This window comes from Pagrus major, chromosome 16 (genome assembly GCF_040436345.1).
Source record: "Pagrus major chromosome 16, Pma_NU_1.0".
Classification (NCBI taxonomy): Eukaryota; Metazoa; Chordata; class Actinopteri; order Spariformes; family Sparidae; genus Pagrus; species Pagrus major.
In genome coordinates, this window is record NC_133230.1 from 28,733,122 (window position 1) to 28,804,764 (window position 71,643).

Here is a 71,643-nt window from a genome sequence, read left to right on the forward strand (position 1 = left end):
GGGAAAGTGGAAAATGGTTTGGGGTGAAACAAATGTTAGCATGCCAGGCTAACTAGCATACAGAATTAACAAGGTTGTTCCAACACAGTGACCAGTATTGAAAATGCTAAAATGTAGTCTGTATCAGCAAGTACACAAGTCTAATGCACTGATCGTATACCATGTAATTTATTTATTACAAATGTAACTTTTCTACTTCTCAGCAGCATCCTGTACGCCTGTAGGCTATGCAAGTTAGCTGATTTTTTTCATCTAATCAATGACAGGAGGCTAGCTAAGTATGCTAACTAAGCTAGTTAACGTTACAGCTCATCAGAGGTCACCATTAATGTTTACATCCCTCACTGTCACGAGTAGATATACCTTTCTTTCTGTGTGGTGATATGGTATGCAGGTGTAGTTTGTATAAATAAAATAGTTCCTACATCAAACTGCTCACGACGAGGGCCGTGGATTCTCTTGAACAATGAGTTTTGGAAAGAGACAATGCTGTTACATTTTGAAAATGTAATGTTTTGGAGCTTTGAGCACCACAAGCCAACTTCCATCTAGATCTATTATATTCAAGAGGAAACAGACATTTCCATGACCCCCTGTAGCCAACAGCAAATCAGTTGAAAAAAAAAATCCAAAAAACCCCACATAGTTTTAGCTAGATATCTTATTAAGCTAATGTTTGTTCCATGAGTCCGTTTTAAATGCTGTCTGACTTCTTCATGTTTTCAACTAGCTCCTTTTAAAGCAATCTTGTAACAGGGGTCTGAATACATTTGATGGCTATACACCTTTTTTAATATAATCTGTAACTCCACAAACTGAGAGAATCTAGTTTTGGAAATTATAGTTTTATCAATAAAATGTTGGCTTCAATTTAAGTGTTGTTAACCAAGAATCAAAGTCCGAGCAAAGCCATTCAAAGCCGCCTCCCTGTTTACATAACTACTTTTTTTTCTTCCAGCAGTATTTAAACCTCAATCTGAGTCTTCTCTTCCTCTCACTCCAGTCCACCAGCTCTTCCTCTCTCAACTCGCCCCTCATTTTTCGTCACTCATCTTTGCTGCAAAAATGGCAACAGCTGGAAAGGTAGGTACATTATTCAGTATGGGAATAATCTTATGAAGAACTGTGATGTTTTAATGAGTGTATTTTAAGCATAGTCTAGTCTGTAAAAATAAAAAAAATAACACAACTTCAGATTAATATACTTCATTTGAATATTGTGAGATCCTTCAGTGTTTTTATATTTGACTACATTTTACATTTCTGTGTATGTTTAGTGTTAATGAGTGTAAGATACCAAGCTGACATCTGACGTGTTTCAGCGCTTTCAATGTAATTCTCTTTGCACATGCATGTTTATTTTCCTCAAACTGAAAGTTCATTTTTACTGCAATAAAATGTACAAAAATAAAATAATCTCTTTCTTTTTCTGTCCCCTCTATGTCAGTGAAATATTACATGTCCTGTTTGGACTTGGCACACAGTTTGAAACTTTCCAGACAGCTTTGCACAACTGTTGATATTGGCAAAGATGAGGGAGTAGTAGGCCAGGAGATAATGGTGGAAGCCCAAGAATTCATTGTCAGTCCCGGGAGTAATATATAACCAAAACTTTTAAACTGCCTGATTTGACAACTGATTTATTCAGTGGTTTACCCAGTGATATTTAATGTGCCAACCCAACATTAAATTATACTGCTCTAATAAAATCTAAGTTTGTCAAATAACTTTAAACTGTTTCATGTGAGTTTTTGCTTTTTCAGAATAAATGGAAATAACTGCAAACTGTTAATATGTAATTATTAAAAATAAGCGGTGAAACCCATTTGTTTAATGTTTGCTACATTTGGTGACATATAAGCCAATCGGGTGCCTCTAGATGAGTGTTTGCTGGAAATTAGCACAAAGAATAATAACATTTTCCAAGCACCCAACTAGGCAGTTGATGCTAGTCAATATTACCAGGTCAATATAAATGCTTTTGATTTACACATGCTACTTGAGTGGATTCTTGGCTTGACGCCCTTCCAGAAACCCATCCTAACTGTTGCGGCATCAAGTAATGTGAGATTTCATGTGGTGTCGCTGCCCTCTAGGTCATCAAGTGCAAGGCAGCAGTGGCCTGGGAGCCCAACAAGCCTCTGGTGATTGAGGAGATTGAGGTAGCCCCACCCCAGGCCCACGAGCTCCGCATCAAGGTGAGAGATTTCCGCTTTCAAGACTTACACATGCACATGCACGGAGATGTCTTACTGTACATGTGAGTAAGTAGCAGTAAGAGGTTAAGCAAAATGTTGTAGGACTTTGGTGAAAAGGTCCAGGTTGAACCATCAATTGCTACTGCAGCCTTAAAGGTAGAGGACGCAATTCTGGAGAAAGATTCTCATTTCCAGATCATCAAATACCAACGCTTTGGGTATTTGTCCTGACATTCCGACCCAAAGCATCGGTATTTGACAATTTGGGAATGAGAAACAATCATCTATCTGTTCAAAAGAAAGCAGCATCAGTGTTTCCATTTTTGTCTTTGGTGCAGATTGTGGCAACCGGGGTTTGCCACACAGACCTGTATCATCTGTTCGAGGGTATGAATAAAGACGGATTCCCAGCAGTCCTAGGCCATGAGGGAGCTGGCATCGTAGAGAGCGTCGGGCCTGGAGTCACTGAGTTTCATCCAGGTCAGTTAAAGATTACAACCTCAACAGTTTGTCTGACAACTCATATTTTTTTCCCCCCCTTATAGATGTAGTAATGTGTAAATCATTGTAGATAAGTATATTGGTGCCATTCAGCCAACAAACCTGCTGCCCATTTGATATATTGTTTTATAACTTGTTATATGTGTTTGACACCATTTGGCAACTTTGTGTCTGAATTTCAGGAGACAAGGTGATTCCTTTGTTCATCGCCCAGTGTAGAGAATGTCGCTTCTGTAAGAGTCCTAAGACCAACCAGTGTGTGAAAGGATGGTGAGCTCATCTACTTCTTCTCATCTCTGAATTTCATTCATCCATTTTATGCGATGTGTCTCTACTGTCATAGCACCTACTATGTCAGTGGTGATGCCTGATGGTGACACAGAACAGCCTGTTTTGATCCTTGGCTTTTCATTTCATGGCATATCACTCATGTAAACGAATATTGCAATATTTTGTCTCAGGTTGTATTTTCACCTTAACAAATTCTCTGTTCAGGGCTGTTGAAAATCCTAATGCGATGGCATGTGCAGAGTCCAGGTTCACCTGTAAGGGCAAGAAGGTGCTGCAGTTTATGGGAACCAGTACCTTCTCTGAGTACACTGTGATGAACCAGATAGCTGTGGCTAAGATCGACCCTGCAGCCCCTCTGGACAAAGTCTGTCTCCTCGGGTGTGGAGTCTGCACAGGATATGGAGCAGCAGTCAATACTGCTAAGGTGTATTTGTCTGACTGTTGGGGATAGTCCAACATGTTATTGTTAAGGGCTGATACCTGCTGTAATTAATTCCTCCCGCACCATCTTGTAAAAGGTCATACATCTGAAACAAAACATACTAACTGCATGTGGCACAACTTTCATTATTGTACAGGGCACTAAAGGTCCACTCTGAAAGAAAGTTGATTTTAGTCTCTCATCCCAACTTGTAAATACTGACACTCTTGGATGGCAACTGACCCAAACTACCAAAGCATCACAATTTGCATGTTGGGAATGAGACTCAAAAATAAAGTTTCTTACAAAGTGGACCTTTAAGAAGTCCAACCTAAAGTGCCAAAGTCTGTTTTACTTTAGGTGGAACCTGGCTCCACATGTGCTGTGTTTGGCCTGGGAGCAGTGGGTTTGGCTGCAGTCATGGGCTGCAAAAATGCAGGAGCCAAGAGGATTATTGCTGTTGACATCAATCCGGAAAAGTTTGAGAAGGCCAAAGTGTTTGGAGCGAATGAATTTGTGAATCCCAAGGATCACAATAAACCCATCAACCAAGTTCTGTCTGAGATGACTGGCGGAGGAGTGGACTTCTCCCTGGAATGTGTTGGGAATGTGGAAGTCATGGTGAGGCAGATAGAGGGGTTTGGCATTGTATTTAAGAGTCATCCCAAAGACATGTTATCTCACTATCAAAGCACCTATTTTCTCAGTGGCTTTACGGATATGAAACCAGTTAGCAGTTAGCTGACTTTGTCCTGTTTCTCCATCTAGCGCAGAGCCTTGGAGTCTTGTGTGAAAGGTTGGGGTGTCAGCGTGCTGGTGGGCTGGACAGACCTGCACGACTTTGCCGCCCGACCCATTCAGCTCATCTCTGGACGCACATGGAAGGGCTCCTTGTTTGGAGGTGGGACCCCCTGTCAGTCAAATGTCACGGGTCATTTTTGATTGGTTGTCAGTTTTAAGACGGTGGGTCTTGCATAACGAGAGCCGACCAGAGGAAAGAGTGAAGACATGGAGGCAGAGAGGTGTAATGCAGATGAATGCAAATGGCCACTTTTCATTGAGACTGTGATGGACAAAGAATGATAACCTTTATCCCTCAAGTTTTTTTGATTGTTTGTTTCTGTCTGCACCTATTTGTTAACCTAAATCAGCTGACACTGAGCTTAGTTTATGATTGTTATGTGATAGTAAAAAGTGTGAAGAGCTCATCTGGGTTTATGGGATAACGCCTGCATCCTTTTCATGTTCACTGGCAACCAAAGTCATTTCTCATATGTGCAAGTTAGTAGCTAGTACAGCCATAAGGCCTAACAGAAGATAAATCCCTTAGATCAGAAATCATCTTCCCAGTACTACCTGTGCCATGACATGTAAATAGATCCGGGATGTGGATAAACATTAATGAAAACATTTATTTCTTTGTTTCAGGTTACGTTTTTGCTAGCTAAAATGGCTAACTAGCCCCAGCTTTAGATTAGCATACTAGTTTACTCTCTGTTGGACTGGGAAAGGCACCTCAGTCATATTCTTCTTATTAAAAGGGGGTTAGACGTTGCTCATACAGAGTAAGGCCTGCATTCTTTTTTTTTGCTGATTAGCAATTTTCATATTTATTACCCATTAGCAATCTCTGAACCACTTCGCAATTGTCTGATTACGATTTAGTATCTTAGGGCAACGGCCAATGTTTTAGTGCTTCCGGTGTAGCCAGATGTAGCCAGATCTGTTATCCAGATAATAGATGTCCGGGCCAAGACTTCTTCCTTCAACATTTACAACATTTCAGCTAATCTCTATAAAGATGCATATGAATGCAGATACATTTAGAAACAAAGCTAATAAAAAGCTAAATCGATAGCCAAGAGATCCTGATATTGCATTCCAGCCAATCTCCTCTTTCCTCTCCACATTGACTGTTCACCTGCATGCAACCAAGGTGTATCTGATATTGCTGCATTGGTGTTTTTCCTTGAACATCGTAATTAATGTTGTTCCAGGACCATCCGGTCAATTTAAGGAACAGCAACAAAGTTGACATCTGGTGCAAGCCACTGTGGCTGAGTGGATTAAGTGTAGGACTCACACTGAGGAGACTGGGATTTATATCCTGATTGGAACAAGCTAACTTATTATTTTCTGTTTCTTTTCAGTTTTCTGTTGCTGTTAGCTTAGGTTTGCACAACAGCAATACTTGGTTAGGTTTTGTAAAAAATATGCAGCTGGTTAAAAAAAGCACTTTTCACAGCGTTAAACACATGTTTGAAAGAAAAACTTCTCCCATTTGTCTGGTCTTATTCCTCAAGTTGCCAGAACCAATGATGGCCCTCGAGCAACATTAGTTATGATGTGCCAAGAACAAAACATTGCGATATCAGTTCGTGCATGGAACCAAAGCCCACTCAAATGTGACTGGTGAATGCTCAAACTACAAATTGACAGCAAACGGAAACCATATGCAGATATGTTTCTCAAAATTAACCTGTTAACCTAAAGACCTCAGATTATTGTACCATTTTGACCTGTGATGGTAACGAAAAGCCTGTAGGCCAGACCTCTGCAATCATCCAACAAATATTATTAAGAGAGGACTCTATTTGCTATTATGTCCTTATGTGTGTGTTCTCTGTTACTCAGGATTTAAGAGTAAGGATGGTGTGCCCCAGATGGTGAAAGACTACCTGGACAAGAAGGTGAAGCTGGATGAGTTCATCACTCATAAAATGACCTTAGCCCAGGTCAATGACGCCATCGAACTGATGAAGCACGGCAAATGGTAAGCTTACACTCCTCTACTTTATCCATGAGGATTTACTAACTAGTTATACAGGTGAAGAATCATTAAACGCATGTCTTCTCAATTCTGTTGTTTGTGTTCCACAGCATCCGGACTGTCCTGAGTGTTTCTCCACAGTAACACCACTGTGTTGGCTTTAATGATGCCAAAACCATTTAATGACCTGCAGTTATGCCACACAGAATCTTAACACAACACAATGCAAATTATAAAAAGAGCTATCATTTATGTAAAATATATGTCAATGACCTTGAACATTTCACACTATTCACTGAATTATGTGCAGATTGTGAGGATTATCTGCAGTGTTCACATAAGCAAATGGGATGTGTGGCTTCCTTGTTGGTGCTCTGGTTTTGTTGTGTTGTATTTCACAGGAAGTGTCAATAACACTGTCTTGTTTTTACATTCTGTATTGCATTGTGTTTAGTATGAGAAAAGTCTTCTTGTCAACCAGCTTTCTATCAGATTTACTCAAAACAGCTTAGTTTTGCCTGCTTGGCAGGCAGCATGGAAATTATTATTAAAGTCCAACTGAAATGAAATTGCAAATGTATTGTTTTCTTTTGTGATGGTGCCCCATACCTCTGCATTCATATCCATCTACAGATTCAAAAAAGCCTTGCATAAAACAATAATGTTAGCACTCATAGGTTGAACGGTCACACTGACACAGTGAGCTGCCAACAACTAAAATAATAACCTACAGCATGTAATGTTCAACGCAGTATATTCACAATCCAACACTAGCATGTACTTTGAACTCTTAGGATTATGGATTCAGCACGGATCAGATGACAGTGCTTTATTTCAGATTGTGTGTTACACTTTGTCACAGGAGAAGAGGACCCAAACGCAGACAACACACAGGAGGGGAACCAAAAGTGAGCTTTAATAAAATAAAAGCTGAAAAAACAAAACATAAGAAATCTATACCAACCAGGAGAAACCAAAAATGAGTCAGGACCAACAACAAAGTAGCAACTAAAAAGCTTAAACAAAGTGCAACAGAAAAGCAAAGTTCAAACCAAACTCAGAGACATACCAAAACAGAAGGCACGAGGAAACACTGGGAAGAAATGCTAGGAGGCAACACAGGGGAAGACGGACCAAGACAGAGTAACATTAAACAACATGGAACTCACAGATTTACACAGGACACGGAACACAGAGGAATGACGGAGTGACAGGGAATGACAGGGAACATCACAGAACGAACTGACAAACACATGAGGGAGAACAAAGACTATATACACAGAGACACTAACGAGGGGATCAGGAACAGGTGGAGTGAGGAGGGAAGAGGAACAGGTGAGGAAACGAGCGGAAAAACACTGGGATGGAAAAAACACAGGAGGAACTGAAAAGCAAGAAGAAACACATGAGGGCATAATATCAAAATAAAACAGGAAAAACAAGAAGACACTGACTAATGACAGTGGGCATAATATCCTAATAAAAGAAAAACATGAACAAGACACTGAATCATGACATTGTGGCCACAGGGATCGGTCACACTGACACCAAGAATCCCAAAATAAACAATGTACAAACACATATTCATATTCTTTGGGTAAAGTAAGGCTTACAAATTGTTAGGACTTGTAAGCCTTACTTTAAATAATCATCATTTATCATCATAATCTTTCTGTGCAGAGTTTGCATGTTCTCCCCGTGTTTGAGTGGGTTCTCTCCGGGTACTTTGGCTTCCTCCCACAATCCAAAGACATGCAAAGTTAGGTTAATCAGTTACTCTAAATTGTTGTTTGTCCCTATATGTCAGCCCCGTGATGAACTGGCAACTTATCCGGGGTGTGCCCCGCTGTCACCCAATGTCAGCTGGGATCGGCTCCAGCCTGCCCGTGACCCTGAAAAGGATAAGTGGTTTCAGATAATGGATGGATGGATCATTTGAAGAAAAAAAGTTATTTTCATCATTTAATAAAAAAATGTATTGATGCCAACCAAAGCTTTTCTCTGGAATCAGAATATAGTTACTTCACACTTTCACTGTAATTTATATAAAAAATAGGAAAGTTCAGTTTACTTGGGTTCTTCAGCTGTAAAATGCAGAGAAATAATTCTCCATTATCCAAATGAGTGACATGGTAACATAGTGTGATGTCACAAAGTCACAGAATTAAAGGCAAGCATTAAAGAAGAATTCAAGAAAGAATTACAACACTGAAGGAAAGGGAAAAAACAAAAAAGCGTAATCGGTCTCAGTGTTTTATACTTCACTCCACTATATATTTTAAATAGCAAATAGTTATTTGCTGCTATATCAGCAATCAAAACATCATATTTTTATTATTTAACTAAATAAAAAAAATATTTTATTCTTGCATTTTCTTCAAACAAAATTGTAAATAAAAACCAAAAATTTGAAATCCATATTACAATCTAATTTTCCTACTCAGCAAGCAAAACACAAAGGAAAGGCAAAGCAGAGGTAGCAATAGCTGTGACTTGAATTTCCTGTGTAACTAAATGTATTATTGTAAAATCTAACCTCAAGGCTAATCAAATTAACTTTGAATGTTGTCTGAAATCATTCTTTGAACTTTCAAGTCAGAATTGTATTATAGACATCTTGAATTATCATTTATACTAAACTAGAGAACAAGAAGATATATAAAATGTAGGCATTGGCTAAATCCTCCGTACAACTGCAACAGGTCTCAGCTTTGGATTTCTCAAAATGTAGTGTTAATGGGACATTAGTAAGAGCCTGTTAGCCTGTTCATAATAGGTGCACAAAGAGTTTTGAGAGTAGTGTCATTGTGTGATTTCTTCTTTCTCAAGCGAATAACCTTAAGCTTGCCTGGCTATTTAGCTTACTAACAATAAAGTAGGGTAGCTATAATCAATACTTTTGTAATAACAATGGACCACATGATTACTTGTTTATATAATCATTCACAGTGATGAACCGAAATGAATTATAACTCAACTCTGCAGTTCTTCTCAGCTATGCAGGGTGTTCAAGTGTCCTTTAGCTAATTATTTCTGCTTTCTAGCCTGCAACTTTTGATGCACTCTCCCCGCTCTCAACATTGTTGTTTCTGGCCAGATTTAAACCCAGACTGCATGACTGACAAGTAGGTTATGTAAAAGTTAATGTTTACTCGTGGTCACATACAGACTTGCATTAAAAGCAGGCGGGCAGATCAAACCCGAAGTCCAAGGGTCAGGCAGGGAAATAGCCTGTGGCCTATATACTTCATGGCCGGATGGAGTGTCTGGATCAGAAATGACAGGAGAGTATAATATGGCAGGGAAAAGCAGAGTAAAGAAGCTGCTCTGTAGTGTAGTGGTACTGCAGCAGATAATTCTGTATTGCTAGCCAATTGTCCACAGGATAAAAAGGCTGTGGCTGTGGTAAATATAGTCTTTTTAATATCCTGTGAGCTCTGTGCACGCTTATCACTTCACCAGAATTACTGATGCATGGTCGATGGGTACTAAGTCAGGATGCCTTTAGTGGCTTCTGCGTGGTTTTAAGCATGCTGCAGAGCCCTACTGTCCTGCATAGAGCACAAACCATGCAAGATCGTAATGTTTCCAGTCAGGATGCCTTTAGTGGCTTCAATTCACACATCTCAATGCTGTCCTGTCAATAAAGCCATAAAGGCCAAAAACAAACAAACACGCAGGAAAAGTGGATCGGGGTGAATTTCCATTATCAGGATAATTGTGAACCGGGAAAATCGTCTATATCTTCAAATGAGTGACTTAAAAAGACCAATCCAGTATTGATTTCCTGTTTTATTTTCAATTGCCACAAGATGATCCTGTATCTTTCAGTTATTTCAAAATCCTGAGTCTGTCACCATAGAGACTAGGCTAGCCCATTGTATCCCCCACAAAAAAGTTAAGTCGGATGTGTGAAATTATGAAATCCAAACTACAGAACAATAGGAAGATGAGGTGCCCATTTCCTGGAGGAAGATGTCTGTCCACAAACCAACAGCTTCAATTGTCCACTCCAGCTCTGTTTGCTGAATGATTTGTTTCTCTTCAGAAAAAAGATAAAAAATATTTGAAAGATAATCAGATATCGTAAATCACAATTATTTTGGCCAGGATAATCATGACATAACATTTTCATATTGTCCCATCCCATGGCACATGTCTGTCATTCACAGGAACTATTATCAAAAATAAACATTATTGATTTACTGTCAATGAATATCACCCAATGTATCATATATAAGCACATTATGTATAGACCAAAAGTAGTAGTTACGAGTTACGACAGGGGTGGGGTTACACGTAGAGGTGACCTTACTCATACAAAGGTAACAATATCCACCTACCAGCCACTCTAGGGCTTACTTAACAACACGGTTTATCTTGTCAAACAAAAGAGATTAACATTGAGTTGTGGTGGCTGCTGCTTGTTTTTTTCTACACAGCCTCCATATCTGCCACCTAGATTTGGGTCACGTGAATTTAACGAGCTGATAATAAGTCCCAGCCTGTTACTGTTTGCCAAACTGGTATACTGCTGTGACATATAAACCCAAAGTCCAGGATCTATTCTTGCTCCCACCATACTCCTGTCCTGAAGCTACACTCCTCTCCTAACTCCTCTGTCGCTTTGTTGTTCTCAGCTTTGCAGCAGAAATGGCCACAGCTGGGAAGGTAAGTACATTGTATCATTCAACATGTGGACACTTGTTTATGTGAATGTATTTATGCACACACTACTCACTACACAATGATGAAACAAAGCATTAAAGAAATTGAACAGTATAATACATGAGTATTGAAAGTGCTTCTTTATTGGGTGCAGTTCAAATAAGTGTATGTAAGGCTGATTCAGTAGGTGAAGCATGAATGGGTGTAAAGTGGATTCCTGATGACACTATACATACATTTTGTAATGTCTTCCTGTGCAGTACTTAACTGTGTATCAGGTTACAGATATGTAATGTATGTAACGGCTATAGTTTTCAGGGAGCTTGACTTTAAAATATTCTCTCTTTCTCTATCTCTATAAATGTCTCTTTGCCCTCTGCTCCAGTAAGATATCTCAGGTCCTGCCTTAACTTGGCGCACAATTTAAAACTATCCATTTCCTTTCGTACTGTTGCTCTGTTTTGGAAACCCTTCCTAGTATGGTTCAAGGAACTTTAAAAAGAAGGAGGGGTCATTACAACACCAAATCTTGCTTTGAGGCCAGACTGTGGTGACAGCTATATTGAAGTCTATGGAAATGCATGGAGAAACGCAATAAAACCTAACAGGTTTTATTGCGTTTCTCCATGCATCTCCTATAGACTTTAATACAACCTGCACCGCAGGTTATATTGAAGACCCCAAAGGTTCCTTGGTGTGGTTTAACAGTGGCAGTCCTCACAATTATTTGTCATTTGTGCTCATGCTGGGTAATTTCATGTGGTGTTGCTGCCCTATAGGTAATCAAGTGCAAAGCGGCAGTGGCGTGGGAGCCAAACAAGCCTCTGGTGATTGAGGAGATTGAGGTAGCCCCGCCTCAGATCAATGAGGTCCGCATCAAGGTGAGATAAGTCCTAACATCCATGTCTGATATTAAAGGGGCACTATGTAGTTCTGGAGAAGAATTTTAAACTCAGAATTCTAATATTTACTATATTAATGAGGTAATAATACAAACTCCAGAAATATTCATTTTTCCATAAATTAATAAACAAGCTTTTTCTCAGAGGAAAATACGGGTCCCCAGAACACTGTTTGAAGCTAGAATGGTGGCAGGGTCCTATCTTAGCTAGCTATCTTTAGCTATCAAATATGTTATTTTACCTTGAAATATGGCACAGTGTCCCTCCAGATTTTCACTATTCATCATCTTTTCAGTTGCTGATCAATTGGGAACTGGTAAAATGATGACAATTTGTCAGATTCCCTATTTATACCCAGAAGATGCACCATTAGCAGTCACGATTCACACCTTGAACCTAACGTCAAAGGAAAAGGGCCGCTGTGTGAATATGGTCTATATAATGTGTTATAAGTACTGCTGAACCCACTGAAAGTGAACACTCCTCAATGTGTTCCCTGTATCATCTTTGCGTTTTCATGGTTTGTTACTCTCTTCGGTGCAGATTGTGGCGACTTCAGTGTGCCATACAGACCTGTACCACCTTTTGGAGAGTATGCATCCAGATGGCTTCCCAACAGTCCTCGGCCATGAGGCAGCTGGTATTGTAGAGAGTGTTGGACCCGGAGTCACTGAATATCAGCCAGGTCAGTTTCGAATGGTACTACATTATGCGTATTTGCTTTCTTTCTGTGAAGTGAGTTGAGGAGATCAATATGTTTTGAGGGTGTGTGTTGAGTATGGAGCAGAAATGTGTTCAGCTTAGTCCATGATAGACAGTGATAGACATATGGTTCATCCACTTACCTGCAAAGTGTTTTTTGAGTGTGGTTCCCCTTTCCATACTGTTTCTAGCAGTGGTTCTGTGTAACAAACCATCTGGCATGATAGATCGTTTGAAGTAGTTGAGTTTCAGCAGAGGGCACTCTCAAGGTTCACTTGTAGCTTGATAGTGTATAGACCTATCACTTAACTAAGCTAAAAATAAAAAATGGAGGTGCAAACTAGGAGCAAAGCCATACTGAAATTACCAACAAGATAAGGCATATGAATTGCGCTCAAATGTATTCAATCTGATTACATGTTCATTTTAATCATTCCGACTTGACTTTTTGAAAAGGGACTGCACCACTGGCACCTCTAAAGCTATAAACTATAAACACTATGCTGTAATAAACTGAGGCCTACTTTTGCCATTCAATATTTTTTGCGATATTATAAGTTGGCCCTAAAATGTATTTGACCGTCACATGGCAACGTTGTTTTTGTCTTTCAGGAGACAAAGTTATCCCTCTGTTCATCGCCCAGTGTAGAGAATGTCGCTTCTGTAAAGACCAAAGGACCAACCAATGTGTGAAAGCATGGTGAGCTCAATAAGCATCATATAGACCTGCCATCCAGCGGCATACTTTCCTCAGTCCAAATATTTCATTTAGTATTCAGTACTCAAATTTTGTTTCAGGAGGGCCACTGATCGTCCCGGTGTGATGGCACCACCAGAGACCAGGCTGACCTGTAAGGGCAAGACCCTGCTACAGTTTGTAGGGACCAGTACCTTCTCTGAGTACACTGTGGTTAACGTGATGGCTGTTGCTAAGATTGACCCCGCTGCCCCTCTGGACAAAGTCTGTCTAATTGGGTGTGGTGTCTGCACAGGATATGGAGCAGCAGTCAATACTGCCAAGGTGAATATGTTTGACTGTTGCAATTAGCTGAAATCTTTGTTGTGAGATTGAAACAATGAAATTAGGTATTTTGCTATACGTGCCTAGAAATTGCCCAGATTGGAGCATTAAAAAGTTCAATCCTTACTTTAGGTGGAACCAGGCTCCACATGTGCTGTGTTTGGCCTGGGAGGTGTGGGTTTGGCTGCAATCATGGGCTGCAAAAATGCCAGAGCCAAGAGGATTATTGCTGTTGACATCAATCCAGACAAGTCTGAGAAGGCCAAAGTGTTTGGTGCAACTGACTTTGTGAACCCCAAGGACCATGATAAACCAATCAGCCAAGTGCTAGCTGAGATGACCAATGGAGGAGTGGACTTTTCCCTGGAATGCACCGGGAAAGTGGAAGTCATGGTAGGGTGATTTCATTGAATCTGGTTCAAGAATATAATAGGGAGGTATCTAACTCTTGATACAATAACCTTTATTCTAATCAAAGTCAACTAAGTTAATTTGCTCTTTTTTCCAGCAATAGTCTTTAAAGGTGCAATATGTAAGAAAATTTGGTGGAAAAATTATCAACAGAATGCAAAGTTAGAGTTTTAAGGGCATGGTATCAATATATTATGTTGCAGAGATATCTAATGAAGTTAACATGCTAACCAGCTAGCTCCATCTCATCCAGGTCCAAAGCTCCTGGGCTCACGGTGTAAACACCGACACTCCCCTGGTGCTCTGAGCTCCCAATCTGTAACTGCACAGCTAACTAAGCTAACCACCTAACAGTTACAGTTAAAGTTAGCAGGAGTTATTGGTTACTCTAGTGATATGCTGCCCCCTATTTGTTTTGAGTATGAATCTCTCAAACTCAAAGTTACCCAGTCCACATTTCCTCAGCTAGTCAAGAGATTTAGACCTGCACCCATGTGCTAACAAACCCTCTGACTTTGTGCTGTTTCTCCATCTAGCGCAGTGCCTTGGAGTCTTGTATACCTGGTTGGGGTGTCAGCGTGGTTGTTGGCTGGACAGACCTGCACGACATTTCTACCCGACCGGGTCAGCTCATTGCTGGACGCACATGGACGGGCTCTGCGTTCGGAGGTGAGACAAATATGACTTTGAGTAATGAATCTTTTGTTACTAAATGGCCATGGGTTTTTGTTTGGTTATATTCAAGCTAGTTATATTCTGGATAAGACTCTAACCTCTTATTATGTGATTTTATGTGTATTCTATGACTTAGGCTTTAAGGGTAGAGATGCAGTGCCTGGGATGGTCAAAGCCTACCTGGACAAAAAGGTGATGCTGGATGAGTTCATCACTCACAAATTGACTTTGGAACAGGTCAATGATGCCATTGAAATGATGAAGACCGGCAAATGGTATGTTTACACTCCTGTACATTATCCACCATTCATTACTCAGTAACAACACGATACATTAATAAGTGCAAGTCTGTTTACTTCAGTTATTTTTATTTCCACAGCATCCGGACAGTCCTGAATGTTTCTCCAGAATAAGACCACTGTGATGCTTTTGTTGACCCCAAAATAAATAATAGATCTACCAAATAATGTGCAATATACATGACCTTGTACAATCAACACTGGACAGTGACTTATGTGTAACTTGTAATGTGAGAATTACATAGGCAAAAGCAAAACATATGGTGTAAACAGAAAATCTCTCTGGCTTCCTTGTTTGTGTTCTGCTTTAAGTCTGTTGTATTTCATAGACAGAGCATTTACATGTCTAAAGCATTGTCTGTCATGCCTCTGAATGCTCTATCAAAAGGTGTTTAAACTCTCAGTCAAAGAGTTTTAGCTCAGATTTCCTCAAACCAGCTTAATTATATCAATGTTTGCTTAGCTTGGCAAAAGATGTTGAAAATACGGTTCATGATTGCTCTCTATTTCTGCGGAAACTAAGTGCAGCTCCAAGATGCAATTCTTTTTTTTTATCCAATTATCACAAGAGTATTATCATAACCTAGAGAATACAACAGCTGCATCCTTGTTTGGGTTTTTGTGTATAAATTGTACAAATGTGTGATTTAAAACTGCAATTGTTTCACTATATGGATCAATGTCGATTGTCTACATATAAATTGTGTGCCCTTATGAACAGAAGAATTTGCTTCCTTTGGACTTTCAAAATGTGAATGGCAATTAAATAAGCGACATTATCTTTTCTTGGATACTTAATTATATTTGATTGCTTTATGTTGGTACCAGCAACTCTTCACATCCTTGGCAAGAATAAAGTTTCCTCTGATAAGGAGCTGGTCAGGAATCATCTTAGCCTCTTTAAACTGTCCTGGTGGGGAAAGCATACAGCATTTTGAAAGTATTAGAATAGCTCATTATTACTACTACCTATTTTAAACATTAAAGTGTGTTTAAAGGTCTTGGGGAGTACTACCGCAAATGTGAAAAAAGTATTATAAAGCCTTTTGTCACTCCACAAAATTGGATGTAATCTGATAAATTCCCTCAAGTGGTATCAAGTTGCATTGTGGGGAATGGAGTCGCCAGGTTTTGAAAAGTAGTCCACTGGTCTGGCATTGCATTCCTATGACAATGATGGACTCATTATGGACAGTTTAAAAATAATGAAAATTGATAAAGCAGAAACAGAGATATCGTCTTTTTTCATGCATTCTTCTTCCCTTTCCAAAACCTGCCACCTACATTACCCACAATGCAATTTAGCCACTGGAGGCGATTGCACCTTCCTCTGGAGTAACACAAGGCTTTATAATACTATGTTTTTCATATATGCTGTAGTACTCCCAAAGACCTGTAAACACATGTTAATGTGTTAAATTGGTGGAGTTATCATTTTTGTTTTTTTGTTTTTGTCTGTTTTTCATCTTTCTCAAAATGTATTGTATTCAGTTTTTGTCTAAAAAAAAAAACAATAAAAAAAATCAAAGCAACCTAGGCAGTTCTCAGCTTTCATAGAAGGTAGCCATGTAATTTTCTATAAATACCCCAAGTGATTATCCTAAATTTAAACTAGTTGAATAGTAGATAAACAGGCACCTACAGTATATAACATTTTTACAGGGGGTAATAAAATAGAATTGAATGGAATAAAATGTTACTTCTGGAATAAATTAACTAAATTACTGTACGAAAAGTTATTGTATTTTTCCTTGAAACCTGTACTTAAAGGAATGTTATTGTCTGTTTTTCCTTTATGCTAACAACAAAAACAATTACTGTTTAAATAAAAATGCAACTAACATACTGAAAGCGCTAACCGAAAAATCTAACTGAAGTAAAATTGAAATTGATATTGGGAAACAAACAAACTAATGAAAAATCCCAAACTATACCTCTTCTAAGGTCCTAACTCCTTTCATAAAGCTGTTAAATGAAATGGCACACCCATACATTTTTATTTAATAGAAACAAACTGCATAAATGGTATGTACCTTAGGTCTTCTATAATTTATTCTCTGTTTATTATTTCTCTTTTTATTTCCATATCTTCACCTCTGTTCAAAGATAGGAGGGGGGAAATGAGCTTTGTAGTAAGTCTAAAGTGTTTGGACAAGGCCTACCGCCCTCACAGGCTAGGCCCCTTTGTGATTGGTCTAAACCACGATAAGCATTCTGCACTCTTACCTAACCCTGAGTGTGAGCGTCCGCTTATGAAACAGCATGGCAACCGCAGGGAGGGTAAGCACACTGACTTCCTACTCTCATGTGTTTATATCAGGATAATGAACTTCTGCAATTGTTTGCTTGTTTCCTTTGCTCGGTCCAGATTTTATGCAGCAGAGGGAACTTTTACAGTACAACAGGAAGGATATCAACAGTTGAAGAGCTATTTATTGGTTAGAATCTAATGACTGTTGAAGTCATAAACAGGCCCTCTGCGGCACAATCTATAAAATGCACAAAGTCATTGGAGAGTCCGATGTGTTTCTCCCAAGAGTCTTAAGTATTTGCCTAAGTGCTTGTTGAGTCTTTCTATTGTTGAAACAAGTCTCCACAAATGGGAAAAAAGGGTCAAAGTTGTCTTGAAGACACATTTTGCAGGTTTGTTATGTTCCGCCTGTCAAGAAACAAATGATGTTGAACTTACTCTGATCTTGTTTACAGTAAAAGTTATCACGAGAGATGCCAGGCCAGCTTAAGCTCTTCTTGAATGCTGTGTTGTAGGTCATCCTGTGCAAAGCTGCAGTAGCATGGGAGGCTGGGAAACCTCTCGTGATGGAGGAGGTGGAGGTGGCACCTCCTAAAGCTGGGGAAGTTCGCCTCAAGGTAAATTAATCAGGGCTGATGTGTTTCCTGTTTCATGTCATATTTTCTGAAGATTTGTGTAATCATATAATAACTAAACTGATGAGGCTTCTTCGGTTCTAACTAACTGGAGGGGAGTTGCAGGCTTTTAAACACTGTGTGGGAGCGTCCTTACAGAATTGTTAAGGAAACTTATGTGAACTCCGCCTATTAGTGACCTATGCACTAGATAGTTTTATTTAGACCGTATAATGACCAATTTCTCCCAGCAGCTTATCTATTGTCAATTTTTTATTCATTTATTGTATGTACAGTCCAACACTAGTGTACTTTACACCTTTAGTTATTCCTGGTTATATGTTGTGAAAGAAGAGTTTGCTTTTTTTGTGACTGCATTCCTAATTTACCTTTAGCACGACAGCTCTGTTATGTTAATGAAATGTTTATAACCTCTACTTAAAGAAAATCTCACAACTCAGTAATAAAGTAGAGGATTTAATTAATTACTCATATGAACTGATTGATTAGTAGTAGCAGTTTTAAATGGATTGAGCATGGATCAGATCACAGTCCTTTATTTCAGATTGTGGCCACTGGGATCTGCCACACTGACTCCTACACACTAAGTGGCTCCGACCCTGAGGGAGTTTTCCCTGTAGTGCTGGGCCACGAGGGAGCCGGCACCGTGGAGAGCGTGGGAGAGGGAGTCACCAAGTTTCAACCAGGTTCTCCCTTTTTTTCTTGCCTTCTCTTAGCAGACAGGATTGCTGCATGTAATGTAAACATAATAAACATGTTCAAGAATAACGTGATGTTTGTGTTTTAGGGGACACGGTCATACCCTTGTACATCCCACAGTGTGGAGAGTGCAAGTTCTGCAAGAATCCCAAAACCAACTTGTGTCAAAAGATCAGGTATATGTCCTGTGTTTAAAGGTGCAGTGCGTAATATAAGGCCAGAAATTTTATTTAAAAGATTCAAAAAATTTGAAAACATTATTAACAGAATGTGAAGAAATAATAATAGTAACAACTGCAGTTTTCACATTATGTCAGATGTGTCTGTTTTGTCTTGCAGAGATATCTACTGAATTTAGCATGCTATCCGGCTAGCCTCAGCCAATGCCATCCCATAACTCCATTTGTACCACGAGAGCTGATAGTCCAATATCCCAGTAGTTTCAACTTGGAGATGTATGCAAAACTTTGCTACAGTTTACGAGCTCTCTTAGCTTTTAGTTGAATAAATAAACTAAAGATACTTACAACATGTTGAGAAAGGAAATACTTGCTAATCTTCTCGTCCCTGAAGTCGTGGTTGAAGTCGTAGAAAATCACCTCTGCACAGTGTTCTTTGTCATCAAACTGGCATCTGTCTGTCTCCAAAGCTATGTTCAGTCCCAATCCCGGTTCTGTTGTCCATTGCGTAATTACCAACAGTCTACACTGCACCAAGCTAGCAAACTAATAGGGTCACTAGCTGCGTGGTTAACTGAGCTAACTAGCAAATGGGAGCCAGCTACGGCCTTAAATAGCTACAGCAAAGAGTATCCTGAGCAGCCGTTAGTGATTACTCTGGAGATGTGCTGCCCCCAGTTGTTTGAGGGGGCCATTCTTCACTCATGCACCTTTAAAGCACTTTGAACAGTACCGATTAACTTCTCACATGAAAATCTTGCCTGTTGTGTCCCGTTCTTTAGGCTAACTCAGGGCAAAGGCTTGATGCCAGATGGGACAACCCGTTTCTCCTGCAAAGGCAAGAGCCTCTTCCACTTCATGGGCTGTAGCACATTCTCTGAGTACACCGTGGTGGCTGAGATCTCCCTGGCCAAGGTGGACCACAGGGCCCCTCTAGACAAGGTGTGTCTGCTGGGCTGTGGCATTACCACTGGTTATGGTGCTGCTGTAAACACTGCCAAGGTAAGTCAGCCTACCACCGTTTAGCTCCCAGCATGTGGGGTCTTACATATGGAAGGCAGACCTAGTCCTAATCAGCCACAAGTAATAATTCTCACTATACTGTGTGTTAGGTAGATGTTATGGGGTCAAGAGCATGCTAAATTTCCTTTAAAGATGCAATATGTAAGATTTAAAAAAAAAAAAACATTAAAAATGAAATGAGGTTATCACCAGAATTTGAAGAAACATCAGTTTTGATGTTGTCAAAAAGGTCTATGTAATGTGTGCCAGCTATATGTATCTTATTGAGGTTTGCATGCTAACAAGCTACCCTTATCAACAGCTTGTCAGTCTATATGTAAACAAAAATAACACATTTTACTAGTCTTCACTAGTACATACCCAGTTCACTAGTATCATTAACTGACTCTGCCCGGACTAGAATCTCGGGGCAGGGGAGGGTGGTAGGAGGGTGTTATTTTTGTTTACAAACAGACTGACAACCCAGCTCACTGGGTACGTAAAAATGTTGACCGCTTGTGGCAGCCAATTATTGAATCGGCACAAACATTTTGTACAGACATTCATGGCCCCAGTATGCTAATGACTTTGATCATTACCAGTGTGGTTTTGAGAGAAATGTCTCAAACATTTTGGATTGTTTGCCATCAAATTTGACAACTTCTGTTATCCCTTAACCTTTCATGTAGTACCATCATCATAATTAGTACAATAATTTGGTGTATGACCAACTACTTGCAAGACTTAATGACATTTCCGTCAGCCTTAGCTGTACTTTATATTTAGTGTTTATTGGAAATGTTAGCATGCTAATTCTCTAAACGAAGATGATGGAAATGACAAACATTGTACCCACTAAATAAAAGCATGTTGGATTGTCATTGTGAGCATGTTAGTGTGCTGACATTAGCCTTTAGTTCAAAGCACTTGCTGTGATGAATTTGAATATAGATAATCCCCATTTATTGCAAAATGCTGCTTCTTATGTAGCATTATGTTGTATTCCATTTCATTTAACATCATTCTTCTTTTTCCCTGATCTATACTCCACCATTAATCTCTGCAGAAATGTGCTGACCTGTACTTACCTCTCCCTCACTCTGCAGGTGGAGGTCCACTCAACCTGTGCAGTGTTTGGCCTGGGAGCGCTGGGCCTTGCAGCAATCATGGGCTGTAAAGCAGCGGGGGCAGCCAGAATTATTGGAATTGACCTCAACCCTGACAAGTTTAAAACTGCTCGAGAGTTCGGTGCCACAGATGTGGTGAACCCAAAGGACCACAGCAAGCCGATCCAAGAGGTCCTGGTAGAGATGACAGATGGAGGTGTGGACTACTCCTTTGAATGTGTGGGCAACGTGGCAATCATGGTGAGTGGGGGAGTAATAAACGTATATTACTGACCAGCTCCCATACTAAGTAATTCCTCTGTGCATGCTGAATAACCACATAAATCATGATTGTCCTTCATGGTTTACTGATACAATTAAATGTTTCTATGAAATTTCAAGTAATTTGACTTTAGTGTTTTTACCATTATTTTATTCTTGCCAGCCATGCAGTCATACTTTGACACATCCCAGCCTACCACTAACAGTCCTGGTATTTATCAGGCCTTAAAAACTGAATACATTCATGATAAACAAAGTTAAGCAATATTAAAAAAAACATTAGGATGAGTTGGTTGTAGTGATCAGTTGCTGTTTGTATCAGGCAGATGTGATACTATCCTGATATTTTCTCTTGGTGGCAGAGGGCAGCACTAGAGGCCTGCCATAAAGGCTGGGGCACCAGCGTCATCATCGGGGTTGCAGCAGCCGGACAAGAGATCGCCACCCGGCCATTCCAGCTGGTGACTGGACGCACCTGGAAAGGCACTGCTTTTGGAGGTAACAAGCTAGTTTTTGTGAGAGTGATTGATGTATATATATATATATATATACACACATACAAATATACATATATACATACATAAATACGTACATACACACATATATACTACACATATACTGATACAATTAAATGTTTCTATGAAATTTCAAGTAATTTGACTTTAGTGTTTTTACACACTATACTGTGTATATATATATATGTATATACATACAACTAACATGTACTATACATGTGTGTGTGAGAGCGTGTGTCTGGAAGAACAAAAGCAAAATGGTGGCTAGGGTTCAAAGTGCCATGCTGCCTGGCATGGACAAAGAAAGACTACAAACAAAATGGCTGATCAAAGGGGAGTACAAGATGGCCGACGAGGGTTGGACTCAGGTCCAAGATGGTGGATCACCACTTGTTTCTTTGATAGGGGAGAAACAAAAAGACAATGGTGGTGCTCACACCATTAGCTCACTGATATCACACGAAGGTGTGATATGGTCCAGGCTGAAGGAGCGTGTGTGTATGTGTGTGTGACGTGATGCCAGGTTAGAGAAGATGGTTAGTTGCATGGAAAGACCCTGAATCTGTGTGAAGCATAATTCAACTAACATCAACATCAGTCCTGTGCTTAGCCGTGCTATGCTGTGTGCGATCTAGGCCCAGTTCAACGTCACCAGTCTTTGAAGAAAAGATGCTGGTGGTTCCTTGGCTGGTGAGCCAAGAAGAAGGCTGTAATCCCAATGTTGAACAGTGCTGTTCTTGCTGTGCAAGGTCTGATCAAAGAAGGTGGATGGAGGAATCTGGTCGCTCCTTTCCTTTGCAGGGATAGCAGCTCGGTGCTAACTTGTTTTGTGTTCCTCGGATTGTGGATTTAGCTGGAAAGCTTTGCGTCGCAGCTGCTGGTAACAACTGAGCTCGAATACCAGCAGGACCTTGCATCGCTGCTGTGAGGAGAAGTTCTTTGGGCCTGCTGGAAATGCAGCTGGCAGCTCTCAGCGTATATATATTATTCTAATGAGCTTCATCTCCTGGCTTTGTATCTAGTGTCATTAGCTTGATGCTTTCTATTGTTTTTATTTTCTTAAATTATTTTTTTTATTCAGTGATGCAACACAAGACAAAGTGAGAGACATGGTAGGAATGACACTGTGAAACAAAAAATATACTGTTAGCAATAGAGACAAGCAAGACGTGACTAGACAAATAAACAAACAAGCAAAACAAATTAGTATATTACGACATTTATGCTTTTTAGTGAAATGTCTTTACAACAATTGGATGGATTGGTTTAGACATTCATGTGCTTCTGAAGATGAACTGTGAAAAGTATAACTTTTGACCTTGCACCATCAAACCTTTAATCTGCACAATACTTTACTTTATGACAAAATACCTGCTAAGCTAATTCCCATTTGCTTCAGCTGTACTTTGTGTTAAAGCTAATTAGCAAAATTTTGCTTGCTAAACTTACAATGAAGAACATGGTAAACAATACACCTGCCTAACATCTATATGTTAGCACCGTTATTGTAAGCGTATTAGGATGCTGGCATTAGCATATAGCTCAAACCTGTGTCCAAATACAGCCTCACAGACCTGCTAGCATGGCTGTAGACAGCAAAAGTGGAGTTGGACACCCTAAATGCACTTGCCCCATGCACTTTAGACTGTGAACTATAGATTGTTTAGATAGGGCCTGATAGTATTTTCTTCAAAGTGGGTGTGAGTGAACTTAGCAATTAAGCCCATACAGCACAGAGCAAACATCATTTTGTTTTTACAATGACTGCAACTTTGGATTGAAGCCAGGATGTTACACAAGCATTTGCTTTGTGTACACACTGAAAAAAGTGTGGGTGTAGATTAAATACAACTATCCCTTAGTTTTTCACTTCTGTGTAAGCTCAGTTGTGTAACTCGGTTGCTTTGTCACATATAGAAGCATCAAACCCTTCTAAAGAATGAGACTCTGTTGTAACATGAAATGATTCAGGGCTCATTTTACACTGAATACATCAGCTTCTCTAAGACTTGAAGAATTCTGCCCAGCCCATAGCCTGACCTGTCAATACTTTTGTGCAGCTGCATATATAGACAAAAAACATGTAACATTTTGTGCATTTTGTGCCACTACTTTTGTCAACTTAATGTTCATTTACACTTTTCCAAGGATACAAGAGTGTGGACAGTGTTCCCAAACTGGTGGAGGAGTACATGAACAAGAAGCTCAAAGTGGATGAGTTTGTGACTCACACTCTGCCCTTTGACAAGATCACTGATGGTTTTGATCTCATGCATGCTGGGAAATGGTAAGCCTCAACCTTACATATGTACATATTTAACTCATTTGTAATGTTAATGTGCGCATTGGTCTCACGTCCCTCTAGGTTTTGTCTGTTAAAGACATCACTGCTGCCCTCTGTTGAGGACAAAGCTCAGATGTGATGAGACAGGATTTTATAATTTTCACCATGAGTGGCCTTTTTTCAAATATGAGTACCAATTCAGTCAGTAATGTATGATCTGATATCTATAATCCAACTTTATTTTATTCTTTCAGCATTCGCGTTGTCCTGCAGTTCTAGATGCAGCACAGAAACCATGATCTCACTCCATGTGTACCCCACTCTGCAATAAATAAACTTTCAATATCCTGTTCCAAGTCTGTTTTGTTTGAACAATGCACAGTAAGACACCTCTTTGATCAGTGTTCCCTGAAGGAACAAGCATATACAGAGAGAACACTGAGTGAAGGGGAAAAAAGGACCAAAACAAGATTATTCTGAAATATTCTTTGATCTCGACTGAATGAATAATGAACTGGTACAACCACAAACAACCAAATGGTACAGTGGTGGAGGGTTTTTCAATTGACAAGGATTTTCAAATGGTTCTTTTACGTAATAGTTTGGACATGGCCAAAAAAGACATCGCAGAACATCCTTTGATTATTCTTCCTGTAGGATTTGATTTAATAATTTATCACTGTAAATGTAGGAGTCTCTCCGAGTTTCGGTGGTACACTTTCACTTCCAAAATGTTGAGTCAAAGTGGAACTGACATGAGAGAATTACTCTAGCACCTTGAGCTGAGCTATACTAAACTTAGTCAAAGCATGAAACAGCCATGTTTCCTCAGGAGCTCAGTTCACGCTCTCCAGTTGAAACCCAGAATTCCAATAATTATTGTATTTTAAAATAATATCAAATGATGTCGATCAGTAACCAATTCTTATCTAAACAGAGTATGCTGTGATCACTTTGTCATTAGACAAACAGCAATTAATGCAGAAGTCAATACTTGAGATGATGTAGAGTAAGAATGCCTTCTGAAGGCAGTTTATTAAGTAAGTAAACTGCTTTCAGTTTGTATAGATAAGTCTATGCTCTGTAATTACATTACCCACTGTAAAACAGCAACTGTTGTTTTTAAACTTCAGTTTAGAATTGAGAAAAAGAATATAGTTTGGATTGAGCTGTTTCCCTGTTTTCAGTCTATAGCTTCATATTTACTGTAATGACATATGAGATCTGTCTTTTTGTATAACTGCAACCTGCATACCTGCAACATTATGACAGAAATCAAATTAACAAAAAATAATGACAAACACTTGGAGCAGTCTGATCTGTATGTTAAGTATTAGCATAATTGTAAAAAGTACCCACAAGTCATAGATAAAAGTAAAGATATTGATTTATAATATTACTTCAATAAAAGTAAAAATCACCTATATAATTAGTCCTTCGATAAAAGTCTTAAAGTATCTGATATTAAATGTACTTCAGTACATTTATTGCCAGAAAATTACCTCTGCTACTTATGAGAAGTACAAGTAAAAAAGTTTTTAAATTATACATATATTTACATGTACCTACATACTGTATACCATGGGCTGGCTGATTCTGGGCTAAGATTGTGATCCAATATTAAACATTTTTCTGATTATAAGAATCAGTGTTCTTTTATTATATCCGATTGCTGATAAAACCAATTAATTTAAAAATGTACTATTTTAGCTCTGATGCAGCTTGCAATCTACAAAGTAAAACTTAAACAAACTGCTCAAATTTCTACCATTATTCATTCACTATTCATTGCTATGGTGGTGTGGCATTTATAATGTCACACCAGTGTACCAACTACTTCAATTCTGCTGAATCAACATTTGGTATCAAAACAACTACCATCAGCTTTGATACATGGCATGATTTATCTTGAGTGAGTCACTGCAGACTAAATGCTAGTGAAGTAGTGAAATAAATATGCAGTTTTTTAGCAGAGTGTAAAAAGGCATTAAAGATGGTGAATTAACAACTTTTTGGATTTAGATCAACAATCTATTCAAGGACAAACTCACCCACACAGAGCTACACAAGAGTCATTTATTACTCCATTAGAAGAAATACAAAGAGAAACTGTGATCCCATTAGTCCTCTGAAAATGTAGTAATAATGAATGTTGCTCACACCGGGAGAATCCCCACATCAAGGTAAAATGGTGACTGTCAAGATAAGGGGAAACATCAGTGAACGTGCCTTAAGTTATCTGGCTAGATTTACACGTTAAGGCTTAATTTGCTACACCAGGGCTATTGGAAACATGAGAGATACACTGATAGAATATTCCTCAAAGCAGGATTTACCAGCACTGGAGCGACTTTGTGCTCAATGTCGTTATTGTCATTCTGGATATCTATGTAGAAGCTCTGCTGTTGTGTCACGGTTCTCCTGGCAACTGTGGCTGACGTCATCTACTGGAAAATTGTGTGTGCACGAATGACAGCCACAATCAGAATATTACAGTTGAGTTACAGTGCTTCTACACCTTTAACAGGTACATATGACAATACATCAATTACTTATTGAATATTTTCCTTTCAAAACCGGTGAATTTTGTTTATTTTTTTATTTTGCATCTTGTAAAGGGTTTGATGAAAAGATTAACACAGCTCTATTAAAAATGAAGCTACAATCAGGTGACAGTTAGCTTAACTTGGCCTTTCTTAGGATAAAGACAGCCTGCCTGGCTCAGCCTAAAGGTGACAAAACTCCCCTACAAGATATTTAAGGTCACTAACTAACCTATTAGATCTCATTTGCTAATCTATACAATGTGTAAATGTGATGATTGTAGTTTAACAAGGGGTTATGTGCCAGATCATCTCTTTGCCACTTGAAAAAATATACTATTCGTTTCTCCACCTACTTTTTTGCACAGATTGAACAAACATATAATGTGTAAATTACAGAGCTTTCAAGGTGCTAGTTTGCATTCTTTTTTGACTTTGGCACAGCCAGGCTAGCACTTTCCCACTGCTTCCAGTCTTTATGCTAGGCTAAGCTTACCATCTCCTGGTTGTAGCTACATGTTGAAGGGACAGATATGAGAGCAGTTTTTATCATCTGACCTAACTTCTCATCTAAGTATATTTTCTAAAACACCAAACTATTCCTTTAAATACATCTGTTAAACTCTGAAGAAATCCAACATGGCTGCCAGGGGAAGATTTTTGTTGGGTGAAATCTAAACTTCAAGTTTTTCCGCCTTAAGCTTTAAAGGCAAATAAGGTTCAAGTTGCTGGTTGTTGAGGTCATGAGACTTGTTGACCCAGTTTCCTGGAACCCTCCTCTGTCTTAAGTATTGCTGATTCTTTTCAGTCCATCTCAGGGAAATTCATACGATTAAGTCAGCAGAGGCTGAGAGAAAAGAAGCAAAGCATGGGGTACTAGTTGGATTTGCCCTGAGCTCCACACACCACAGACAACAACTAGCTAGCCAGTAAAAACTCTGCCTGACATCATCCAGAGGTCAGATCATGCCTGCTGTCAAGCCCGAACACTAAACAAAACCAAAACCTAATAAATACTTTCATATTACTTTCAGAAGACACAGTTGTCACTAATAAAGCAATCCACGTTTGATATAAGACACATTCAAGTACTTCCATTTAATCTGAGGACCCATATTTAATTCAAAGAACAATGAGAGCCACAGTTAAACTGAGCTCTAGGAGTGATGCCTCTTGTTTCAGGTGTAGGTGTAGGTGTGTGTGTGTGTGTGTGTGTGTGTGTGTGTGTGGGTGTGTGTGTGTGTGTGAAAGAGACCCAGAGGTGCTGGGTATCTGTGTCTGGAAAGTCCAGTCCTTGATGCATTCAGGTCCAGCCTACATTTGAGTCAGGAAGTGAGCACGCCCGTTGTCCTCAAAGCGCCGAGTGAGGATCTCGCAGCCGATCTCCGTCACCAGCAGGGTGTGTTCGAACTGAGCAGAGCGCTTCCCATCTCTGGTCACCGCCGTCCAGCCGTCAGGCCATGTCTCGTCTTGCCAGCCACCTGAGACATGACGCACATTAAAACACACACCGCTTTGGCTTACACACTTTCAATTAAACAGAGTTGTCTGGCACTGACTCATTGGATAGCCGTGAGGTATGGACTATCTGAAAAATGCCTATAAAAGCTGAACATCCATTTCTTTTTAGAGACATTTGGACATACATGGTTTTCACAGCACATCAATGCTTTGTTTTATTGTCATATGGTCTCTAACTGTGACTATTTGTTATTATATAATTGCCACAACTTTGCAAATTGTGTAATTAAAGCAATTATGTTACATTTATATCCATACAATTTAATATAATCTCTATAACAATCCCTACCATGGTCCACATTATTCATCTATAAAAGGCAGCTCCACTCACCTTCACATATCATGGGCTCAATGGTGAACACATGGCCAGGCTTCATAACTCCGACTGCTTTGTTTTCTGGGAAATTAATAAATATAGAAATCATCCTTGTGTGGGAAAACATGCAAGTACTTTAAGATATTTAAAATGTGCAAATTGGCAGGAATGTGACAACTCACTGGCATAATGTGGCACATTGGGAGCAGTGTGGAAAAGTCTGTGGATGCCGTGGCCACAGTAGCTCCGCACCACAGAGAAGCCGTTGGCCTGAGCGTGTTTCTGGATGATATTACCTAATTCTCTATAGCGAACACCAGGCTTCACTGTCAAAAGAAAAAAAAGGAAGACAGAATGAGCGTTGCAGGCCTTGGAAAAAAATTAACTGTAGTTTATAGTCTCATAAATACTGGAATTCTGAGTCAGATATCAACATTTTAACAATATTTTTTGTTTATATTAAGACAATTAAACAAACACTTTTAGTAAGGATTCCTTACATTTGGCTATTAAAGAATGTACAGTCGTGGTCAAAAGTTTACAAACATTGTTTCAAGTTAAGAATCTAAACTTGTAAAGAAAATGTAAATCATGGCAGTTTTCAGTTCCAGTGATTACTACAGCTCTCATTTTCTTTGATGGAATGAGTGAAACACATACTACTTTGTCACAAACAACATTCATGAAGTTCGGTTTGGTAATGAATAGGTCTTCTGAAAATATAGCCGAAGCTGCTGGGTCAAAAATATACATACAGTAATTCTAATATTTGGTTAAATGTCCCTTGGCCATTTTCACCTCAATTAGGTGCTTTTGATAGCCATCCACAAGCTTCGGGCAGGCCTCTGGCTGAATTTTTTACCACTCCTCTTGACAGAATTGGTAAAGTTCAACCCAATTTGTTGGCTTCCTGGCACGGACTAGTTTCTTCAGCACAGTCCACATCTTCACGATGGGGTTCAAGTCAGGACTTTGAAAGACTATTCCAAAACCTCAATTCTAGCCTGATTTAGCCATTCCTATACAACTTTTGATGTGTATTTGGGATCATGTGGTCACATTTTCAGAAGACCCATAATAAATTCAGATTTGAACCAAACTTCATGATTTTTTTTTGTGACAAAGTATGTGTTCCTCTCATTCCATCACAAAAAAATGAGAGCTGTAGACATTGGAACTGAAGACTGCCATGATACACATTTTCTTTCAAAGTGTATGTACATTTTTAATCACGACTGTACATAGGGAGCCATTTTTACAGTTTATTATTTCATTTTTTTATCCTTTACTCAAAGTACTTTAACAGCTTTTCAACCACGTTAGCTTAAAAGTTGAGACTGAAAGTACATTTTTGACCAGAAAAATACTGTTTCTAAAGTCAAAAATGAACATTCTATCTCAACTTGCTCTCAAATAAAAGTGCTCTCTGCTGGACAAACAATGTAAAGGCATAACTGTTTCAGCCATTTAATGCATCACTGGAAAAAAGTCTAAACAAAGTGCAGTGAAGGTGACTTTGGTAGAACAGTATTTTATATGCACACAACATCAGTAAAATTAAAGAAAATCAAGCTGGAGTTCCTACCCAAGTCAATGGCTTGCATAAGGCATTCATATGTGGTCTGAACCAGTTTCTTTGCTTCTTCATCCACCTCTCCAACAAAGAAGGTTTCATTGAGGTCACCATGGAAACCGTTATAGTAGACTGTAATGTCCACTGCACAAGAGGAAGATGATGAATATGTGTTACCTGAAAAACTTCATTCTATTATGATGAACACAAAGAAAAGACTGTTATGAATAATGAAACATAATGGTATGAACATTGATTTTTATAAAACATCCATCCATTTGCAAGGCCAAACATGTCCCTCTTTTTATCACTGCTGATGAAATTGGAACTGCTAGTGGGCAAACTGGGACTTTTCCCACTTAAGGAGAACTGAGAACAGAGGATGTGACTGGCAAATCCCTACTGGTAAAGATTAATGAAACAATTTGTCTTGTCGGAACACGCAGCGAGAGATGAGTCGCTGGTAAGTACTCCATCAGACGCTCTGAGGGGAGTGGCGGATGGAAGACAACGCCTTTGCAGAATGTTTCATAAAAAGGCTAAAATTGGTCAAACTCCTGCTGACAAAATTTCAGGATGCTGGGAGAACCATTTATCATGATGGAGGAATACCCCCCACATACAAACACTCTCTTCAATAAGACTCTTCCCTACATCCAAACTAAGTCAAATGTTCCTTGGACTTGGTTTGACATTGAGAATATGACAATATTGAGAAGTTCTGGGCGTCTTGAAAGGTTAATGTTAGGTTTGTAAGAGTCAATTCTAAAAAATAAAACAGTAAAGCAGTAACAGATAGGAGCAAAACAACTATTAGAAGCTGTTGTTAGGGTCCAAGAATCATGTAAAGTGTAGTGAAATAAACATACCGTTGAGGATATCTCCTTCTTGTAGTGGTCTTCTGTCGGGGATACCATGGCAGATGACCTCATTGACAGACGTGCAGCAGGATTTGGGGAAGTTGTAGTAGTTGAGAGGAGAGGGGTAGCAGTTCCTTGCTGTACAAGCCTGATCAGAAAGCAAGTAAAGTAAGCCTTTCTCCTCATGGTGTCTGTAATCTGTATATGGTTATTTTACATCACAAACCTAGACAATCCTGTGTGTGTTCAAAGTATTAGATGAGTCGTACATAACAGTGCATCTGTCTCGTCAATATGTTGAACAAATGTAAACTGAAGTTGAACTGATTTTCCACAACAAGGGGCTTCATTTATATGATGAAACTCGTTGTGGAACAGATGCTGCTAATAAATAATTAACAACAATTTTTAAACAGATTTAAACTAGACTAAGAGTTTACAGCATGACTAGTTTTGAACTATATGTCAGTATGCTAACATGATCACAATGACAATTAACATGCTGATGTTTGGCAGGTATAATGTTTACCATGTCCACCATCTTACATCATCATGTCAGCATACTAACAATTGGTAATGTGAACAGAAACAATAAAAGAGGCTGATGGTAATGTTATAAATTTTGAGGGTATTTCCTCATAAGCTACAGAACAACCTGTGGCACAGAGAATCAACAAAAAAAAACCTAGAAGGATATGGATCTGGAAAGATGAGGGGAGTTGGGAGAATCACTGTTACAAGAGTTGTTGTCTTCTGAAGACAAAATTTCAGACCCTACCAGAAGAGCGTTTGTCAGACTGTTTCAGGTAAAATGACGTATGTAATGTGTACTTTGCAGCCTAATATTACATGTTTAATAAATGCCATCAATTTGCTTACATAATAATGAAAGGCTACATTTAGAAATCAGTATTATACTTACTCTTATTTTTCATTTTGTAGAAAAATATCCCTAAAATGATGGCCATATACACTTGGGTGGATTTTGATTAGCTGTCAATGTCTCTGTCATTTATCAAATCACTCTAAAACTGATCCTAACTATATAATTGGGCTGTGCTGTAGTAGTGTGTGGACGCCTTCCACTCGAGTTAGAATAATTTATAAAACAATGTATTTATAGTTATTGTTAAAAGGTCTAATATGTACATATCTTAGTTTCAAACATCCCAAAATTTACTAAAATAATCACCAGAATGTAAAGCAATTTTGATGATATCTCAAAGACATCTATGTATTATGTTCCAGGGATATCTATTAAAGTTTGTATGCTAACGAGCTAGCCCATAGCCACATTTTACCACAACAGGTGATAGTCCGATAGTCAGCTTAAACGACCCTTAGCTGCACAATTAATTGAGCGCACTAGCTAACTGCGGCTACAGTTAGCAGCAGTAAGCAGTGACTCTGGTGTTATGCTGCCCTCTATTTGTCTGAATTCAGGTGGCCAATTCTTACATATTGCACCTTTAAGATAACTGTAAGTTTTAAATTAAAGGATGAACCGTTATTATAATTCACCCTGAGAGGTGACATGAAGGTTTGTGCAAAATTTCATGGCAGTCCATTAAATAACTGTTGAGACAACTGACTCAAATGCATAACTGTCAGCCTCAAGGCTGCTCTAAGGCCGTTTTTGCTAGTGGAGAACCGCGAAAGTCAGGAGGATACATCCGCTGTGGCCCATGAATGTCTGCACAAAATGTTGTGTCAGTACATCTGGTAGTTGAGATGTTTGCCAATAAGTAAAAACAGGCATGACCATATATTCAGGGAGTAGAAAAAAAATTCAAGTCTGATGCCTTGCATTTGTGTGGGACAGCTCTTTTCACAACATATCCTGTGTTTGTGTAAAAGTTACTTTAGGTAAGAGAGGACACCACATCCCAGCTTCTATAACTCATGTGTTAGTGAATTCATACCAGATGCACGGCATGGTCGATTTCCTCTGTTGTAACACCTGGTTTCACCATCAAGGCTGCAATGTCCAGGACTTCTCTTGCCAGCTGTGAAAAACAAACATTTCAAAACAAAAATGGATTAAATGGAAAATCCACAATGAAAAAGCATGACAACACTGTGACAGCAACGAGATGTCAGTTTTGTTACCTTGCACACGACTCTCATGCCTTCAATGTCGTCAGGAGACAGGATCTTGATCTGTGACGTCCCCTTCAGAAACTGCTCAGACTCAGATATCCCTGTGTGAAGGAAACAAAGACAGGCGACCGCCATCATTCACACGTCGATGCTCAGTGAAGCTGATGAGCTAACTCAAACGGGACCCTGCAAGGCAGCTGTCAGAAGTCTCTCAATTTTTAGACAAAGCATCAACTTGGGCCTGGATTTACATACTGTTGATTGATTTGGGTCAACAAGTGACAGTTGACAACAAGCCATCTGGTAGTGAGAAGGCAGTTCACCCCAAAATATTTTTTTTTTCTCACCTATACTGCTCTTTTCCATATATGACTGTTTAGGCCAAGTTTTGGAGGCATCTGCTTTAGAGATTTCTGCCTTCTCCTTAAAAAAAATGGAACTAGATGGAACTCTTTTGGTGCTTAAAAACAAACAAACAAATGCTTTTAAAAACTCAACAGGTTGCGCAAGGTGTCATGTAGGAACTATTTTCTTTCTATCAAACCGCAACCTTGAGCTGTATCACCACACAGAAGTAAGTACGCATCTGCTCATGGACGAGATGCTAGCTAACTTAGATAGCTAACGTTACGCGAAATCTGGATACATATTTTGAGGCAGAGCCACGTTAAGTTCTTCTGCATAGTTTCCCACTGTAGGGCTTGTGGAGGGTGTGCACTGGAGACTTCTGTCAGCCGAGTAGCTAACTCCCACTTTAGCCCACCGCTTACTTAAATGGGAATAAAATAATGTAATGGTGCAGGTCTTCTAGACTTACCAAATATTATCAGATCGGATGGATTAAATTCCGATAGTGAAACGAGTCATTTTGTGGGGGTTATAATGCACTGTTCTACAGTCGCTTCTTTAACAATGTAAGCTTATAGGAAAAAGTCTTTTGGGGCCAGTGTCACATGATGATGTTGTGATTACAAAATCTGGCCTCTATGTCAAACTGGCTTCAAAGCACAGCACTATTCCTGGGGGCTTGGTTACAACTCAGCCAAGGAGGAGGCCAATATTGTTTACATCACGTGCTGTCACAAGCAAAAGTCACTCATCCATGAGTAGATGCATACTTCCCGGCTTCCTTCTGTACAGTAATACGGTGGAAAAGACAAGGACTTCTGGAAAGACACATTGCTGTCAAGTTTCCAAGTGCATTGTTTTTAGCTTTGAGCACCAAAAGCCATGTGGCATTATATTTGAGAGTAGGGTTGTTCTGATATGGAAACCAGTATCAGAAATGCCTCAGATATTGGCTAAAATGTTGGATCAGGTATAGAGAGTACACTAGTTTATGCACCGATCTGAAACCACATGATCAGTCAGCTCCAAAACTTGATCATGCTTCTTCTCAGCAGCGTCCCATACCCCTGTGAGCAATGGATTTTTTACAACACAAGTAGCCAGTATCCAAAAGCAACGCATTCAACTTCAAACGCATTTGTTGATATGTTTGTTCTTTTTCAGTCATAACTGACTGTCAACTAGATAAAAAATATGAAAGTTCTACAGCATTCATTTTCTATATGATCCAAACAAGGTTAGTAGTATACAGTTGCTAAAAAACAAAATTTTTAATGCACTGCCAACAGATCAGTATTTAGTATTGGGTTTAGTATCAGTATCAGTATTTAAGTTTAGGTTTTGGAATCAGTATCGAGGGAATAAATTATATTGGAGCAATCTAGTTGGATAAATAGCACTACAGGTAGGAGGAAAATATGTATTGTTGATTTTGGGGTGAAATGACCCTTTAACCACCGTTTTCATTTTAAAAATCTGAATACATTACATAAATATATGGCAAAAGGTATTTTGTTATGACATTCCTTCAACTTAAATCTCATATTACTAAAAGCTGGTGGTGCTCTGGTACTATGGATAACTACCTGCTTCTGCACAGAATAAGCTACAGCATCTGTGCCTGAGCAGAGGTAGACTTTAATAACACACTGTCGACTCAGAGGCAAAGAGCAGGACTATAACCGTTATATGTCACATGCCGTCAGCTTGACAATAAATTAAACTACCTGCAATTCTACTATAAATTGAACAGGATCAAAACATTATTCTTGGACTGAAAAACGCAGTTGGACGGAAGTACATGTTGGTCAAATCACTGGTGTCATCAACAATTTACTGATTCATAATTTATTAACTCAACAAGGTGATTGTTGGATGAACATGAACAGTTGCCTAGCAACACGGACTTTAGACGGGTACGTGTACAAGTCAAATACAGCCCTCCTTTTGACCTGAAGAGCCCACAGTTTGAGTGCAGCAATCAATTGGACTTACTTTTGCTGAGATAGAGCTGCTCAGAAAAGAAGCAAAGCATCAGAAAATCAGTGTGCACATTACAATGTCTTCATAATGGTACAGCTCATTTCCTTACACATTATTAGCAGTTACAATTACCATTTCTATTTTATATTTCATTTTATAAAGCAGTTCCAGATTTGACTTCAGCTCAATAATAGTTCTGCATTAATTATTACTGCCTGTGTGCCTCTGTCCCTGAAGGTATCACAGGAGAAGGAAAGGAGACTGTAACCATGACTACATGTGTATGAATCTATGCAGTCAGGTGACAGGGATGTAGAGGTTGCCATGGTTGCACAATGAATGGCTTGCACAGAGAACTAGATGTAAATAAAGCCGGGTTATAATTATGGGTGAGGCTGACAGGTACAGGCTGTTTAACAGAGCCATCTCCAACACTACAGTTTAAGGTTTAAAACATCAGCTTTGATATATACGTATACACATGTACACACATATACATATATACACACACATATATAATATATATCACATATATATATCACATACACATATATACGTATATATACATATACACATATATACGTATATATACACACGTATATATACATATATATACACACATACACACATACACACACACATACATATACACATATATATACATATATGTACATATATGTACACACACACACACATATATGTACATATATGTACACACACACACATATATGTACATATATGTACACACACACACATATATGTACATATATGTACACACACACACATATATATATACATATATGTACACACACACATATATATATACACATATATGTACACACACACACATATATACATATATGTACACACACACACATATATACATATATGTACACACACACATATATACATATATGTACACACATATATATACATATATGTGTACACACACATATATATACATATATGTGTACACACACATATATATACATATATGTGTACACACACATATATATACATATATGTGTACACACACATATATATACACACACATATATATACATATATGTGTACACACACATATATATACATATATGTGTACACACACACACACACACACACAATCAAAATTATTCAACCCCCACTACAAATTAGGTTTATTGGCAAAATGTACAAACTAGCAGCTGTTTACAATAAACAAAATCAAACAAGAACAATTTAAATAGCTCAACACAACTGATATTACAAGTGGTTTCTCCAAATTCAACACAAAATGGCACTTTTAATGACTACTGCAGTCTCAAAATTATTCAACCCCTTCATGACAAGCATCTTTAATACTTAGTAGAGCACCCTTTTGCTGTTATGACCTGCTGCAAACATGATGCATAGCCAGACACCAGCTTCTGGCAGTGTTCCTGAGGAATCTTAGCCCATTCCTCATGGGCAAAGGCCTTCAGTTCAATAATATTCTTGGGTTTGCGTGCTGCAACCGCCTTTTTCAAATCCCACCAGAGATTTTCAATGGGGTTCAAGTCAGGAGACTGTGATGGCCACTCTAGTATCTTCCAGGACTACTTCTGAAACCAAGCCTTGGTGGACTTTGAGGTATGCTTGGGATCATTGTCCTGTTGGAAGGTCCAATGACACCCAAGCTTCAGCTTTCTCACAGACGGCATGACATTTTCTCCCAGGATTTCCTGATATTTGATTGAATCCATCTCGCCCTCCACACGCTGCAGGTTTCCAGTGCCAGAGGAAGCGAAGCAGCCCCAGAGCATGACTGAGCCACTGCCATGCTTCACTGTAGGCAGGGTGTTCTTTTCAGCGTATGCTTCATTCTTCCTCCTCCAGACATAATGCTGATCCATAGGCCCGAAAAGTTCCAGTTTTGTTTCACCGCTCGACGTAACAGAATCCCAAAACCTTTTTGGCTTATTTATATAGTTTTGAGCAAATTGGAGCCGACTTATCTTGTGCTTTTGGGTCAGTAGTGGTCTTGGAGTTCGGGCATGGAGCCCTTCAGCGTTTAGTATGCGCCTTACTGTGGAAACTGAAACCTCAGTGTCTGCTGCCACCAAGTCTTGCTGCAGGTCTTTTGCAGTCAGTCGAGGGTTTTTGACCACCTGCCTCCTCAGGACTCTGGTGGCAGCCATTGATAGCTTCCTCTTTCTGCCATGTCCAGGTAGTGTAGCCACTGTTCCTTTAACTATAAACTTGTGAACTATGCTTCCAACTGCATCTTTAGGAACATTCAGTGCCTTTGCTATCTTTTTGTATCCTTTTCCTTGTTTTTGCAAGGCAATGATCTCTTCTCTGAACGTTTTGTACAATTCTCTTGACTCAGCCATATTTCTAACATGCAATGAAACGTCACCGTCAACAGTCCAGGTATTTGAGGTGTTCTATCTCAAGCACACCTGATGCAACTAATGAAACCCTTGATTGTGCTTGAGACCACACCTGATTTGCAAATGTGTGCTCTTATGAGGAATTCTATTCAGGGGGTTGAATATTTTTGAGACTGCAGTAGTCATTGAAGGTAGGATTTAGTGTTGAATTTGGATAAAATCCTTGTAATATTAGTTTTATTTAACTAATTAGACTGTTCTTGTGTAATTTGTTTATTGCAAACACCTGAAAAATTTTAAATTTTGCCAATAAACCTAAAATGCAATGCACATACATACACACACACACACACATAAATATATATAAACATACACACATAGATATATATATACATACATACACATATATTCTCACACACACACACACACACACATATATATATACACACATACATATATAGATTCAGATGGCTACGATATGATAACAAAACAATTATTGATGCATCTTTATGCATCAAAACTTTTGATTTCTATGCAAAATGTATTTTTTCCTCACCGTTTAAAAAACTGTGTACTTGTAAACATCCATAATTAAAAGATGAATTTACTTTCATTGTCTTTGCTCAAGCTCAGCCATCCTCACCAAAATTCAAAAAGTAGCTTAGCTTAGAATGTAAAGCATGACACATATTTATTTGTATAAGTAAAGTCTACATGTTGGAAAGATTGTATCTTTATGAAGTAAATGTTGATTTCACAATGTAATGGTTAGAGCAGGGGTTCCCAAACTTCAGAGTGCCGTGGCCCACTTTAAAATCTGAAAATCTCTTGCGGCCCACCCAACAACTCTGATCAACACACACATTCAATTACAATTCCCCCGTCAATAATGAAATGTAAGATACGTTCCGGCTCATAAATAGGTCAGATAAATGAAGAATAACACGTAATTTAAATCACATGTTTTTGTTTTATTAGTTGTGATTACTTTTTTAAATTAAAATATTTAACCATAAATATTTAATGGTAACTTAAAACTTAATTACAAAATAGAAAATGACCTCTCGCGGCCTACCTGCAGTACCTTCGCGGCCCACCAGGGGGCCACGGCCCACACTTTGGGAATCACTGGGTTAGAGAATTACATCATCTGCATTTAGATTGGTTCCTTATAAACTCACTTTCACCATTTCATTTTGTCTGCCATCAGGCACAAAATCTCCAGGGAAAATAAAGGCTGTCAACTCTGGCTGGCAGCCTGGCACCATTTCTATCTGCCTTCATGTGTCCATTATAGAGTAAATGAATGACTAAAACTCACATTTTTTGGGTTGTTAGTAGTTGCTACTCTGAGGAAAAGGGAAATAAACTGGTTGCCTTTTTGCCAAAGAGGGTTCTTTGCCAAGAACTAATTCTGAATCGAACAGAGGAGTTAAGACTATGAGGTAACCAAAATCATTAACCATCATCCTCTGTGAACCAGGAATAGCCATGACAAACTTCATGGCAATATGGCTAGCAGTTGTTGGGGTATCTTGCTCCAAAACAAAGTGGCCAACAGAAAAACAGATGGGTGGATGGACTGACCGACATCATCATTCTTAGGTCCTGCAGCTGGCAGGCAAAACACTCCATAAAGGACTGCAGTGTGAATGTCATGGGACTACTTAGCTGTTGGAATCAGTTAGTATCGGGTAATCATAAGTCCTTATATAATCTCTTTGTTTTTTTGCATGCGTTTTACACTTAACATTAGACAAACTGTCTCTCATATATTTCATTACGAGGGGAGCATTGTTACCTCTGGGATGATCAGAATAGTCCGGTCTTTGGATGTCGCCAGGCATGGGCCTCATGGGAGTCTACACCAGGGGACAAGAAGAGGACAAAATTTTTAATCGTGGAATACAGATAAATTGGATCATAGATGTGTCCGTGTATGACCCTGTGTTTGATTTTACAATGATTTAAAATATATGTTTAGTGTGTATCAGTGACTATTTATCACCTCTGCTCAAGTTAATGAATGTAATGTCAGAAGCCTGAGCCTGAACTGACATACAGATAACAGAGTGTGGAATTGTGTCACAAAAGGGCAGCTGACATTTTAAAAACTAGTAAAACTAATTGGAGACAAAACAGCAGTACTAATATGCCCGTCTGCACTGGAGTCTTCTTCCCATTTTGAAGTTAATGGATCATACATCCTAACATATGTGAAATTGTGAAGTTTGTTTTTAACAGCAGTAACTCACTAGTGGGTAGTGAGGGCGTAGTTTTCCTGTGTAGCGGTAGCCCGGCCATGGGTCTGTGTTGATGTCCTTCTCCACACAGTTCTTGGATTCATTCTGGTTCTTGTCCTCCTCTGACAAAACACAGCACAAGGTCTCTGAAGCATTTGGCACCACTATGCAAGTTCACAGTCAAGGGCTATCAACTGTTCTCAAATCTCATAACAAGCTCTAATTGAACACCATGTACAGGTTGTTGATTTTGAGTTGAAGACTTCAACTTGTCCCTCAGTACTATGAACCAAAATATTTTATACATATGCTGTTAACAGAGCACAGAACTGGCAGTGATAAATAATACATACTTGCTTTTTTGTGCAGCAACTTGTGAGACACCCAGCTCCCTTTGAAACATTCCTGGAAAAGAAAACACAGACAAAAAATAAAAATTGGGAGATACAAGAACAGAGCGATAAATCTATTAATTTTTTGACTGCACGTTGTGCCCAAAAGTACACTTGACTAATGTCTGACAGTCACATGCATAGTCGCTGACCCTTTCAAAGCCAGTTTTACAAAAAAATGCTATATGGTTGCAAACTGTGACATATCTTGCACCATATTAAAGTTCCGTAGACGTCGGTGTAATCCTTGACACAATCACTAACATTTATTGTGGATTTCAGTGCAGTTTGTGCCTTAATTTAACAGCAGAGAGAGACAGGATCAAGTTGCACAGCCAAAATTGCAACCACAGCAAAGACCTCTGGGGTCAAAAACCCATGGCACCACAAGAGTATTTCAACTGTCAAAGCTTTGAATTCAAAGAACATTGCATAGATCAACTCAAAACCGAACACTTCTGCCAAAAAGGCAGATGCTGCAGTTTAATGCTTTGAGGGCAGAGACAAGTAGTGTCTGCTGCAGGACAAATTAACCACGAAGCAGCATCCATAAACTAAGATATCAACTCTATTATGCGACTCAGCTTGTTACTGGACCTCTATATATTTAAAGAGAAAGACAATTGCAGAGCCAGTACTAAAAGTTGTCATAGTCCTGCTCAGCTGAACTTCTGCAGTGGAGAGTAGCTTCCATTAATCCCTTAAGGGCATGTTAAATTTAGCCAAGTATGAGGTATGGTCGAGAAAAACGTTAGCTTCAGATTGACAGATTTGTGACTGAGGTTTGGTCTCGCAGGAAATAAAGCACCAGGATCAAAAATCGTGGCACCAAGTAATCCGTCAAACAACATTAACTCTGCAGCACTTTAAAACTCAATTCTCATGACTTTCAGTGTACAGCATTACAAAAATACTTGCTTCCGACACAATATTCAATATTTCATACACAGTTTGACGTTGTCAAAATAAAAAACATTACATTTTAGCTTTTTTTTTTATTTTGACCAGGAACGTTATACCACTTAATTAAGCATACCAAGCAACAGTTAGCTAGCTAAACGTTTTCCCTCGGCCTACTGTGACAGAGAGAGCATCACTTACAATCACTGGTTGCATTATTCATGTTCAGCAGTCTGTACGACGTTACACAGCTAACTTAAAGAGTATTTGTTAACGTTAAGCAAATTCATTATTAGCCTTTCCCAAGCACCAACACATGTCTACCTAGCTTGACAGTTAGCAGCCTCGTGATAAGTGACCGGGCCTTGGTGAGGTGTTAACAGGCCACGTTTGAATCGGACAAGCTGAGAAAGCAGCAGTACCTGTGAACAGAAATAGGAGCCTTGGATACCAAGCTTGATACATGTGGGACACTGAAGTTTGGCGTCCTTGCAGCAGCCCTCTGTCTCACACTCCCTTCTAGCCTCGGTGCTCGCCATGCCTTCGTCTACAGGAGGGGTGGAGTCGCAGAGAAGCAGCCAGCCAGCGGCGGCACACAGCGCATGTGCGTAGCGGCGCCGTCACGTTGCGCAGTTCTGTCCAATCAACACAAACTTTTCTAACAGAGATTTGTAAGATGGCGACTGCCGAACCGGTGAGCACTTTCTCCTAAGAACATATCAAAACATTTTGTAGGACCTCCTGGTTTAATTACAGGGCGAGATAACATTAAACGATTATAAACGACTGTAAAGTTTAGTCTCTAGAAGTAAATCGACCGGTTTTACAATCACACGTGCTGTTTTGACTAGTTTTAAGTTTGTCTTCTGTGCCACGACCTAAGCGTAAAATAGGACTGCTTGTGAGTGGAGATCTCCCAACTTTAAGGCTGACGTTATAGCTAACCGACGTGCCGTTCACCTTTGCGAAGAACTACACCAAGTTCAATTAGAGCATGAGTTACTTTGGCAAGGATTAGGATAAGCGCAAAAGTACATACCCAAGTAACAAGTATTTTAAACGGATATGGTTGTCTTGAATGTACTAGTAAATTCCGCATGTGTAATAATCCACTAAATACAAATAGTACCTTTGTAGCTGTAACGTGAACTGTCAGAATTGGTTGACAGTGCTCCCTGCTGACCTCTACGATGCAGTGTTAGCTAGTTACTTTAGTGGCTGAGGTTAATGTTAAATTGACTAAGCTAGACGATGGTAAAGTTGAAATGTCTTTGCTAAAACAATGGAGTGTGAAATACTTGTTGAATTCAAGCCTGGGTCTACGTTTTTTGGATGGAGTGGAGTGGAGTGCCATTTAAGGATTTTTTTACTCTGGATAAATGAAAGGACATTTCTTGGTGGTGTTTCCGTTCACCAACAAACATTTTGGGAATTGATACAGCCGTACTTAACATGGTTAGCTACTTGCCACCAGTAGTAGGTAATGTTAGCAATAGAGGTAGCTAGCCAAACTCCAGCTTCGCGTCACTGAAATTTGTACCAGATGATCATATCGGGTTTCATTATGAACGCCTCCGTCACGGAATACATTACTTTTGAAAAATAACCCTATTATTTTGTCAGGTATGGTCTCTCTAAATGTTGCCTTGTGTTTAATTGTACCACGATCTGTTTGCCATGTCTGAAGGGCTCACTTATATAACTAACCAACAGCTGGAAAGTTAGTACAGGGGCGATTTGACGCCATCTGTTACATGATAATTTCTCCACTTAAACGTAGTTACACGAGAAACCCACCGCCTACTTCCCCTGTAGCTTTTACCCACCTCTGTGTCGCTGCTTTTTTTTTAGGAAACCAACCCAAGTCCATCCCAGCCCGATGAAGATGGAGCTGAGGAGACTGGACAGGAGATTGTGAGCCCAGATGCCTACATCAAACACCCCCTTCAGAATAGGTTAGAGTGTGCAATGAAACATGTATTTAAGACAGCCTGTTTAATTAAAGTAAGCACGTAAACACACGTGTTCGATCTTAAATATTCATTTTTCAAAATGATATAGCAGGTATAATTTAAAGTAAATATTTACTTTAATATTTAATACATTATTTAATATTTAGTCCGCTAATAGCAGTATTATATAAAGCACAGTAAGTTCTACAGAACTGAAATTAATTGATTATTTGATTTCACAGATGTTATTGAACTTACATATACAAAATGTAAGTTCATCAATGAGTGGAATGACAGAATGAATGAATCACCAACAATACTCATACTCGATTATTTTTTAACGGTGAGTTGTTAATTCTGGCTCCAGCTTCTGACCTAGATGTGAGGGATTTATATGATTGTTAATGGAATGTCGTTGGGGTTTGTGCTGATGTCTGACAAAACATAGGCAGACATCTCTTTGGGCTTTCAGAACATATCATGAGAATTTTGCACTTTTCTTTAGCCTTTCACTGACTCAACATTTAATGAATTAATCAAATGAATAAATGACAGAGTAATTGGTAATAAAAGATAATAATTATAGCTTTAATAATTATTGGACAAATTATTCACTCATGGTTATGTAAAACCAAGCTTTACTTTGAATTGTAATTGTATTGACTGCTGGTAGACACATATTTCTTTGGTTTACCAGTTGAATTGGGAGCAGAATGTAATTAAAATTAGCATTTGTTTTCTGTTTAGTATTTCACTTGGTGTCAAAACAGAGAAATAACATACATATATTGGTTCCGTTCAGATACACCAGTATCTGATCACCACTGGCTGTACTCTAACTGTTCCCAGATGTAAGTGTGTGGATGTGGAGCCAGAAAAACATGAAAAGAAAAAATTGGTGACTTCTGCATCACATGGTTTTTTGATGTCTAGGCAAAGTTCAACAAATGAATGACCCGTCCTCTACACAGCTGTATGGAAGTGAAAGTGAGACATGAAGTGACCATTCACCAAAAACAATGAACACTGTGTTCACCAGGAGGAAGCTGAGCAATTGATTGTCTTTGCACAGTGCATGATAAAAACATGTCAAAAAACACAAAATAGAAGTGTAAAATTATCTTTTTCTCCAAATTTGAACATGCTCATTTCCAGATATAATGAATAGCTACTTAAGCAAAAATCAATTTTCACTGACCCTTTGAAGAAAGTAAAATTATGAGAAAATATATATGAATTACTGATTATGTTTTGATGATTTCTGTAATTCTGGCCTTGTCCTAGCATCTAAGTTATAATATATAAGTATATATTATGTATAATATGATCTCTAATAATATCCCTGTATTTAGTGACTCAGTGGTTAGCAGTGTTACCTGTACCTCTGTTTTTCTTGTGTTAAAGTGGATTATTCGCAGTCCAAAGAAATTCAGTCTGCTGGACTGGATGCTTTATTTCCCCAAAGTAACACTGTGATTGTCAGTGGTCTGTGTGGCGACCTGTCCAGAACGTTTCAAAGTGTTTTCCTCTCAGTCCATACTCACATAGCTTCCAACTCACTTCTGTGCTGAATACAAATAAGCAAAGATTGAATATTTTATATGTATTCAAATTCCACAAGGATATTTGTATCCAAAAGGGTCAAATAGAAAAGCCAAACTCCAACAGAAAGCCAGCCAGCCAAGGGAAAAGTTGGACCCTAAACACGTAAAGGGGCACTATGTAGTTTTGGAGAAGAAATTCAAACTCTTTTTAGTTGAATATTTACAATATTAATAAGATAATAATACAAACTCAGAAATATTTATTTTTTCCATAGCTGTATAAACAAGCTGTTCTCAGAGGAAAATGGGGATCCCTAGTACACTGTTTGAAGCTAGAAAGGTGGCAGAGTCCGCTAAATATAAACAAAGTAACACAGAATTAAATTGTGTTGTCCCCTAAGGTCAGTTTGTTAAAATTAAGAGTTTGTTTAGGCATAAAAAAAATCAGTCAATGAAGATATTTCTCTTCCCAAAACTGCATAATGCAACTTTAAGTGGCATCTCAGGTGTTAGGCTTGAAATACATAGTTCGAAGTCTTAATAGTGAAATACTGTATGTTCACAAATTAACAGTTAACGTGGTGAAAAATGACTGAAATTCCTAAAGTTATTTTTCATTATTTTGGATACATTTGTAAATGAAACATCTATTTCCATCCAGTTAGCATTCATTAATTTTCTTGACCCACCAATTTCTTTGATAACTATTTTTTTTTCTCAGCTATATAATAGTGTCGACAGTAGTGCCACAGTTTTCTTTATTATTCCTCAACCTAAAGAACTTAAGGCAGCTGCTGAGCCATGAGAGGATCAGGTATGACACAACTTCACAATTAATTGGACTGACACAGCGATAGCTTGATTTACAGAACAGTTTGCGTCGGCAGCATCCAGGTTCATCCGCATGTCACTCATTTACTCCGTGGTTCAATGGCTCTCGGTTGCTTTTGTTAACGGCATATTTAATTAGCTTGTTATATTTATCTATGCTATATTAATTTCTTGTTCTGTCTCTGCCAAACAGATGGTCTCTGTGGTTCTTCAAGAACGACAAGAGCAAAACATGGCAGGCCAACCTGCGACTCATCTCTAAATTTGACACGGTCGAAGATTTCTGGGCGTAAGGAGCAGTTTTTCTCTTGGAGTCTTTTTTTTTTTTCCTGTACCTCCATGGAGCGACTATAGCAGTAAAATGTCATACTGCTTTTGAAATACTGTTAGATCAGCATGGTTTGTTAATGCTGTTCTGTCTTCATTTCAGTCTCTACAACCATATCCAGTTGTCAAGCAACCTCATGTCAGGCTGTGATTACTCCCTTTTTAAGGTACGTTTGATTTATTTCACATTTATGTACACATGGAGAGAGAGTGAGGAGTTCAAATACAGATCAAAGAATAGTTAAAACCACTTCAAAAATATTTTTTCCTTGCTGGTATCCTGTATACACAAAAAAAGGTGTTAAAGGCTATAAAACGGCTATCAAGGTGGATGATCATGTTTACGTAATGAGATATTTTGGGTCCGTGCATGAGGTATAATTCATTTGCACTTGTATTGACTGCTGCAGCCAACACGTTTCAAAATGCGCAACTTTGAGGACGAGCTGTCTCTGTTTCCGGCCTTCAACTTCCTTGTTCAATACTCATTGTGCAAGTTAGATAACGGAACAAGCATTAACAGTGTTTAGGCAGCATCAGCAATTGAAGAATGAGCTCATGTGCGGCAACGTACATTTGCATTAGCACAAGTAGGACAATGAAATTGGGAAATACCCCCTAACTGCAAGAGCAAATTAATTATATTTCATGCACGGACCATTGCTTGAGCCCTCACATATGGCAACTGAAATCAGTCACACCTGAAGTACAGAAAAAAAATTAATATTTTGGTGGAAAAGCAGGAAACAGTGGTCCCAAAATTTCCTTTCCAACTCATACCTTTGAGAGAATAATTTGCACTGAATTGAAAATGAAAGGAAAAAAACATTTTTATTTCCACGAGCTCACCAATTAAGCCTAATTGCAAGATTTTTACCTAAACATAATCACATAAGGCCCCTGCAAACAGAACAGTGCCTGATTTAATTGATGACACAAAGAGATGTAGTTGAAACAACAGCATCATTACTGGAAGGGAGATAAACAAAAACACACATGGGCAGGATTTTCTCTCTGACTCAGTTAGTTTCTCACCAGCAAAACAGCTCATCCAACCAGATATGACGATAGAACGTGAAAGGTATATGTGGAAGTTTAGAGAAAGATGTTAACAAAATATTACACCATTACTGGACATTTTGATACTTTTTGTAGTCTGCTAACTGGAAACTTTTTTCAGATTTAAATAGTTCTGCTCTGAGTTTGAAAAATCCTTGTAGGACATGTTGAAATCATGCTGAAACCTCATTTTTTAAAGGCTGTTTGTGATATGTATTGACTATTTGAACCATTGCTGCAGGATGGCATTGAACCCATGTGGGAGGATGAGAGGAACAAGCGTGGCGGGCGCTGGCTGATCACACTCAACAAGCAGCAGAGGAGATCAGACCTGGACCGCTTTTGGCTGGAGACTGTATGTCTGGCTGCTGTGCTTTGTGTCCTGTTCAGTGTTGTTATCCAAATGACTATTAATCATTTGTTTAGCCTCTTCCCAAAGCAGTGCATTAATTACCTGCTGGCAGCTATAATTAGTTGTACCTCTCTTAACATTACATTTGTCACATGGCTGAAATGAGTGATTACATCCTCTCACACCTTTTAAACTCAAGTGAATCACAGTCACTGTCAAGTTGACTGAGAATTGACGTTGTTGCCAAATCTGCAGTCCACACAATGTTGTGGTGAGCTCTGTTGCTGCTCCAAAGGTCACTGACAGTGATACAGATATCCACCAAGCTATGACTCGTCAGTTTGCAGACGGCACAGACTCTCCTGTCCATACTGGAACCATTGGGCCATCTGGGCTGAAAGAGGTCACTTTCTTTTTCAATGGCATCCTCACTAAACGTTTTACTATATAAAAAAACTCTTTTCATCCTTGTGGACGGTTTCAAATAAACGATTTTGTAGCTGTGAGACAATTAACATGGTAATGGTAGAAACTTTGAAGCATTTAGGTCAGTCCTGGCAGGCAGTCTTCTTAGGCTGAAGTGCTGCCTCTAGTGGCCAGAAGCTGTGTAGTAGTAATACTAGTAGAGATTAAAACAGTAATATCACTTGTACTTCGTTTGGCCACAGGTGTCAGCACTTGGGGGTTTTTTTTCTTGGGGTGCCGTTTTGCATGCTGCGTCATTTTGGATGCCATGTCATTTTGCGTTTCCATTACCAGTTTTACCGTGTGGAGTTCATTCTGGAGCTTTGCTTAGCTCTCAGTAAAAAGTAAAAAAAAAAAGCTGACACCCGTGCAGGCCTGTTGGCCGCATGGCCAAGCAGGGGGCTTCACCACAGAGAGCCCAAAAAGGGGGTGATGAGCAAAAGCCAAGAGTCAGGATGAGAGGCGAAGGAACAAGAGAGAAGAACAAGAGAAACGTAACAGCGTGTGTTGTAAACTTTTATAGTCTAGGGCCGTTTTTTGGAATAAAGGGGATCCTTGGTGCTCTTTTTCTGATTACTAATTAATTCCTTTGTGTGGAAAGAGAACTGGCTTCTCCTTAAAGGGGAGCAATGTGATTTATTTGACTAAATAATATTAGAACTACACACACTGGCAAATTAGAAACTCACTCGTTCTGTCATCCATATATGCAACATGTCATAATAACCAATGGAGACACTAAGAGCTTGTAAGATGAAGTAATCAAATAACATAGAGTAACAAGTATCATAACAAATAAACATTTTCTTATCTGTAGCATAGGATTATATAACAGTGACGCACATCCAAAATAGTAAATTATAATAGAAGTCAAATCATAAGAAAATCATAATGGTGAACATCAAATACACTAATGTGGTACTGCTATTTCCTCATATCATTGGAGGTTATTATTATTATTATTACCGAAACTCATCAGATAGCAGGGTCGGATCCTGTAAATTAGCACAGTTTGAGTGTGTATCTATATATATATATATATATATATATATATATATATATATATATATATATATATATATATATACATATATACACATATATATATATATATATACATATATACACATATATATATATATACACATATACACATATATATATATATACACATATATATATATATATACACATATATATATATATATACACATATACATATATATATACATATACATATATATATACATATATATATATATGTATACATATATATGTGTGTATGTGTATATATGTATGTATGTGTATATATGTATGTGTGTATATATATATATGTGTGTATATATATATATATATATATATATGTATACATATATATGTGTGTATGTGTATATGTATGTGTATATATGTATGTATGTATGTGTATATATATATGTGTGTATATATATATGTATATATATGTATATATATATATATATATATATATATGTGTATATATATGTATGTATATATGTATATATGTGTATATATATATATGTATATATATGTGTATATATGTATATATATATATGTAAATATATGTATATATGTACAGTATATATACTGTATATATACATACACACACACACACACACACACACACACACACACACACATATATTTCATTTCAGTCACTTGGGGTGAATAGATGGGGACGAAAGATAGAGGAACCAACTTAGGGAGGAATGCAGTATATTTATGGCTCTTGATAGGTCTAGGACATAATGATGACGATCCAAAGTCTGTGGTTGGATGGGGGTCCTGAGCCAAAGTTGTTGCTTAACCCCTTCACTTTTACCAGCAGTAAGCTGCAGCCTTTTTTTTACTGACAACTGTGGCCTTCACTTGGCCTCTAAGTCACTGCTAAACTGCAAACTTACAGCTCACTACCCTCTTTCTCCAGCTGCTGTGCTCTGGAGTCCTGATTGTGCTGTTTCATAATAAAAGCTTTAAATAACTGAGGGCTTTTATTGTGAATTATTATTGTTATATTGCAGCTTCTCCATTGACCACTCCACAAGAGTCCCCAGTTAAAGATATACCTTCAAGCAGATAGCCCTGTTGTAATGGTAAAACAAATCCCTGCTGACGTGCTGTGTCAAACCAAGTAGAGTACAAGTTCTGTTTGGAATGCCATACCATGGAGATAATGTGTTTAGATAATTTTGAATGAACAATAACAAGATATTTAAATACTATTGAAATATTAATGTTTTTTAAATAGCTTTTTCTCCTCTCCATCCCCTTCACCAGCTCCTGTGCTTAGTCGGAGAGGCCTTTGATGACTACAGTGATGAAGTCTGCGGGGCTGTGGTCAACATTCGCACAAAAGGAGATAAAATAGCCGTCTGGACATCAGACTATGAGAACCGGGAAGCTGTGACACACATAGGGTGAGGCTGGTTTTCACTAAAGTATTTAAATTCCTAATTACAGGTGACTGTATTCTTTTCATCATCTTATGGTGTCATTTTTCTGTCAACAGGAGAGTTTACAAGGAGCGCTTGGGGCTTCCCATGAAGATGACTATTGGCTACCAATCTCACGCAGACACAGCCACCAAAAGCGGTTCAACCACCAAGAACAAATTTGTTGTTTGAGAAATGCCCTATGTGCCTCTTTTCATTTCCTTGTCTTATTTGTTGATGGTGCATATGTTTACTTTGCTGCAAAGACTCTGCGGAATGCAATCTGGAAGACAAAAAAAGAATCAGTCCAAGACTACATGCTAAATGTTTCCTTAACTTTCCCAGGACTTATGAATCACAGGAAAAATCCCTTGGAAAACAGCAGAACATGAATCTTCCTAAACACTAACAATGAGAGGTATTAATAGAGGATGAGATTTAGAGTGTATACTCTACTAAAGAAACTTGTGTTGTTTTTTTTGTTTGTTTTTTTTAATTCAGGGAACCCTGAAATGCAAAAACAATGTATATTTCTCTCCCATTTTCTACAGCATTGTTGATTTGCTGTAATCCTTAATGACATTAAACCCTTTTAATTTATTGTTAATTTACCCGCATATTCTATTAATCCTTGGTTTTATGCTTCACTGTTGCATGTAATGGTCAACCTTTTTAAAATATTTCATGACTCATATTCATTTGAGTGTTAATATAATTAAATATGGTTTTGCAATTATTAGTTGTTAAATTGTCTTATACTTCTTTGCAAACTGTAAAGGAAAGTGCATTCCTTGTTGTAAATCATTTGCTTTTTTAAATGGCAGTGTACTGTAGGATATCGCCTTTCCTACCAAAGGTCTACAATCCCACTATATCAAATAAGAATACTAACGGAGACACGATCAGGAAAGAGTTGGTCCTGAAGTGCCAAATTCAAACCCATTGACCCCCACTCCATCATCTCAAGATCCCTTAAAATGTCAGTATGAAAAGAACTTTGAAAGAAAAGGTTACTTTGGGCAACACGGCTTCCCGTCTCAGTTCATTGCCACGTTTAAAAATGCCACTGCAACATCATAAATGTCATCATGTTCTCAGGGATCGGCATTCTTTAAGCCAGCAAGCATCCGCAATTAGATCCTCCTTGATCTGATGAAACGTTAAGTGACTGTTGGTTGTGGTGGTAAACTTTAAATGCCAGCTGATGTATCGTGCCAGATGATTTGCAAGCACAAATGTAAATGATAAACACAGTTGTCAGACATTGCAAAGTGCCTCACAATAAGCTAACACCTGTCTATCAGAATCATGTGGTGAACTTCATCCCTGCACTATGTAATACAGAGCATTGTGATGGGGGCAGAAGTAAAAAAAAAAAAATAAATCTCTTCTAGAACATTGTTGCCAATGTAATTAACAGGCCTGCTGCATAGAACACTACATTGTAGCTGTCATTCCGCACAAGTTGACTGCCGCCTTAACTGTAATTAATGTATGTAATATATAACCTGTTACCAAGGATACAGAGGTAAAAGAAAAGGGTACACGCTAACTTTTTTGCACTGTACCCTCACTCCCAGACATCAAAATTACTATAGTGTGAAGTACACCGATCAGCCACAACGTTAAAACCACTGACAGGTGACGTGAATAACATTGATCATCTCATCACAATGCGATGTTCTGCTGGGAAACCTTGGGTGCTGGCATTCATGTAAATGCCACTTGACACGGACCACCCATCCAAACACTGTTGTGGACCAAGTACACCCCCTCATCACAACAACACTACCCGATGGCAGTGGCCCCCCAGCAGGACAATGTGCCCTGACACACCGCAAACACTGCTCAGGAACAGCTCGAGGAACACAATAAAGGGCCCAAGGTGTTGACCGGGCCTCCAAATTTCCCAGATCCCAATCTGATCGAGCATCTGTAAGACGTACTGAAGCAGGTCTGATCCATGGAGGCCCCACCCCCCAACATACAGGACCCAGAGGATCCACTATAAAACGCCCTGGTGCCAGACACCACAGATCACCCTCAGAGGTCTTAAGTCCATGTCTTGACAGGTCAGAGCTGTTTTGGCTGCATAAGGGGAACCTTCACAATATTAGGCAGGTGGTCATAATGTTATGCCTGATCGGTGCATGTGGATGACACCACCATCATCAGCTGCTCTATAAACAACGAGGAGGGTTCATTTTGGGAGGAAATCAAATTTGTGGATACAGAGGTTCTTTGAGAAGCTGGTTCTCCAGTACATCAAAAACAACATCCCAGCCAGCCCTGACCCTCACCAGTATGCTTTCAGAACACAGAGGATGCCATATCTACTGCCCTCCACTCAGTCTTCACAAACTTAGAGAATAAGAACAGCTACATCAAAATGGTGTTTGTTGACTTCAGCTCAGTATTCAACACAATCTCATCGCTGATTGGAAAACTGAACACTCAGAGCTTGACTGCAACAATCTGCAACTGGATATTGGACCTCACAAGCAGACCCCAGACAGTTCGGATTGGCAGTCACTTCTCCCCTACGTTAGTGCGCAACACCACAGCCCCCCATGGCTGTGTGCTCAGCCCCCTCCTGTTTACACTGTACACCCATGACTGCACTCTTAGAAATTAAATTAAGTACGTGGACAACACCACCATCATCAGCCGCACTCTCACTGAAAAAGGCTTAATTCTAGGGACAAATTCTTGAAATCATCCTGACTGGAAACATCAAAAATGACATGGTTTGTGCACAGCCCAGGACAGGAAGGCTCTACAGTAGGTGATTAAAACCATCCAGAACATCACGGGTGCCCATCTTCAGAGCATCAGTAATATAAGTTGGATGTCTGCACAAAGCCCAAAGGATACTAAAAGACAACACCCACCCCAGCCACAGTCTGTTCACCCTGCTGTCATCTGGCAAAAGATACAGAAATATCCACTGCCATAGCACTAGACTGCAGAGAAGCTTCAGTTTTCAGGCTGTAAGATTCCTGAACTCATCCTCCGCTCTCCACCATAAAAAAAGTGTTTTTTTCATGTTGCATTAAGAGATTCTACAACCCTGCTGTTGTAAAATGACTAATAAATGAACCTTTTGAGAAGTACAACTTCAAAGTCTACATTAATAAGATATAGCAGAAAATTGCTGCTTTTCAGAACATTGCTAAAACTCATGTATGTTACATCAAATTTATTGTGTAATATACACTGCCATAACATTTCAGTTTCAACTCAATCCATGTTTTCTTGTCTGAACTGGTCTCTGAGTAACCATAATGTTACAGTGTGGTATCTGGAGTGTGCATATTAAAAACCATGAGAATTATGAGTCACCTGCTTTTCTATGCGTCTAATGCTTTAAAATGGATTCATCTGTTTACTGAATTACCAGTTTATTAGGTACAACTAGCTAAAAATGAATACAGTCTAATACATTAGCTCTACAATACATCCTACCTTTGTGAAGGATAATATGTTCACTTTTGTGTTTATTCAACTGTATTGTCATTCTGGGGGCTGTAGTTTGTGGTGATGTTGAAGTGTTTTGTGTTATACTTAGAGCTGCATTGTACTCAGTCCATGCTGTGACAAACTATCCAATTACCTCTCAGTTAAGCATATACATAACATTTTATATTATTTGTAAAGTAATGGCATATAATGAAATCTGCTTTGGAGTAGTTACACCTTGCATTTACTGAATATAATATTTTTAATCTTTCTGTAGTGAATAGTGAACCCAGATGTCCCAGTCTGTGCAGACAGGTAACACAAGGCCACTGACACGGTCACTCTATTAAATGGGGTGACAGACTAACCTTGGCAGCAATGAATGAAATTCAATGTGCTAAATTGAATTGAGCAGAGTTTCTCAGTCTCCAGTCGAACCCAGTAGCTGCAGGGCCTCCTTGTTTTCCAATCAGAGGCACTTATCTAAATCCCAAACCCTCCGATGTGAGACAACGCATCAAATCAATTGGACAGAAGCACATCAAATATAAAAGGCTAGAATCCAAATGGACTTCCAAATGAAAAAATTTTTGCTAAAGCAATCTGTTTTAGAGCTATAGCTCTGACCTGAATCTAGCAGGAAAAGGGTTGAATCATAAAATATTAGAACTGAGGAATATTTATCCAGCTGACTTGTTTTAGGGCTGCACTGGGCTTTTTCTTTTGTTGCCGTGGCTTGAGGCAGGTTTTAATAGGTAGTCATTTCACTGCTGTCCATCACTTTACACTGGAGGGAGCTGCAACCCCATTTAACTTTAAACTGGTTGTTTGTGAGGCCAGTGAGCAGTACAGGGATGGATTTGTCTACAGTGCTAAGTCTACATCCTGCTTTCATCTTAAAAGGCAGTGTTTCAGGGGCTCAGTGTTGTGTGGATTATGCAGCAGTGTTGTCTGTCTGTCTTGGTATTTTCTATCTGGGGCTTTGATGATGGCAGCTCAAAATTCAGAGGAAAAGACATTAACTTAGGCATCAACACAAGCTGAAAAATCTGTTGTGTGTGGAGGTGAAGAGGGAATATCAGACAATCAACAAAAGCATAAAACATCAAAATTGAACTTTTTTGTTTGTTGCTATGATGGCCAGAGTAGCTGGTGAACAGTAATGTCTAGAAACAGTGTATACTTCATACTACATATGGCATATGTTGCCATCAGCTAAATTTTGGGACATTACATTGTGTAATAACCTTACAAAGAATCCAAGTCAGGACCATTTCTGAAGCTCAGCTTGCCATTCTGTATATGGCTGATCAATTTCCCCAGGGTCCATTCGAGCACTTGTTTCTCTCCCAGTAGCATAAAGATCAATGGCTGAATTTGTTAACAGAGATTAACTGAATGGAGAGGGTAATCGGAGAGGCATTTAGCCTACTTTGTGGATTTGTGATTGAGAATTCTCGGATTACCTTCAAAGCCCAAACATATACTTATCACATATATAGAAGGACCCATGAGACACTGCATAAACACAGAAACACAATTGTGCAGTGAAAAGCAGTCATTGAACATATGAGGGGGGTTTTATATTGATCCAAACCCCCAGTGTGCCTGTTTGAGCCATTGCTGTATATAAAGCCCACACCTCCTGATAGCTAACTAACAAGAAACATCATATTGTCCTGATGGAGGATTCACATTGCTGGCTCCCAGTAGAGTGTAGGATTGATTTAAACATTTTATTGATCACCTTTAAGTCATATTTTGGAGCACATGGTTATTTTGCCCGACTTTCAACTGTCTGTGTGAGATCCTTGGAGCTGAGGGGGCTAGCTGGTTCCTTGAGCAACTCTTTAACATTGTGTCCTGCTTTAATTCTTGCTCTGGAATTCTGAAAGCCTGAAATTTCAGTACCTAGCCAAGAAACTGTTTGGCATTTTAGGAAACTTATTTGCTTTGTTGCCAAGAGTAAGATGTCTGTCTATTAAATTAGCCAGGAGACATTAACTTATTGGCACAAAGAGGAAGCAGGGGGAAAATATTAGCTTGGCTCTGTCTAAAGGTAAAAAAGCAAAAAACACTAACCCAACACCTCTAAATCTCCCTAAATAACACATTATGTCTTAGTTGTTTAATTTGTACTGAAACCAAAGTGCTAAAAAAGTACATTTTGTAGTTTTAAGGGACCACAACCTACCACTCTTTATACTAACTTACTAACTAATCTTCTCATGTAACACGTGAAAAAATGTATTTCCCAAAATGTCAAACTATTCCCATCCCATTTGTAATTTCCCTAGGCTACTCACTTTGAAATTCTGAAAGCCTAAAATTTCAGTACCTGGCCAAGAAACAGGCATTTTAGAGCATTAACTTGGGCTATTGCTAGGGAAGTGCTAGATGAAAAGATCGATAACACTGTCATGTCTGTCCATTAAATATGAGGCTAAAAGCCATGAGACGTTAGATGTTAGGGGAAAGAAATTTTGCTTGGCTCTGTGCAAAGCTCAACAATATATGCCTACCTTACCAACACCTCTAAAACATCTAGATTATTTCATTTGTACAAAAAATAAATTCTTTTTTGTGGTTTTAAGAGACCACAACTTTCCACTCTTTATTCTAATTTAAGCTAGCTGGCTCCTAGCTATAGGCTAGCTCTAGAGGTAACAGTGATGTTGATCTTCTCATCTAGCAAGAATGTGAAAAAAATGTATTTCTCAAAATGTCAAACTATTCCCATGAGTAATTTGTAATTTCCCTACTCTCTTGGTATGTCATTCTTGTGACTTTCAGAATCTGACTTTTTCTCATTTAATCATTGCTACAAACCACTTTGCCCTTTTCTTCTTCTCTTTGCTAATTGAAAAATTGACATTTAGTATACATTATGTTAATTAACATGGTGATTTGTTTCTTTAGTACAGTGGTTCTCAATCCTTTCCTCAGGACCCACAGTGCTACTGGTTATCTATCTTAGCAGGTGGCTAATTGCTGTTAATTACATTCACCTGGCATTGCAGGTGTCAATCAGTCCGTCATTAGATGGCTGAATAAAAACCAGCATGGCTGTGAAACCACAGGAAGAAAAGCCACTGCTTTGAAAAGCAAGTGAGAATAACTTAATAGGTTGTTTCTGCTAAAATGGTTCCTTCAATGAGTTTGCACATGCACTACCTGTGTCATTCATCTGTGGCAAATGAGCTTGAGAGATTCTGTCATATTTAATTTGCTGTCTCGATTCATTGAGATTAATATTTTCCTAACATTTAACTTCATAACATTAAGTTATGTCCAACCCACAATCCACTGGCAGTGTAAAAACAACAGCATGGTTGGATAACTACAGTTTAAAAGCTACAGCATGACTGTAGTACAACTATCTGTTATGGCATCACCACATCGTCTGGAAGTCAATGAGTTTTTGGTTAGATGCCTGAGATAATGAGGTGGATGCTAACAAGTGGCTACATGAGACTACTGTTTTTGTCAGGGACATTAAACATCATCATGCTGAACACAGAGATTCATCGACTTCTAGTCCATCTTTATAAATAGACTTCGTTTTTTGTAGACTGATCACTTTAAAGAATGTATGGTATATTGTAGTAGGGAGCATAGTGGGGGTGAAGAAGTCCTGCAACCACAATGTAATTTGTTTATAGCCGTTATAATGTGTATAACATCAGCTTTTTATATCTGGGGATTGCATTTATTGTGCTTTCACGCAACGTTAATAGGGAATTTGGGTTAAATTTGGCTATCAATAATAATTAATGATTATCAGGGATAATTACTAATTATGATAAATAATAAGATCCAATTTACATTAGATCGCGTCGGGAGCACCACCCTTGAAGAAGGGAAATGATAGCCAATTCACTAAATCAGTCTCATAACAAGCTACCAAACTGTTGGTTTGTAACTCTGATTAATAATTGCCTAATTAACTACAACCAAAATTACCATAACAGCTAGTAATGGTCGAAGGATTTCGGAGTCCTTAACAGAGTAGAGGTTGGCAACATTCACTCTTGTACAATTTTAAATAGACAACATGTAGGTTCAAAAGTCTTTTATTTACCATAAAACATGAAAACATACAATCTAACTAACATGTGCTATTTCCAGGTGTGTGTGTGTGTGTGTGTAAGAACAAAAGCAAAATGGTGGCTAAGGTTCAAAGTGCCATGCAACATGGCATGGACAAAGAAAGACTACAAACAAAATGGCTGATCAAAGGGGACTACAACATGGCCGACAAGGGTTGGACTCCAAGATGGTGGATCACCACTTGTTTCTTTAATAGGAGAGAACAAAGAACCAATGGTGGTGCTCACACCATGTGCTCACTGATATCACACGTAGGCTGAAGGAGTGTGTGTGTGTGTGCATGTGTCTGTGTGATGTGGTGCCAGGTTAGAGAAGATGGTTAGTTGCATGCAAAAACCCTGAGTCTGTGTAAAGCATAATTCAACTAACATCAACTTAGCCGTGTAGCAAAGCCAGCTAACAAAAACCTGACTACACAGAGATCACATTAACACTCAAACAGTGGATAGACCAAATGTGTTCAACACATCTGTGTTACATCAGCCAGACTTAAACAGTCTTGTGCTTAGCCGTACTTTGCTATGATGTGTGCCAAATAGGCCCAGTTCAACGTTATCAGTCTTTAAAGAAAAGGTGCTGGTAGTTTCTTAGCTGATGAGGAGAATGTTGTAATCCCAATGTTGAACAGTGCTGTGCTATCCAGTGCTGTGCTGTCCAGTGCTGTTGTGCAATGTCCGATGAAAGAAGGTGGATGGAGGAAACTGGTCGCTCCTTTCCTTTGCAGGGGTAGCAGCTTGGTGCTAACTTGCTTCATGTTCCTCGGATTGTGGAGTTACCTGGCAAGCTTTGTGTCACAGCTGCTGGTGCTGATTCAGCTGGGGTACTAGCAGGACTGTCACTGCTGTGGGGAGAAGTTCTATGGGCCTGCTGGAACTGCAACTGGCAGCTGTCAGCAGCTGTTGGGCCCAGAAGAAGAGCTGGGGGCAAGGCCCAGTGGGAGTAGAGCTGGAGAAGAGCTCTGGAGAGCAAAGAGGGCAGGCAGCGCCATGGGGAAAGAGAGAGAACAAAGGAAGGAGCTGGACTTTTGACTACCTGGTCAGTGGGGGGTCTGTCACCCTGACCAATAGAAGCTCAAAGATGGGTCTCTTGGCAGTCTTTGCACCTAGGCAGGGCTGGCTCTAGCCATTTGGTGCCCTAGGCGAGATTAGGATTTGAAGCCCCCCTGAAGTCCGTCACCACATATGGACAATAGCCATCGGAAACATCATCAATGGTTCAATTACTTCTCATACAAAAACACTGAATAAAACAACGCAATAGACAATGCCCATAGCAACATACAATTAACGGAACTCACCAACTTCAGGCTGAGTTTCACTGAAGGTAGGTGGCGTGCTGGAGGTGGTGATGCTGCTCTCAGTTGGCGGCCCGGTCGATACCTGCAAGTGGTTCCCAGTCGGTGGCGCAGCCAACACCTGTTCCTGGTTCCCAGTCGGCGACCTGGCCGACTCCTGCTCCTCCTTCGGCGGCCCGGCCAACACCTAGCAGTGGTTCTCTGTCGGCGGTCCAGCTGGCGCCTGTTCCTGCTCCTCTGTTGGCGGTCCTGCCGACACCTGCCAGTGTTTCTACGTCCGAGTCCTGTCCCAGTCCCTAGGTTGGAGGTCTGGCCGAGTCCTGCCAGCGTTCCTCCGTCGGCGGTCCGGCCGACCAGCCCTCCAACTATATTACCCTGGTCTCTCCACTTCTTCAGGGCCAGATTATTACGTTCCGTATGGTGACTACGTTGTGCCACTCGTTATTATTTCTAGATATCCCTAAGTCTTTCTTGTTTCTCTGAGTGCTTTTGTGCTAATGCTTATATCCTTGTTGGCTCGTCTGTAGAAACCTCCAGCGCCTTTCTGCTCTGCTTCCTGCTCGCCTGCTCTCCTGAGTTCCTCCACGCTGGTTCCAGTCAACCCTGCTTGCCTTCCTGCCTGCCTGCCTGCCTGCCTGCCTGCCTGCCTGCAAACCTGGTCTTCTCATCCACATTACCCTCCGGAGAGCACCATTTGTACAATAAATCCTTTACTCACTAACTTCCTGTCTCCGATCTCTGCATTTGGGTCCTAAAAATAACCTCACCATAACAGCTGTATTCAAACATACAGTACATCCATACTGTTTACCACTGCATTACGTCTGTTGTGGCATTTAATTAGTAACAAGGTTTAACTGTAATATTCAATAATAATAAAAAATAATAGCAATAACAACAACAACTATAAAAATAATAATAACATAGCAGTGTATCAGAGACCACAAATAATTTTCTGAACATACATGCTTCAAAGAGTGGTGTACATGGCAGATTAGAAGGCCCTTCTCCAGCACCTGTTGGAGGCTTCTGCAAAAATGTCCTGAGTGCATCTGGACAGTTATAGAGTAGATTAGCCTGATTATTATTGTACAAGCAAAAACATGTGTAGCTGCAGCAGACAGAGGACAAACAACTGCTGCAGACTGCACACTGCTACTTGCACCAGTGGTTCAACATAACAAATTATTACTTACTAGTGATTATGCATTAGTAAAATAGAAGAGGTTGCACTACAATTGAATAGATACACATGCCCAACAATATGGGTAATTATTTATTCATATTGTTCAGCGAATTTCAGCACAATGTCTAACATTCTAGGTAGGAGGAGGAACATTAAACAGTAGCAGCAGTTAACCAAATAAGTTAACAGGCTTGACATTCAGATGACTCATAAACATCCTTAGCAGCTAACATAGCTTCATTATCTAGCATTATTAGCTAGTTTTGCTTTACTTTAATTTAAGCTGGCTAGTACAAATTAAACATCTTTATATAACACGGTATTGTTTTAAAATGATATAAAAGACGACATACCTCTATATTGGGATTTCTTTTCCTCTTTTCTCCGTTTTCTAAATTGCGCACCTGAAGGCTCGGACCTTGTAATGTAATAATAGAAAACCTATAACCTGCCTCTTGACACCTGTGGCTCTCCCTCCCTCTGACCTGAGATGCAGGTCAGAGGGACTTTCTACAATAATCCAAAATCCCATTGGCTTTTTGTTAAGGGAACCAAGGTGATGCTAACTTCCGAGTTAGAATTGGTGAAAACGCCTGAATTTCATTGGTTAAAAATTAAGCCTCCAACAATACATTTCAGGTCAAGATTATCTGTGAAGGCCAGTATTACATACATTAGCCGGGTTTCAATTCCATGCTGCACACTAGCTAATCAAGTTTTGAGTGTCTCTGCAGAGACAGTATGACAATTAGCATATGGTGCATACAGTTAGTATGTAAATTAACTGGGACACAGCTAATATCCCAGTAGGCTTAAAATAACAGAAGAAAACCCACTGAGATACAATTCAAAGAGTGATCCCCTCCTTGTAGTTGTAGTGCACAAGACATTTAAAGAACAGAAACAGGTTGTGGAGCTGTTAAATGAAGAAAATTAAGAAATGATGTGAAACTTTAAGGCAACAAGGCTGTTGGAAAGCATATTATGTTCCGTCACAGTTGAGGAGTTTCTAACCTTGGGGCCACTGGTGCTCTACAGTCTAAGCAACATTATTGCTGCTGGAAAAAGCATGGATGTCTTTCAAAACATAGCCTTCTTTTGGGAAATACATGTTTTCTCTCTTGTACCAGGATGTCATTAAGTGCTTTTGCCAGTCCATGAGTGCACGGATTACATATTTATCATGTGTGTCTCCAGAGGGAGGCCCTAACCTTAACACAACTGTAGTGTCATGCCAAGGTTTGTCCACCCTTATTGGAATAAGTACATATTCATTTAATTCATCTTATATCAATGTTGACTGTCTTGTACCCTACAGTGACAAGCTAAAGTCAAAACCAAAACAGATTATAATTTCTTTAAATTGAGTTTTTTCCAATACGTTTGTTCTTTTGCTGCTTGTTGTTTTAATGCCTCTAGTAGTCTTCAGTCACTTCCTGCCTTTGTGCGCTTGGCTCGCGTTCACCAACTGATGCAGCCTTCAACTATTCAATGCCCACCTCAGAGCAACTTGTCACTTTTCCATGGTTGTTCTCTCTCAGTGCTTCCCAAACAAGTGCATTTGTATACATAACTATATAAAAGATTGGGTTGTGTGAATTTGGGTTGTTTGAATGTTAACAATAAATTGGCTTTGTTTATTGTTTAATTGCTCCTCTGAAGCATATACAGAACAGGCTCAAGTTACACGACTACAGCTGAAATTATACAATATTTTTTAACTCAGGATAATGAACAGTTGAAGTAATTATAAACACTGCTTTGAAGTGTTGCAACAGGGAAGGGCGGCTAAAAAGTTTTTTTTTATGTTCTTTGTGTCTTGTCCTGTAAACACCTTTTTTACAGAGCAGACAAAATATTTAAAAGCTTTACATTTGCCAGTTATCATGAAATGATCTCAATATGGTTAATATCTTATTACCTTAGACTCAGCCTGTCTGCTCACATGTCGTTTCATTAATAACCTGCTCATTGCTCTGTGATCAGAATCCTCATCCTCTGATCACTGTCTCTGTGTTCTCATTTACCAGGTATTGGTGGTAAACTGAATTCATTACTCCCGTTGAACACCCAGCCACTTGTTATTGCAGACGGTCACTGGGTTTTGCTGCTCTCTCCTGACCAATTTTCCTCCCACAGCACAGTAAAAAGGTAAAGTGTTCCTTGCAATTTGCTTTTTGTGCTTCTTTCCCTGTAGGCTGAGTCTTAAAATTGTGCAGAAAAAAGCCACATCATGGTGAGTTAAACAGAAATATTTTTTCTGCCATTAAAAAAAACATACAGTACATGGTTTAATGTTTGTTGTCTTATGTTGCAGGCACTGATGGACTAAAAATGGCAACACTTGTATGCTGTGAGGCACCAGTGCGCAGAATGTCACCCCATTTTGTCCACTGAAAGGGCACCCTAGAGGGCATTTTATCATGTTTTACCGAACATAGGGGCATCCAAGAGGGCACTTTCAATCCATTATTTTCTAATATGGGTGATCAAAAAAAACTTAGTAACATTATCAACAGAGTCTGTAGAAGAACAAAAGATTTGAAGGTATGTTAAACATGGTCTATATTGTGTTGTGGAGATGTCTACTGAAGTTAGCATGCTAACCAGCAAGCCCGAACTACGGTGGCCCTGAGAGCTCACAGCACTGCAACTTAAGAAAACACATGCAAAAAGACAACACAAGCAAATTAAGAAAACATCTTCATCAATTTGACAACACATGCGCAGCATTTAGAAAACGCGCTGCAAAGACCACAACGCAACACATTAGAAAAAAGCGATGCAAAGACCACAACGCGACACATTAGAAAAAAGCGATGCAAAGACCACAACGCAACATATTAGAAAAACGTGCTGCAAAGACCACAACGCAACACAGAAAAAAGCGATGCAAATAGACCGCAACACAATGGAAGTGTTTCCAGAGGACACTTTTTTGTTTCTTTTTTTTTGTTTCCAGAGGACACTTAAAAGTGATGCACACGTCCGGACACTTACTTTTTATTTCATTTTCCAACACCACTGACGGAAAGAGAACCGTAATAGCGCTGTGACTCAAAATCCGCATCAACAACAAGCATGTCCGGACGTGTGCATTACTTTTAAGTGTCCTCTGGAAACACTTCCGTTGTGTTGCGGTCTATTTGCATCGCTTTTTTCTGATGTGTTGCGTTGTGGTCTTTGCAGCGCGTTTTTCTAATTATGTAATTTAGAGCGAAAAACTTAACTTTGTCACTTTCCAGGATGTTTGGTGGGTCAGAATCTCAATCACAACACATTATAACAGCATCCATATGATTATAAACAGTCAGCGGGTACATGTTTAGATTAACAGGAGGACGCCGGGGGAAACACGTTGAAAAAAACACACTCATCATGACGTGTATCATCACGCCTCTTTTGGATCCGCAGCGCCGGCTTTCTGTGTGAATTACACACTGGTGGGTTTTCACGCTGGAGCTGCTTGGCTCTGTGTGAACAAACAATGGCGGAGAATTGGCAAACTACCGCTGCGGCGATAATGTGGCATCTCTGTGTAAACAGGGCTACTGTAAGACAAGAAAAAACACAAAATTAGCTTGATCAAATCAAATGAAACTTAAAATCCACTGTAGTGCCAATGCTGCACAATGATTCACAATTTCATATTTGCTTTATCATCAAACAAGTAACTCTTACACAGTACAGTCAACCCTAGCACACGCTTATGTACTGCAAATACAAATCGGGCAGAAATAGTAAGAATACAATAGAAAGGTAACCGCACACTGGAATCAGAGCTCTCCTAAGTTGCATTAGCAACGTTTCAACCCAACACAAGTCTTACTCAAGAAAACACTAGCGCTGTACCCGAGTCAGAATTTCCAGTCGACTCAGTTGGCACTTCAGGCCGATGCCTTGAACACTGACCTTGTGAAACTTAAAAAAACTTAAAACACAAAATGTCCCATCACTACTACCTCCCTGCACCCAATTGTCCCCCATAAAATCAAGGGCAGGATCAATGCTGTTAGCAAGCTCCTCATTTTTATATTTTATCAGCTTTATCAACTTTAATTTTGTGAGTTACTACAAAATGAAACAATTGACTTATCTGGTAAAAGTGCATTGCAATGCCACTTTGTACCTATGTTGTCATGTCCTGTAATATTTGTGGTGGATATTTTGGTGCTTGGTTTGGTTTCTTGTTTCTGTTTTGTGCTTACAGAGGTGCATGGAGAGGCTGGGTGGCGCTTTCCACTACTGGAGCCGCTGTCACACGCGCACCTGCAGCAGGTTGGCAATCAGCGCCTGCTGATAAAGCCTTGCTCTTCACGCTACCTGCTGCCAGACGATTTCATCAACTCGATGTGGTATATGGCTCCAGTTAGACTGTCTATCTCAAAGACCTCGTATTGTTTCATTTTGTTTAGTTGGACATCTCCTTCATTGTGTTCTCTCTACGACTAGTATTCACCAGCACGCCGGCTTCCTGTGCTTCCAGCTCCAGCCATCCAGCCCTCCGCACCTCTGCAGCCAGCTGTCTCACTCCGTGCTCTCCGGCGTCTCAGCGCATCACACTACCACCAGCGTCACTGTGAGCTACCGCACCTCCACCTCCACGCTCAACTCCTTCACTTGCAGAACTGTTGTGAAATCAATAAATCACTCCTTAACCTACTTCCAGACTCAGTGTCCGCATTTGGGTCCACACTCTTCCAAACCAAGCATAACAGAATCATCTGGCCAAGATATGGACCCAGCAGATCCAACTTCCATCCATCAGGCCCTGAACGCTCAAGGTGCCCTCGTGGGAAGACACAAACAAATGCTTCAGGGACTAATGGAAACACTTCAGACTCTATCTACCAGCATTTCCCAGATTGGCTATCAAGTCAACCTGCTCACCTCCCAACCACCTGCCTCCTCCTCGACTACACCTGCTGCTGGGAGTAACCCCCCCAGTACGAGCTCTGCTCGACCCTTTTCTCCCCCAGCCAAAGAACCTTTCGTTCCCCCACCAGAACATTACTCCGGAGATTTAGGGTCATGTGGTAGCTTTTTACTTCAATGCTCATGTATTCAATTTGCAACCAACCAGTTACGCCTCTGGTAAAGCTAAGATCGCGTATACAATGAATTTGTTGAGAGGAAGAGCAGCCCAGTGGGGAACAGCTTTGTGGGAGGCAGGTTCAGGGGCTCTCGATTCTCACGATCCCTGGCACTGTGCCTACTGTGCCAGGGTCTCGCTGTGCTGTTTGCTGGGCGGCACCATGCGCACCTATATAGACAGGTGCCTGACCACACCTCTTTCTCTTTCTTTCATCTGGATGATTCCTGTGGTGGTGGCTGCAGCCTGGCATCGTGGAGCAGTGCCCCAGTATGTGGCAGAGTGGTGCAATAAGTTGCCGTGACAACGCCACCCGGGGGAATTTCACCCCCAGGAAATTATTAAATTAAGATGTTACTCTTTTTATATATGGTCTTTTACTTTATATTAATAACATGCAGGACACAGGTTCGATTAAAGATTCGACTGGGGCAGAGGACGTTTTCAGTTTAAAGAATGATTTGTTGGACAAACAAACAAAGTTAAACCAAAAACTAATAGCACAATAAAGAGAAACCAAAAAGGGGTGAAGACAGGACTGGAGCTTACCAAGGCAGCAGGGATCAAAACGAGGGACGGGGGTCCACAACCAAACAAAATCACCTGTGACACAGCAAACAAATCGGGAGTGCGAAGAAACCCACCACCAGAGGAGTGAACTGCTGCCTGGGGCCACAGCACCTGTCAAATAAACAAAGAAAATTAGCACAAGTCTGTAAGAAAACAAACACAATACAAGGACCTTGGCAGAAACAATGATGAAATATAACCAACCAAATAAATATTCACAGAATAAAGTACAAAATAAACATATTGTTTAAATTCTTAACACAAATTAGGGCAAAGAGTAACCAAATGACTAAGAAGCGATAATTAGAAAACAAACAAACTCAATACACACAAACGAGGAAAGGACCAGAGCGGCGAAGCCGCAGCAGCCAACAACCGCAGCGGGCAGCAGCAGTCAGCAGCAGCACAGCCGCATCAAACTGCAGTGTACGGCAGCGAACAGCAGCAGTCAGCGGCAGTCAGCAGCTACACAAAACAGCATCAAAACAGCAGCAGCCATATTGGGGGGGGGCGGCCGGTGATAGGCCAGGCACCTCTACAGCCTCGGCGGGCAATGGTACAGTCTCACTGACGATAGGAGGAAGATGAAAAGGGCAATTAAACCGTCAGCCAGCTGAGAGCCGGGAGCTAGCCGATACAGCCGGGCAGACCATGCCGACTCACCGAGAGGACCGGAAAGCAACCACTCGGGGCTCCGAGCGGGGCAATCCGTCCCTCCGCACCAACAGCCAGCTCGAGACGACATTTTTTATCTTGCATGGCGCGATAGTGTACTTAATTACAAGCGTGCTCTTAATGCTGCTAGAACAACATATTTCTCTGGCCTAATAAACAATAATAAACACAACCCTAGATTTCTCTTCGACACTGTGGCTAAACTTACTCAGAAACTACAGTCTGTGAGCTGTTTATCCCTAATGCAAATGACTTCTTAGATTTCTTTTGCAATGAAATTGATGAGATTGGAGCCAAAATTAACTCATCGTCTCTGGCTTCCTTGTCAAAGTTGATTATAAAACAGCCTTCTGCTGTGTCTCAGTTAGTCTCAGCTCTTCACACTTTTGAAAATATCTCCCTTGAGATATTGTCTAAAATTGTTTCATCCTCAAAACCAACTACCTGCGTCCTGGACCCCCTTCTGGCAAAACTGTTTAAGGATCTATGGCCAGCACTGGGACCTACAATATAATATTAAATATTGTTAACTTATCACTCATGACTGCTGTTGTCCCTGCTAGTTTTAAGTCTGCTGTGGTTAAGCCTCTACTTAAGAAACCACACCTCGACCCAGGATCTCTAAATAATAAAAGACCAGTATCCAACCTTCCCTTCTTCTCTCGAATCTTAGAAAGAGTAAAAGAGAAAAAGCAACTTTCAGGCTACCAACATAACAATAATCTCCTGGAACCTTTTCGATCAGCTTTCAGAGCCTGTCACTCCACCGAAACAGCACTTACTAAAGTGGTAAATGACATTCTACTTACTTTAGACTCAAACTCTACCTCAGTGCTTCTCAGCGCTGCATTTGATACCATAGATCATGGCATATTGTTAGACCGACTTGAAAGTCAATTTGAAAGCTGTTGAGATGTGTTCTTCTCCAGCAGCAGAAGAAACTGAAAAGCTTCCATCCCCTTTCGCCAACAACCCTACAACTGTGTATTACCCTGCCTATCTACCAACCCGCTTTGGTGGCTTGTGGACAATGCCCTTGTTTACATCTCAGGGTTTGTTGTTCGACAGATTTAAAAAAAAAAAAAAAACGTACTGTGATGCGTGCCATGGTAGCTTGATGACCGATGCTGTACCCACATCATTCGATCAGAGCTACCACTTGCTCACACTGAAAAACAAAGGAGGGCTCATGATTCTATCTGAGGGTACAGTGAAGGTGGCCCGATCAGCTGAGCATTTTATTCAGCCAAGGAACCACCAGCACCTTTTCTTAAAAGACTGGTAACATTGAACTTGGCCTAGATAGCACACAGCATACCATAGCATGGCTAAGCACAGGACTGTTTAACTCTGGTTGATGTAATGCACGTGTTCAATCTGTGTGTTTGTTCACTGTTTGGTGTTATTGTGATCTCAGGTCAGGTTATTGGTAGTTTGCTTTGCTACATGGCTAATTTGACATTAGTTGAATTATGCTTCACACAGACTTAGGATCTTTGCATGCAACTAACCATCTTCTAACCTGGCATCATGTCACACACCCACACACTCCTTCAGCCTGGAGCATATCACATCCACATGTGATATCAGTGAGCACATGGTGTGAGCACCACCATTGTTTCTTTGTGCTCTCACATCAAAGAAACAAGTGGTGATCCACCATCTTGGACCTGAGTCCAACCCTTCGATCAGCCACCTTGTAGTCCTTTTGATTTCATTTGTAGTCTTTCTTTGTCCATGCCATGTAGTGTGATACTTTGAACCCTAGCCACCATTTTGCTTTTGTTCTTCCAGACACACACACACACACACACACACACACACACACACACACACACACACACACACACACATTAGTTGTGTCTGTCTTCCACAAACTAAGGCTGCACCACATTGCCATACTGAACATTACATTACACTAAATTACAGAGTGGCAACACCCAAAAAAAGCTGTGCAAGACAATTCTTTTCCAAGGGTTTTAGCTTCCATCCCATTTTGTTTTGTACATATTTACACATAGTATCTAGAAACATGCTTCCTGACTGTAGTTAAAGGATCATACCAGTCTAATTTTGACTTATCACCATTGCTGAGTTGTGTCTGGCAGGGCACAAATCCGGCCTCCACTGTAAGATTGACAGCTCCAATACCCAATCATGGTCCTGAAGAGATCTGAACTGAAGTCTAATTGGCAGAGCTCGCTGCCTGGAAAACATGCTTCAGGGAAAGAGGGACCTGTTTTCTTCCAAAGAGTATTGAGTTTACGAAAAGAAAACAACTTGAGCTGCTTGTTGGCTACTAACTGAATCAGAAATAAGTATTTCGCACAAGTGCCTACAAAACGATGTTCCTTTAAAAAGTGATTTGACTTTTTAAAAAGCTGCTTTCTCGTAGAGATGCACTTTTTTAGCAGTTTCTGTAATCGGTAGTTGGATGCGTGATCAATTGATTATGATAGATTGAATTGAATGTGAGCGTAAATGGTTGTTTGTACCTATATGTCAGCCCCGTGATGAACTGGCGACTTATCCAGGGTGTACCCCACTATCGCAATAACAGCTGGGATGGCCTCCAGGTTTTCAATTAACAGGTGTGCCTTGTCAAGAGTTAATTTGTGGAATTTCTTGCCTTCTTAATATGTTTGAGACCATCATTTGTGTTGTGCAGAGCTAGGGTTGGTACACAGTTCAATACAGTGAATAGCCCTATACGACTACTTTTCTAATCCATATGATGGCAAGAACCACTCAGCTATGTAAAGAGAAATGACAGTCCATCATTACTTTAAGACATGAAGGTCGGTCAATCCGGAAAATATCAAGAACTTTGAATGTATCCTCAAGTGCAGTCACGCTAACTATAAAACACATGATGAAACTGGCTCTCATGAGGACCACTGCAGGAAGGGAAGACCAAGAGTTACCTCTGCTGCAGAGGATAAGTTCATTAGAGTCACCAGACTCAGAAACCACAAATTATCAGCGCCTCAGGTTAGAGCCCACATAAATTCTTCACAGAGTTCAAGTAGCAGACACATCTCAACATCAACTGTTCAAAGGAGACTGCGTGAATCAGGCCTTCATGGTCGAATTGCTGCAAAGAAGCCACTACTGAGGAAGAACAAGAAGAAGAAGAGAGGTGTTTGTGCCAAGAAACACAAGGAATTTAAATTAGAAACAGTGGAAATCTGTACTTTGGTCTGATGAGTCCAAATTTGAGATTTTTGGTTCCATCTGCCGTATCTTTGTGGGATGTACATGTACATCTACATGTGTGGTTCGCACCGTGTAGCATGGAGGAGGAGGTGTGATGGTGTGGGGGTGCTTTGCTAATGACAATGTTGGTGATTTATTCAAAAATTCAAGGCCCCCTACCACAGCATTCTGCAGCGACATACCATCCCATCTGGTTTGCGCTTAGTGGGACCATCATTTGTTTTTCAACAGGACAATGACCCCAAACACACCTCCAGGCTTTGTAATGGCTATCTGACCAAGAAGGAGAGTGATGGAGTGCTGCGTCAGATGAACTGGCCTTCATAATCACCCAACCTAAACCCCCAATTGGTGGTTTGGGATGAGTTGGACCACAGAGTGAACACAAAGCAGCCAACAAGTGCTCAACACCCCTGGGAACTCCTTCAAGACAGTTGGAAAACCATTCCAGGTGACTACCTCATGAATCTGATTGAGAGAATGCCAAGATTGTGCAAAGCTTTCATCAAAGCAAAAGGTGGCTTGTTTTACACTTTTTTGTTTACTGCATAATTCCATATGTGTTCCTTCATAGTTTGGATGTCTTCAGTACTGATCTACAATATAGAAAATAATAAAAATAAAGAAAAACCATTGAATGAGAAGGTGTGTCCAAACTTTTGACTGGTAGTGTAACTAAAATTTGAGGTTTTTGAAGAGAAGTGAGCCACCCAAAGTCAAATATCTGTTATGTGTATTTACTCTGGAGTGTGACCTTTAAGCAGCTTTCTAACTGCTCAGAGTGGCGATACACAACCTGACTCAATCCCCCAAGCACATCAGCTGGTGGTGCTTCTGTTTGTTTAAAGGCGAGCTGTCACACAACCTAACATGACACCTGAGGCCTTATGCAACCACACTGTATTTCTCAAAACCACCAGGAGGCTGGTCAAACATCAACCAGGGACATGCTGCTACCTCATTGGAGGGCAGGCAGACTTGTGGAAGATGGAAGGTTTATGTAATTTTTTCTCTCTTTTTGCCTCAATGCGTACAGTTACTGATGCATATTGATGGCGAAGGAATTAATTCTTATGAGCTATACCCAAGATCTGTCCACAGCACAGGTGTGCTCAAGCAGAGCATTGTTAATCCCAGAGGATAGCCATGTACTGAATACCTCACCATGACACCAACATTGTACATGGTCCCAGGGCTCTCTCAGGCACAGAACACCTTTGGCACAATGAAGTTAAGACGGTATGATTGTTTTCTTCAAGGCATCCGAGGTGAGACCAAATGGTGTGCCTTCTGTTGCCACTGTTTCTGCCTTTCTGCACGGCCTCTGCACGAGTACAGGTGACATGTAAGCCAGGTGACATGTAAAGCTCTGCTGACATCCGACTCTGGGAAAGTGATTAAGAGGGACCGCGTGTTAAGAGGAGGGACCAACCTGCAGCATGTCACTTAGATCTTTTTAATTGGGTTTTCTTTTCAGGTTACACAAAAGGTACTCACTTAGGTTATTTTATTAAAGGTAGGAAAGACGATCCTGTTGAGTCTCATTCCCAGATTGTCTAATATCAATGCTTTGGGTTAGAATTTTGGGCCAAATACTGATCCAAAGCATCTGTATTTGACGATCTGGAGAATGAGACTCAACAATCAATTATACTTGAGACTTGAGCAGTGTATATGTATACATGAGACTTTACCATGTATACATAGTAATTTATAAAACCTTATGTTGACATGGAAATGATCTCATCTTCAACAAACAGACAAAACAAACAATCGCAAGGCAGGTGCTGTCAATTTAAATTGATTTGGGATTGATAGATTACAGGCTACTTATGCTTAGCATCTTTTTATGAATCAAATGGAAGCACACCAATGGAAATGATCTTAAGACTAAGTTTAAATATACATCTACAAACATTTTTATAAATGATGCCCCACGTGTGTAGGATTTAGGGGGAGAAATAGAATATGATATTCATAATTATGTTTTAATCAGAGTATAATCACCAGAAAGTAAGGACCAATGGAGAAACCAAACACTGGGTCTAGAGAGGTCCTTTCACATTATATGCAGTTTTAGCAGCCACCCTATAAGGGAGGGTGAGATGAGGGTTGTACACTT

The 71,643-nt window shown here is 39.6% G+C and overlaps 5 protein-coding genes across 7 annotated transcripts; 4 read left to right on the forward strand and 1 right to left on the reverse strand.

Annotated features, from left to right (window-relative positions):
- The first annotated feature begins 978 nt into the window (after window positions 1–978).
- Window positions 979–6,750, forward strand: LOC141010108 (alcohol dehydrogenase 1-like). Its single transcript, XM_073482930.1, has 9 exons — window positions 979–1,083; window positions 2,097–2,198; window positions 2,537–2,678; window positions 2,882–2,969; window positions 3,195–3,414; window positions 3,772–4,032; window positions 4,180–4,312; window positions 6,046–6,184; window positions 6,292–6,750. The coding sequence occupies exons 1-9, from the start codon at window positions 1,066–1,068 to the stop codon at window positions 6,323–6,325; spliced, it is 1,137 nt and encodes a 378-aa protein (XP_073339031.1). The 5' UTR covers window positions 979–1,065; the 3' UTR covers window positions 6,326–6,750.
- A 3,995-nt stretch (window positions 6,751–10,745) lies between these two features.
- LOC141010109 (alcohol dehydrogenase 1-like) lies at window positions 10,746–15,745 on the forward strand. Of its 2 annotated transcripts, none has more exons than XM_073482933.1 (9): window positions 10,746–10,852; window positions 11,629–11,730; window positions 12,295–12,436; window positions 13,066–13,153; window positions 13,255–13,474; window positions 13,607–13,867; window positions 14,422–14,554; window positions 14,697–14,835; window positions 14,940–15,745. In XM_073482933.1, the coding sequence occupies exons 1-9, from the start codon at window positions 10,835–10,837 to the stop codon at window positions 14,971–14,973; spliced, it is 1,137 nt and encodes a 378-aa protein (XP_073339034.1). In that variant the 5' UTR covers window positions 10,746–10,834; the 3' UTR covers window positions 14,974–15,745. The 2 variants fall into 2 exon arrangements, with proteins under 2 accessions (XP_073339034.1, XP_073339032.1); XM_073482931.1 differs by having other exon boundaries at window positions 10,747–10,852; window positions 13,252–13,474.
- A 1,361-nt stretch (window positions 15,746–17,106) lies between these two features.
- On the forward strand, window positions 17,107–24,162 carry LOC141010110 (alcohol dehydrogenase class-3 chain L). The gene is made up of 9 exons (XM_073482934.1): window positions 17,107–17,139; window positions 17,626–17,727; window positions 18,290–18,431; window positions 18,533–18,620; window positions 19,406–19,625; window positions 20,732–20,992; window positions 21,376–21,511; window positions 23,677–23,815; window positions 24,067–24,162. Exons 1-9 carry the CDS (start codon window positions 17,122–17,124, stop codon window positions 24,089–24,091), a joined length of 1,131 nt encoding a protein of 376 aa, XP_073339035.1. The 5' UTR covers window positions 17,107–17,121; the 3' UTR covers window positions 24,092–24,162.
- Window positions 24,163–25,874: 1,712 nt separating this feature from the next.
- metap1 (methionyl aminopeptidase 1) lies at window positions 25,875–41,574 on the reverse strand. The gene is made up of 11 exons (XM_073482819.1): window positions 41,365–41,574; window positions 40,004–40,055; window positions 39,663–39,772; window positions 39,209–39,269; window positions 32,735–32,826; window positions 32,548–32,631; window positions 30,635–30,773; window positions 29,778–29,909; window positions 28,375–28,518; window positions 28,208–28,273; window positions 25,875–27,836 (listed from the first exon to the last, which is right to left on the reverse strand). The coding sequence occupies exons 1-11, from the start codon at window positions 41,479–41,481 to the stop codon at window positions 27,670–27,672; spliced, it is 1,164 nt and encodes a 387-aa protein (XP_073338920.1). The 5' UTR covers window positions 41,482–41,574; the 3' UTR covers window positions 25,875–27,669.
- Window positions 41,575–41,603: 29 nt separating this feature from the next.
- On the forward strand, window positions 41,604–50,655 carry eif4eb (eukaryotic translation initiation factor 4eb). Of its 2 annotated transcripts, none has more exons than XM_073482821.1 (7): window positions 41,604–41,636; window positions 42,794–42,897; window positions 45,463–45,558; window positions 45,700–45,763; window positions 46,897–47,010; window positions 49,765–49,904; window positions 49,997–50,655. In XM_073482821.1, the coding sequence occupies exons 1-7, from the start codon at window positions 41,619–41,621 to the stop codon at window positions 50,109–50,111; spliced, it is 651 nt and encodes a 216-aa protein (XP_073338922.1). In that variant the 5' UTR covers window positions 41,604–41,618; the 3' UTR covers window positions 50,112–50,655. The 2 variants fall into 2 exon arrangements, with proteins under 2 accessions (XP_073338922.1, XP_073338923.1); XM_073482822.1 differs by lacking the exon at window positions 41,604–41,636 and adding an exon at window positions 42,174–42,397.
- Window positions 50,656–71,643: the final 20,988 nt, after the last annotated feature.

Excerpts from the sequence above, each read along its gene's own strand:
- LOC141010108 (XM_073482930.1), top strand. Across the intron at positions 2,199-2,536 it reads CCCACGAGCTCCGCATCAAG|ATTGTGGCAACCGGGGTTTG; the intron begins GTGAGAGATTTC and ends TCTTTGGTGCAG. Across the intron at positions 2,970-3,194 it reads AACCAGTGTGTGAAAGGATG|GGCTGTTGAAAATCCTAATG; the intron begins GTGAGCTCATCT and ends TTCTCTGTTCAG.
- LOC141010109 (XM_073482931.1), top strand. Across the intron at positions 13,154-13,251 it reads AACCAATGTGTGAAAGCATG|GAGGGCCACTGATCGTCCCG; the intron begins GTGAGCTCAATA and ends ATTTTGTTTCAG. Across the intron at positions 13,475-13,606 it reads CAGCAGTCAATACTGCCAAG|GTGGAACCAGGCTCCACATG; the intron begins GTGAATATGTTT and ends TCCTTACTTTAG.
- LOC141010110 (XM_073482934.1), top strand. Across the intron at positions 17,728-18,289 it reads CTGGGGAAGTTCGCCTCAAG|ATTGTGGCCACTGGGATCTG; the intron begins GTAAATTAATCA and ends CCTTTATTTCAG. Across the intron at positions 23,816-24,066 it reads CTCATGCATGCTGGGAAATG|CATTCGCGTTGTCCTGCAGT; the intron begins GTAAGCCTCAAC and ends TTATTCTTTCAG.
- metap1 (XM_073482819.1), bottom strand. The coding sequence starts at position 41,481 with ATGGCGAGCACCGAGGCTAGAAGGGAGTGTGAGACAGAGGGCTGCTGC. Across the intron at positions 39,773-40,003 it reads GTTGCTGCACAAAAAAGCAA|AGGAGGACAAGAACCAGAAT; the intron begins GTATGTATTATT and ends GTGTTTTGTCAG. Across the intron at positions 30,774-32,547 it reads TCGACCATGCCGTGCATCTG|GCTTGTACAGCAAGGAACTG; the intron begins GTATGAATTCAC and ends CTTTCTGATCAG.
- eif4eb (XM_073482821.1), top strand. Across the intron at positions 42,898-45,462 it reads AAACACCCCCTTCAGAATAG|ATGGTCTCTGTGGTTCTTCA; the intron begins GTTAGAGTGTGC and ends TCTGCCAAACAG. Across the intron at positions 49,905-49,996 it reads GAAGCTGTGACACACATAGG|GAGAGTTTACAAGGAGCGCT; the intron begins GTGAGGCTGGTT and ends TTCTGTCAACAG.